Here is a 72,089-nt window from a genome sequence, read left to right as displayed (position 1 = left end):
CACCACGTCGGCTTTAGGGTGATTATCTTTGATCCCAGAAACTTGTCTGGGAACGCTAAATCCAGGCTTTGTTTCTTCTACAGTAGGCTGCTCCTGGCCTTACGGCTCAAACCGCTCATGAAGCACAATTTCTGTTCTACACTTCAAGACCAGTCTCAAGTGTAGGATCAGTGCTTGTGTACTGTATCGGTGTTGCTGTGGCCAGTAATGAAACGGATGCCAACTCGAGAGTTAAGCCCAAAAGTTTATTTTTGACCATGGAAACCGATCACCAATGCTGGTGAAAACCCTCCTACTCAGAGCACAACAGCTTGTTAGTGAGGAGGAGGACAGAGCGAGAACTCAAGGCCAACTAAATATATATATTTTATTAATAAAAAATAAGTTCAGCAAGGCAAAAACACAAGCTAACAAACAAAACAAACACAAGCGGTCCGATGGGTTGTAAACAATCCTCCGGGTTACATTTATTTGGAGAGGAAAACAAAGGTGAATGGCGAAACTTTAAACTTCCATCACACTTTACTTACTGGTTCAACCAGTTACCATATTTTCCGTACTTGCACTAAGTTTTCCTTCGTAAAGTCAGAGTATTCATGGCATTACGGGTGTTCTCCTTTACCGCTAACTGAAGTTATAGCTAATCTGGCAGAAATTTCAACAACTTGTTATCGTGTTTACAACCTGTATGATTGTATGACCACACGTGTATTGCCCAAATGGACCTATTTTTATGTGTTGTATTCTGAGATCACCACTATATTGTTGTGACCATAACAAAGTCATTATTCTAACCCAAACCAAAATCTCTCTAAACAAGTTGTTTTTGTGCTTAAACTTAGACCAAACCTTATCCATAGCGCCATCCATAGCGCCAAATTGACACTGGTTGTAACCAGTGTCAATTTAAAGCCCTGGTTACAACATATGTAACAGTTTTGGAAAGCACAGACAAATGATGTTGTCCTGCTGCAACCCTGTCTCCTAAGAAATGATGTTCCCATACAACTAAACTGTATTCACAATAACTGTACCTATCGAGGGAAACGTATTTTCTTCCAAATTACTCATCCTGGTACCAGCGACAGACGCATGTTGTGAAACGGTCGCAGTTTTAAAGCCGTGGGTAACGTTGGAAACAAAACTACCCAGGTTTAGGAAAAATAAGTATGTTTGTTAAATAACCTAAGTTATGTACGTATGTTCAAATGAGTCAACGTTAACTTTTGGTTTCACACGGGAAACGAAACAGCGGTCTCCTGGGTGAAAGTCATGAGTTTGTTGGACACATCCATCTGACCCCGGACCTCCTTCCTAAGCGAGGACTTTCATTACAAACGTATTTGTCATACGTCAAAAACAAACGTAAATCGGGGACAAAATACGTTTCCGCTTTGAAACTTTACTGAGAATGCAGTTTAGTTGAATGGGAATGTCATTTTTAGGAGGCAGGGCTGCATGCTGATAGGGGCAGAAAAATGTCTCTACATGTCATTCTAGAGAGCACAGACAAACATGTTGTTGTTTAATCTGGAGGACTTGTAAAATTAAGGTTTTCCCTTTAGATTTTTTGGGCTTTAGCCTTAAAAATCCCTTTCATCATAAATGATGAGCCTTTAAATTTAATTGCATGAAATTCTGCAGTGGGGCTGCCTAATAATAATAATACTAATACTTTTTTTTATAACTTTACATTTAAAGTGCTCATATTATGCTTTTTAGCTTTTTCCCTTACCTTTATTGTGTTATATATCTTTTTGTGCATGTTATAGGTTTACAAAGTGAAAAAGCCCAAAGTCCACCCCAAAGGGACTTAACATCTCCAACAGAAAACACTGTTCACAAACTGCTCCAAACAGCTCTATTGTAGTCCAGCCTTTACTTCAGAGACAAACGTGCGTCACTTTGTAACACACGTTATAATGCTCGCCTAGCTGCTAGCGTGGCACTCCCTCATACTCTGCTTCTGACTGGCTAGTAGTACTTGCAGCGCATGTGCGACTCCCAACAAAGATGGAACAGAAGTGAGATGTCTCACTCTGTAGCTAAAACAGAGAGCTCAACACACAGGTTGAAAAGAGGAACTGCAGCAATGGGCAGTACAACAAATATGTTTTTTTCTGAAAATGAAACCACATAAACCTATTCTGGTACAACCTCTAAAGACAATTATGAACCTGAAAATGAACATAATATGAGCAGTTTAAAAACAAATCTCAGAGTGCTACAGGGTAAAAGAATCAGTACAAAAAGACGGATAAAACCTTAAAAACGGAAGACAAACAGCAACCCGCGAGGTTAATTAAAAGTCATAGGTCTTGATAAAAAGAAATGTTTTAAGTCCTTGGCAAGATCAATATGATAGGATATCGAAGTGACCCGTTTTCCAATATCATATTCAAGTTATCAGATATTTAATGTGACGTGGTAAACATCCGGATGCATTATTGTTTCTTACATATGGCAGCAGTGCTTACAGGTTGGGAAGCCACAAAGGAACTAAAGTGCATCTCGAGATACACTTCCGAACCCGGCGCTAATTGTTTTACCTCAGGCACTGTGTCAGCCCTCTAATGGCTGATGTTGAACTTGGAAATGATAAGCGCAGGGTAAAGACTGCAGGAAGAATGGAAACAAGTTGGGTTGGAGTGTGTATTTCTCTCCCACTCGGCACTCGAGTGGAAATACAGTAGGTGGGCGTTTTTCTCCGACAAAGAGACTGAGAGAGAGAGAGAGATGGATCTGGACACACGGAGACGTGTGAAAAGGGGGGGGGAGACTCAGCAAGGCAGGTGAAAGGGAGGGGTGGGAGGGAAGGTGGAGTGATAATTCTGTGTTGGAGACGGCGTGTGGGAGGGGGAGACAGAAAGCTTTGCGTAGGGAGGATATATTACATGCAGTTCCATTAGTGTGTGTAATGGTGCTGAAAGGCCTGGTGCTGTTGACTGTGATGATAGTGGGAGTTGAATTAAACAGTCCCTGTCAGCTGGTCAGATGCCGGGCTGCTCCATCAAAGGACAAAAGACACCAAACACACACACATAACTGCTCCCATACAGCCACATCACAACACGGCAAAGCAAGCCAAGCCTTTTCTGTTCTGTTCTGGCGTACTGGCGGAGTGGACTGTACGCTCCGCAGTGGACCAACGCTGCTGTGATGACGCGTGGTAATTGCCTCTGTAGGGTGTACAAATTTACATTCAGCGCTGTGTGGGCACAGGTAATTGCTTTTCACATTACCTCTTCAATAATGCCGATAACGCAATAACTGTTAGATGATTGGGAACATTTGTCACAAAAACACCTTGGAAAAGCGGTCCAAGTTGAGAACGTCATAACTTACTAAGGGCGTTTTCACGCCTAGAGTTCGTTTGCCCTTGTCCGAATCAGTTGATGAGTTTGTAAACTTGTAAAGCGCTTTCCCCTTGGATGGTTTCGTTTCACACATTGGAAAAATCCAAGCGTACCAAAAGGTGTCCTCTTATTGGTCGGATGTGTGTGGGGCGGGAGCAAGAAAGCAAATACAGGAAGAAGCTCCTGTGTGGACTAGTGCATATTTCTTGCATGTCCTCGGTCAAACCCGCTCATTTCATTTAAATAAAAATCAGACATTAGGCTCGTTCGAGATGAGCCAGATCTGCGCAGAATCGATCAGTGGCGATCGCCGCCCAATGCACGCCGGTTAGATTTGTGTCCGACTTGATCCCGACTTGCTCTGACGTCACGCACACGTGGGCAACGATAACCTCACGAGATCAACGCGGCCGCAAGTTTGAGACGCAGGCAGCGCAGTTGCTTTTCACCGACTGCAAGACCCAGGCGGACCCAGGGCACGCTGGGAAACGCCGGCCTCTCAGCTGATCTAACAGCTGATTGGTTCAGATTAGTCTCATCATGACGTTTAATATAAACTTTCTATTGATTTGGAAGGATTTGAACTGCCATTTGTCTGAAGGCTTATTCTGTACAAACCACATGTTGTGTGGCTGTTAGTTATGTTTAGAAGTCAGAGAGAGTGTTGTTAATTAAAATCAGCAACAGATCGCACGCTGATATATGGGTCTGGTAACATTTTATTAAATCGGAATCGGACCACAGCGTTTCGGTCACTTCCTGTTCAGACTGAAGGCTGCTGGAAACGGCTGAAAACTGTCCGACTTGAGAGCGGATTTTTGTCACCGCCCCCTGCTGCTGGCACCTGCTCTCGTCCACTTTACAGGCGAGGCGCAGTTCATCTCGAACGAGCCTATTGTTTCGCGAGTGACGTTACTACGTCTGCTCTGGTCACCGAGACTTCGCTCTGCTCTGCCGGCATCGGTCTCCGACTTTTTAGCGGCGGCTGGTTTGACCACGGAGATGCGAGTGAGAGAAACGCTGCAAGCTGATGCAGTTTGCATGTTCTGCCGCATCGCAGACCGCCAAGCACACCTGACTACAGGAGACATTAGCTCAGACCTGCGGAGTACACCGTTGGTGCGGTCCGAGGTCGGATCACGTTCTCGAACCGCTCCAGAGTTCGACTGAAAGCCTACCGAGACCATCTCATTAAGCAGATCTCGGTACGCTTGTTTGGTCCGCTTCGGTGCGCGTCAGAATGCGATTACCACATTCTCACCTGCTCAAAAGAACCGCACAAACGGGGCAAACAAACTCTAGTGCGATTCAACCGAACTAAACGAGGCAGGTGTGAAAGCACCCTGAGACTGGAAACTTCATTTTACAATTGTTTAACTTTAGTTAAAGGGATACGCCACCATTTGTTGAAATAGGGCTTATCACGGTCTCCCCTAGCTGTAGATAGGTGGGCCAACGCATTTTTTGTGCATGCATTGTTTTATTCCGGTGCAACACCGGCAGCGCCGCCGCTAGTTAGCTTAGCATAGTGAATGGAATCCTATGTTGCCGGTTAGCATGTTGTGAGTAAAAGTGAGCCAACAAAAGACAAAAAAACAACCTAATTACTTGCACTGAGACAAAAAAATGTGTTGGCCCACCTATCTAAACGCCAGGCTAGACCGTGATAAGCCCTATTTCAAGAAACGGTGGCGTATTCCTTTAAAGCAACACCAAAGCACTTTTCCTCTTCGGTCCCCCTACAGGTTGGAAGCAGAATTGTCCGTTACTGTTCTCGTTCGAACTACAGATCCGCCACCCGATCTGGCAAACTTGCATAGCGCGGTTATAGCCGGTAGAGGGCCGCAAAGCGAATGCAGAAGTGCCGTTCACCCGGTTACGAGTTGATGAACCACTGAAACGATTGGATGGAAACATTATTCTAAAAAGGTACAAAAGAATCTTTGGTGTTGCTTAAATACCCACTTCCAGTTGAATGCTTTGCCATGTATTGCACCTGGATTCTTTTCATGAAAGGGAGTTCAATTTAACACATGACATCTAATTTACCGATACTTGTAAAATAGCTAGCTCAAATCAAGCTATCGGATTGCTTCATAGCCGTGATAAAATAACCATATACAATGGCTATAACATCAAATTCCTTTGCACAATAAGTATCACTCCACATCTGAGAGAAAAAAAAAAAAAAAAAAGACTCGCAAACGGATAGCTGGTGCCACGGAGGGAAATTGTTCATCTGCACACACACTGCCATGACACAGAGCTGGTTTAAAATCGGCAATGTATCTCTTTAGGGGTACCCTATATTTAGAATATTTTCACTGCTTTATCTTGCCCTTAGACAGCCATTTCCGACGGGGAACTGAAGCTGTTATCTACGCTATCTTCCAAGCCACCAGACCCCATTGACAAAAACAGTCATTTTACCTCGCAGAACACGGGAGCTGCTGTTCTAACGGTGTCTGTTCCAGCGCTTTGCATTGTGGGACACAGTGGGCGAGTCAGACTGGAGAGATGCACACTGGAGATTTATTTACTGATCAACATCTGGGTATTTTTGGCATACTGCAAATTTTGCTTTTGTTTGCACAGTGCATGCTACATTTTATCCAAATCAGTACGTACTGCTATTATAGTAGGCAGTTTCGAATGTAGCCTTAGTTTCTAAATTCCTCAAAATGTTATTGGTCACCTAGGAACGTTACTGCGGTGGAAATACCTTATTTAGAGAGACATTTTTCACATTATATACTCTCTATTACAGGGTATTCATAGCAAACTGTTGTTAAAGCACTGCTGAAATCCACATGACCTTCTCTGGAATCAGCATGAAAGATTTAGTTTGGCAACCTCATCTCTTTTTGTTGCACGATTTCACACTTTCTTCTTTCTCCACTACTGCCCTTTGCAAAAAGACAAAAAAATCTGATCCAACTGTTATCTTATTGTACGAATTTTCACAAGCAAGTTGATTGTTTATCACTGTTGTTTGAGCCTTACTCACCGCAGAGAGACCTTAGGGCTCGCCGGAAAATGGACCGGGGTCATTGTGAATGATGCAAGCCAAAAGGCACACTGATCAATAGTGGTTTTAAGTGCTGTAAGTCTAACCTACGAGACGTATTGATCCAGTTGCATGTCTTGTTGGTGCATGAAATTCATTGTGTTACAACAGCCATCTTTTCAATGCAAGGGTCTTAAACCCCTCAGGTTACATTTCTCTCTCTCTCTCTCTCTCCGTTTACCTTTAACCAATGTAATTTATATGAGCACACAAAAGGTCAATTAAGAATAATTGGGGCAGCCTCTAGCTCATCCAGTAAGAGCATTCACCCCATGTTGGCTGAGTCCTGCAGCGGCCAGGGTTCGACTCCAGCCTGTGGCCCTTTGATGCATGTCATCCCCCATCTCTCGCCCCCTTTTATGTTTATCCACTGAAAAGGGAAAAGCCCCAAAAATACCGGCTGTGTGCTTATGGTTGTAGAACATGTGCTGTATATTGTATTTTGTTAAAAGACCCAGAGTAGTAGTCAAGATGCTGCTCCATCCGTCCATAGATTGCAGGCTGAGCTGAGAATCCTTAACCATTCTCACATGTACTGAGTGGCACGCTCAACTTTGACCACAGTGTTCACAGAGACACCTGGGATCGATCGTTTTGGGGGTGTGTGGGGGCGGTGATTTAAAGGTCAAGCGCAAAAGACAATGAGAAGAGAAAATAAATGAGGAAACATATGTGGGTTAAAGGGGTATTTATGTGGTTTTATCCTGTGAAGGGCTCATTGCATAGGTGGAAACTGGTCTCACTTCCAAAAGATGCCTTACTTTTGCACACCAAAAAATGCATCAAGGCCATGTAAAAAAAAAAAGGCTTTTTAATTTTGCCTTGGATTGTTTGTGAAGGAGACATGGATTTTAAATTTTTTTTTTAACCAGAACAAATTTCCACCCATGCAATGAGCCCTTCACAGGATGAAATAAACACAGTGCACCAGGAATATCCCAAGAGCACATGTAGGTGAATACAAGACCCGTAGTGCTTCTACGCCTAAATCTGGATATTTATGTTGCATTTCCTAAATGAGCAAATTAACTAAAACATTGACTAAAACAATTCATTCACGCATTCATACATAAGGTTTAAAACTTCTCTTTCCAAAGAATTACATCACCTCAAGCTAAGAACTAATTTCTTAGCTTTCCCTGCAGGTAACCATTTGCTTTTATACTGAAAAAGCGTCAAAAACATGAAAATAAAACACACAAAAAATAAAAGTGATGAAAACTAGACGGGCCAAAATTTATTGTGAACCTAAACTGATATGGGTGCCGGATCAAAATCTGCAAGAGGGCCGGATTCGGCCCCGTGGGCCTTGAATTTGACACGTGTGACTTATTTGGTAATACTATCAAAACGCCTGCTCTTTTTGGAAAAAAAAACTGTATATTTTTTTCCCCCACCACTGCTAAGGTTATAGTCTATGTGAGTGCACACTTGGTTTGAACAAAACAGTGTATTTTGTAATTGTAGCCAGAAAACTGTCACAGTGAGAGGGCAGATATAATGGCAGATACTAAAGTGCGGTGCCACAGTACGAGAAATGAAGCCATAGCACAAGTTCAGTCAGCTAATTACTGCAAGATAATAAGCTCTTCTAAAGAGTCCACTGTGTTTTTTTTAATCCTCCGCGTCCTCCTTGGCTACTAGCCACTGTGTGGAGGAGGGGTGGGGGCCTGTGCGTGATCACTGAAGGCTTGTATCATGTGGACGCACCCAGTGATGTTGTCATTACATAGGCTGGGTCTCATTCCGCATACTTCTGTCAGTACACTGCTAATGTGCACTGACCACTTACTGCCGTAGTGCCCACTTTCGATGGTTAGTATTGTCATAAAAGGAACACTTGCGTTAAAACGCTTACCGGAAATGACGAGCGGCCGCCTCACAAAATCTGACGAAAACCTATTAAACTGACCTTTATCGATCGAAAAAAAAACAGACAGATTCAGCAACCGCTATTTCTCGCTTAAAATGCTTTCAGAAACACGTTTCGCTGAACTATTTACGTAAAATACGAGATGGTATTCTGAACGAGCCGACATTATGCTCGGTTGTGAAATCCGGCAGAAGCCAGACCCGCGTGACGCGTTCGTCCAATCAGCTGCCGGTCGACGTCCCTGGTCCCTCCCCTTTCCGCTTTGTAGTCAGGATGGTACACGTTTAGTGCGCGTAGTGTCCATCGTTCCACAGTGAACTTTTTGACCATTTTTAGGGGGGTCATCCGGGTACTTTCAGTGCTCTGACTTTTTGCGTTAACTACACGATATACTTAAAACTAAGTGTTTGAAGTGTGCAAGTAGGCGGTTTGAGACACAGCCTTAGAATTCCTCATGGGGGCGACAGAAACTACTGCTGCACTATAGCTTTAAATAACGAAATACTTAATTAGCCCTAGCACTGAAAACAGTCCACCGTCGTTATAACAAAAGGGCAACGAAGCATTCTGTTTTAGCAGGCTCTCTTCCTAGCGTGGCCAGAGAAAACATGCTGCAAAAGAGGAAGAAAATAAAGTCCGAAGCAAGAGGAGGATGGAGTGAGAGCATGAGAGAGAATGTGCGAGCCAAAATGTACTGATAAAAGAGAGAGTAAGATAGAGACAGAATCTCTTCAACAGTCTGAGGAGTCTTTGGCCTTGGCCTTCAATGTGATATGTGCTACGTCTTCTCAGTCTCCGCCTGAAGCTGCCTACTTACCCCCTCCCTACCTTGCTGTCCTCTCTGCATCTTCTCTGTCTCTCCCCATCCATCCCTTTTTTTTTTTTATTTTTTTTTTCTCTTGCATCGCCTCTGCCCCTGGCTTCTCAGCGTCTTTCTCCTGCGCTTCTTAATTCCGAGAAGCATGGCGAGATGGTTCTAATTTATTTATGGTCATGCATTGTCTGTGCGCGTGGGCTTAAGTAATACTCATCTAAGCTGTGCCGCTATAATACAAAAGCCTCATTCCTTCTCATCTGCAAGGGATGAAACACGAGCACTGGAGCCTGCTGCGGACCCCGGGTCTGACTACAAAAGTCGAGGGAGTGTGTGTGTGTGTGTGTGTGTGTGTGGAGGGGGTGGGGGGGCAGCTTTGCAGAGCTCAGCGCACTTTGTTAAGAACTACAAAAAGAGGACAAACTGCCTCCACCCTTTGGGTTTCTCTTTAACTTGCTTTGCTTCTTTTTTTTTTTTTTTTGCAATTTTCTTCTATTTTCTTTTTCTATACCCTTTTCATTTCGCACGCGTCTGCTCCTGTTCTTTTCTCTAGTTCGGAGCTGCAGGGGGAAGGTCGCTGCTGGTGACGTTAGGGTGCAGTGATGCACAAGTGCTTTATTCCACTCTGCTGTAGAAAGCATCTTCTCCCATTAAATCTGGCTGTGTGTTTTCCATCTGTCCCAGAGCAGGTTTTAATGGCTCGTCACAAGACTTTAAGGTAGATCTGGGAGGGGGGGAATTGCGCGCAGACAAATACTGCATGTGTTTTGAGGCCGGCATCCTTCTCCCTCTGTCATGCTCTCGTCTCTCAGCAGAAAAAAAAAAACAGACCCAGCCAAGGGCTTAGAAATCTGGACATGGTGTTTGGTTCTCTTTTTACTTGTGTTCTTGACGGTTTAGTTAAGACTGAACAAATAAAAGCAATCTTTGTCGTATGTATTTTTTATGCAGGGACAGTGCTGCCGACAGCATTAATCCTGTACGAACTGTGCGGACATTTTTTTTTCTTCTGTGAGACATGCAACCAAGGGGGTAAGCTTCGCTTCAGAACTCAAACCTCCTATGGCGCCATTTTGATGCTACAAAGAGATCACCTCCCGTTAGCATTCCACTAACTAGCATACATTTTGGCGCCACTTTGACAGCGAAAAACTTTACATCTGAAGCGTTTAAAGACTCTATTTGTCCATTGTTTATTTCTAAAGAAACACGACAATGTATAAAAGGCTCCATTACCTTGTACCTCACGTTATGGCTCTGTAGCAGACGCTTTTATAAAAATAGGCTAACGATTGTGTCATAACCAAGTGACTTACTGTCGCACAGTAGAGGAATTACCGTATAGTACAGGAGAAGGCCACAGGCAGTTTGGACTTACGTTAGCTGTTTAGGTTTAATTACTAATGTTAACTAGCATGTTAGTGATCAATAATTAGCCTGTGCCCATATTATCTCCTTACACATACCTACGCTCTCCGTCTCTGTAAGATTGGGAATGATTGAGATTTCTCTTGGCACAGCTACCAGAAGACTTACAACTTTCAGACACGTTGCTCACGTCACATTTACGTTGTCTCTGTCAGTTGGAGGCTGCGCAGTAAAGCAAGAGATCACCAGAAAAGTGCTTCTAATAGCCTTCACTGGTCTCCGTCCAGAGCAACGGGCTCTGTTGGTCCATTTTATATATGTCAATGCATGCAACGCATCTAACGATAGCAATGTGAAAAATGCGCGCATGAGCAGCAGCCCACAGCTGTTCTGCTCTCTGCTCTGTTCACAGAACTCGTTTTCTCATTACTTATATACGTTATTTCACCAACAACCCATCCACCATTATCAGAATGTTCATTTTTATGACTCGATCCGGGTTGGGCGCTGAGTATCGCTAAACCCCACGGACGGAGCTAGCATGTTGTTTAAATGGTGTGTGTTAACATGGATATGAATATTGCGGTTATGAGGATTATGCCGTTTTTTTTATCTTATTCGGGATATGCAGTTTACATGACACACAGAGAAATCATGTTATTCATGTCTCCATACAGGTTCGCTGACAGCTGTCTGCTCTACGCGCATTGACCTCGCTCTCTCTAAAACGTGGGGTGTACTCGCCACAGCCGACCTGTCGAGCGCCAGTGGGACGTCATGGGAGCGCCGTAAAGCGTGTTTTACAGTAACCGCAGCCCAGCTGGCGCGCGCATATGTGACGTCATGAAATAGTCCGTAACTATTTATACCCGCACTGGTGCTCGCGCCACTAGCTGCAGTCTTCTCCTGAGCAGAGGTGGCGCTAATGAGCAAAGGCTACCGACGTTGCTCTTTCTACGGACTAGAAGAAGAAGAAAAAGGTAAACAACGGCAGAACTGGCAGCAGCATTGACGTCAATGCTTCGATTTGATTCCATGACCTACTTGGTCGGATCACGCCTTTCATTCACCATAAAAGAGCTCATCTTAACCCAGTAAGTTTACCAGAGAGACTTGCAGTCACTCTGAGTCCCGGTATCCGGTTGTTGGCGAACTTGTTCAGGCCTCCTGTTTCTGCTTTGTTGCGCAGCGGAAGAAAAAAAAAAGAGCAGTGTGCGACCTCACCATAAATCGGGCGCACCGGCAGGATATTACGTCATTTTGACGTCACGATGGCGCTCGCCACCTTGGATGCGGCTAGTATAATTCACCTTTAACGGTTTGTACTCGCGCGTGGTGGTCACTAGCTGCAGTCTTCTCCTGAACAGAGGTGGCGCTAATGAGGAAAGGCTACCAACTTTGCCATTTCTACGGACTAGAAGAAGAAGAAAAAGGTAAACAACGGCAGAACTGGCAGCAGCAGCATTGCCGTCAGTGCTTCGATTTGATTAGATGACTTACTTCGTTAGATCAAGCCTTTCATTCACCATAAAAGAACTCATCCTAACCCAGTAAGTTTACCAGAGAGACTTGCAGTCACTCTGAGAGTCCTGGCCATCGAGCACGTTCAGGCTTCCTGTTTCCGCTTTGCTAAAAAATAGAGTGGTGTGCGCCGTCTTGACGCGCCAGCGAGCTCTACGTCATTATGACGTCACATTGGTGCGCGACAGCTCGGCTACAGTGACTGTAAAACGGCCTTTAAAACGCTTCAGTAAAAAGTTTTCATGATCTGATGTCATTATGATATGATAAAAGTACACTAGGAGCACACTCTCATACACATTACATGTTATAAGAACAGCTGATTTCTGGCGCAGTAAACCACTTCAGCGGGCGGGCGGTTTTCTATGAAATAGAATCCTGCCGGCGCCACTGGTGCTGCCTACTGTACATCTGTGTTTATAAGGGGGTCAGAATTTTTGGTTTTGACTGACACTGTCTTTAGTGTTATTTGGTGCGATCTGTCCAATATAGCCCAATACACAGCCATACAAGCGGTGAACCAGCTGCAGGGCTGAAGTTTTTGCTTTTAGTCCCATTTGTGGTTTCAGCACTTCTTAAACCATAGGATGAATGCTCATTTTTACAAACAGGATACAACATTTGGACATATTTGTGGAAGATTGAAGCCTCTAAATGGGTGTTTCCTATAGCAGAGATTTGACCATCTCTGCTAGGAGATGCACTGTCAACCTTTGTACTGACTTAGCCAAAATACAGCATGTAGTATGCCATATGCAAACAAAAGCAAAATCTGCAGTGTGCCAAAAATACCCAGAGGTCGTACTGGTTGGGAAAAAATCTCCAGTATGCATCGGACCAGTCTACCTCACATAATGTGTCCCACAATGCAAAGCGCTGGAATAGTTACAACTTGCTTACATCCCCTTTCCAAACCGGAAACTGGCAAAGCCTGGCCTAGCATACTGCAAAACAAATCGTTTTAACAGTTTCAAACTACATACTACCAGTTTGTCGGTCAATTTGAAAAATATCACAAACTTTGAAAAATGAAAACAAGAAAAGCTTTTACACTTGGCTGAGTTGGAAATGTTGGTGTATATCAATAAAAGGTAAAATGCGATTAAAACAGACGTAGCAAATAAGTCTTGACTCACACAAAGTATGTAACGTAAACGTCTACCAGCGCTTCCATTCCCCTGAAGAGACTACAGTAGTGAATGGAAACACGCAATCATATGAATTCTCTGTCGCCGATTTTTTTAGAAATCCGGTTAAAGCCTGGCCATTACTTCCCTTGATCACTGTCGGAGCCACTCTCATCTCTTCAAGTGCAGATTGGGAGGGGAAAGGGTAGAAGCATGATGGTGGCAGAACATACTTGGGAGCTTGCAATCTGTTGCCAAAGCAATAGTACGTTGTGTGGGAGTGAGAGTCAGAACGGAGCAAGGGAAGAAAACTAAACTCGAAGCACTTGCACACACAGGCAACTAAACAAGGCAAGAGTAGGAGCTTCTTTTTTGGAATTAGACAGCAGTGGATGCCTTTCTACTTTCCTTCCTCCCTCCCTCCATCTTTATCCCCGTTTCTGTCGAGCGAAGCCTAATGATGTCCCTAGTGACAAGTGCTGGTTAACTACTAGCCATCAGCGCTCGCAGGCACATAGACACAGATGTGTGCACGGCCGCCACATGCACACTGACTGCACACGCTCACACATTCTGGCCAGCAGCTGCTAGCTTTGCCAACTGTGTCCCCCTGACTTGAAGGAGATATGGGGAGCAGATGTGACTCTATTCTGCCTGACAGGTCTGGGAGAAGAAAACAAGAGCCTGTCTCCCCCCTCACTTCACTGCTTGGAAGCGTACAACAGATTTGCTTAGCATTGTATGGCCCTGGCCACATCTTCATTCTATGCGGAGCACAGAGCGAAAGAAGACCCAGGCTGCATCCCATTAGCCTAGAAATGCCTCCCAAATCCCTCACTACTTCCTCCTTTTCCTTCCTGATGTGTGCCCCCACCATCCCGGCACACAGACTGGAGGAAACGCAGTAAGCTGCTTCATTATCTCCTTTTGCAGCAGCTTTGTTGGGAGGAAACATGGGACTACGCTTTCAAGAAGCATTCTCACTGCCACGCCCAACTACAGTTTAAGCTGACATCTGCAACAATGAAACACAAGATTATAGCTCCCGAGAATATCAGACAGTAAAAATGATGGGCTTTTTTTTAATATAATATATATATATATTTCCGGATTTCAAAGATGGGTTTTTACTTGAAACTCTTTCTACATGCAAGTCTTAAGGCTTCATTTCAAAGTGTACAGAATGTCCACAGGCTGTAGCCAACATACAGTAGCTTACACCACTGTAGTTTGACTATTCAGGCAGAGTTTTTATGAGTTTTATGAAGATTAAGTCCTGTGGTTCACCAGAAGACTGAAAAAAAGGTTATAAAAGCCACTTCATTTCAAAATCAACGATCAATGATCCTTTTGTCTGGATTCTGTTTCCCTCATCTACCATCCCCCAACCCTGTGTAAGAAATGCACAACTTTGACACAAAACGATATAATCACAGTTCCCACTCTGAAATAATGATGATTCCCAACCAGGGGTACTTCTTCTGTTGCCAGGGGTTACATGGAAAGATTGTAGAGTAGCTAATTAGAACATTTTGAAATGATGATCTGATAAAAAAAAAATAATATATCCAGTTATTAACATCAAGTCAACTGTAACCTGAACACTACATGTTGCAGTTACAGTATATAAGTATATAAGCTAGCAAGCGAGCACAGGAATTTAAACGGGTTAGCTAAAAAAAAAAAGTAAGTAATAAATGGCAGAAATAACTAATAGCACCAAGTTGCAAAGAAACTCCTGCACACTTTCTAACTTGCAAGGCAGCGTTTTAGTGCTAGACCTTCCTTTTGCCAGAGGAAGGTCTTGTACAGAAACGCTGCCAGCTATTACATTTATGTTTGCAAGTTAAGACAGTGTGCGGGAGTTTATTTTGACCTACTCGTCCCCCGTCCGACGCAACTGTCTCACGTTATTGATGTGCAAAGTATTTTTTCTGTTCTAAGAAATAAAAGGCTAAATAGTTCAACTTATCTTATCAGTACTGGATAAATGGTTGAAATAGTCAGCTAAAAGTAACGCTAATGGATAAACGGTTAAATAGGCAGCTTCTCGCCAAGCAGTAGTAGCCTAGTAGGCTAGTTGTAGTACGATTGGTGACCAAATCAACCTTAATATTGACAGTTCAGTTGTATGAGAAATATAACAATATCCACTTTTATAAAATGAATAGTTATAGATTTGGAACACACATTTCGAAATTGATGTTGGGGTACGTGGGTTCATCTGACAGGGCTGTGGGGGTACCTCAGACCAAAAAGGTTGGGAACCACTGATATATGGGACTCACACATCAGCGTACTCACCATGGTACTATGATCCTATAGATTAAGGGTCTTTAACATTTTTTAGGCCAAGGACCGCTTAGCTCAAAGAGAGACGGAGCAGGGACCCCCTAGGGCCTAGAGCATGTTTGAAAATGAGTTGCATTTTAAACTGGGCCTACAATAACCTGTAGGGCTGCCTGAAGCCTTTACACATAACATGTATGGTGCATACAATACTAAGCTATTCAAATAATAATTATTGGCATATTTATATTTCTACCTCATGTTTCAATGTTAAACATACATGTAGCACAGTGAACCCTTAAGCTTTACTGTATCCGTGGATGGCTACCTTACCTACAGGCCATTAAAGGTGCTGTAGGTAGGAGTGCGAAGATCCAGGACTTAGCCAAAAAAATTGAACATCAACAACTTCTCAGTCCCTCCCCCCCTTTCTGCTAAAGCCCAAAATGGTCTCCTAAGCCCCTCCCCCCACAAGGGAGAATGAATGTGTGTGCCTGAGCAGTGATTGACACGCAGTTAGACAACCCCCCTGGCCCTGATTGGTGCATCTGAACAGGGAGCTGGATTTATTTATTTTTTTAAATGACCTGCTTCATGTAGTTCTACTGGAACATAGGGTCAGTTTCAGCAAATATGTTAGTAAGTTAGTTTTATAAGGCTTACCTACTGCACCTTTAAGCCTATCATTAATGTTGTGTACTGTAAATTTAAAAACAAATCACAAACAGGCTGATATATCTTTGCTAATAACATGTTGGATTCACGTTGATGTATATTGTCAGACATTAACTTTCGAAACTTTTTTTAAGCGATTAAACAATTACTTGGGGGCCCCCCTGCAGTAACTCTGAGGACCCCCTAAGGGTCCCAGACCCCCTGTTGAAGAGCTCTGCTATAGATGAAAAAAAAAACAACAACGTTGATTTAAATTAAAAATGCTGCCGTTTATGCCTCCTCAGCTTGTGAATATTAAGCACCGCCACACCAAGGATGATCCAGATCCAATACTCGGTGGAAGCTACAGTGTGGGGGCACGAGTTTATTTGAGCTGAAGTGATTTATAATGAATTCCACCCGTGGGGCAAGCAGCCGAATAAACACACTGCACGCAAATACTGAATGATCAAGTGATAGTGTAAACCGTCCCAGGGGTTATTTTTGAGTCGGTGACATTATCCGTCATATTTAGACATTTTAGCACATGTACATGCGTGCCTGATAGGTATCTGTTCTGTATGATTGTTTTATGCATGTTAAAACTAGTCTATTACTAGAGTTTAGTCACCATATTATCAATCTTTAGGTGGAGGGCTTATCTGCAATCAGGCTCATTTCCTTTATGTGGGGATTAAGGGGGAGTCATTTATCTTTAATCTCATCAGATAGGGTGCTCAGCAGTTTTTGCATGCGGGAAGCTAGCCCCACACACAATAATTTGCATTGTGTGTGCACTAATCTGGGACAATAATTACACTTAGTAACAATAGCACAGAATGCTCGTTGGACTAATTATTAGATGAGTCAGTCTCAGTAGCTGTCAGTATCACACACACACACACACACACACACACACACACACACACACACACACACACACACACACACACACACACACACACACACACACACACACACACACACACACACACACACACACACACACACAAAAAAAAAAAAAAAAAAAAAAAAAAAACGGGTTTTTTTATGTTTTTTCACTCATGTAATCATGGATCATGATAGAGTATAGAACCGAGGTCTGTGAAGGAGGACACACCGGGCGGCGAGGCAGCACCGGCTGCTGTCACGTTAGCCTGCTGAGCTCCTGCTGAACTGCGACACACAGTCGGACAAAATTTGCAATTAGCCATAAATTTTCATAAAAACGGCCCATATTTGACCTCTACATAGTTGATTTCTCGCATAAAAAAAGTCTCAAGTGAATTTAGTAATTAAAACGCGGAAGAAAAATGTATAACATTTGTGAGATCTGCGTGACCTAGATTCAGAAGACTAAGCTGACCTCAGGTCAGTGGTGTAGCCTATGTAAATGTTGGGGCGTGACAAAGGTAGAGACTAGAGCCGAACACGGAGGAGCCACCGAGTTGACGTCATCTCGGTGGTTCGTTGAGATTCGCCCGTTTTCAGAGGCAGTTTCAAATTGTGAGATTTGCAGAGAAAAGATGTGTCAATGGGATTCTGAGGTTCTATGTATGTCCTATTTACCCTCCAAACTGTTGTTTTTCAACTATGACAGGGTGAAATCGGTTTTGCATTCTATCACCCCTTTAAGAGGCAATTCGGTCGGTGCCTAAAAAGTATTGAATCGGTACCCAGCCCTAGTGGCATGTGTTCTGTGGAGATGCTGAATGTGCAAAATCAAAAGACAATGATGCAAGGTGGATGTCGGGCCAGCTTGCATCATTGTCTTTTATAGCCCAGAGTGCAAAACACACTGTGGCAGTACAGCGCACTTTAAAACAACCACCCCTATTATTTTCTATGTACAATAGGGCTGCATAATATGTCGGTTTTTTGTTGTTTTTTTAAATCGTTATTGCGATATCATCTGGTGCAATAAACACATTACAAAAGGCTGCTTCATATCGCGAAAGAAACTCTAAGATTGTGTTAGTTGAAAGAAAATATCAATAGAAAACTGCACATCATAATGTTACGGTCATTATTTTTTTAGTGCTGCCTTTTATACGCAATTCAAATGTTCAATAAAAGAATTTTGGAAAGGATTTTCTTTCATTTGTTTTTAATTCAGCATGAAATTTGTTGTATTTTAGCAGAATACTGAAAGCAGCCGACCAGAGTACTCTTTAATATCTGTTCATTTATTTATATAAGTAATATCGTCGTCGCAATGTTCACCCAACATTATCGCATATGGTCCTCATGTCGTGCAGCCCTAATGTACAACCCCAACACAGGCGGCTCTTCACGCCACTGTTCCTGTTTTCAGCCTCGCCGCCACTAAAAGAACACATTTTTATTGTATCACATATAGCAGCTCTTCTTCTCTGGTCCCGTGGCAGCTCGACTGCCTCTGCTCACCTCTTGCTGTCTAAAGAATGGATGAGGAGAGACAAGTTGTTGCCCGGCCAGCCGTAGCGTTTAAGTTTTAAGTAGTGGTAAATTGTTAAAAGCATAGGCTGTATATTTGACGTATCAGCAAGTCACATCACCCGTTGAAATGTGGACTGCCGTTTTAAAGCCTGGAGTTTGGAAATTTGGCCGTCACCATCTTGGTTATTTTAAACCGGGTGTGGCCGATTTTTGGTCGAGAGGGTGGAGCTGGGCAGGGTGACACGGCCAAGCCATTGCCGTTTATGGTATCAATGGTGCTGCCATTGGCGATTTTAAAATCAATTTTAGTGCTTCAAGTTAGAGTTTGGGAACGTGTCCGTTAGTGACAGAGGGACAAACAATTACAGGTTCAAAAGGGTTTAATATCCTGTGTGTCTGTCGCCGATGCTACGAGCCTGTTACCCAGTCAAGGAAAGGGTTAACAGTAACGTAGTTTTGGCCAATCGGAGGTGGCTGTGCCAGACTCCCGCCTTTGGCTGAGTCTCTACCTGATCTGTCAGAGGGAGAGCAGGAGATGGTTTAACGTTGGTAGTGCCCGGAGAAGAAGTTGGTCATTTCATTGCGCAGATTAGGACCCAAATTGAAACGTAAACAAAAGAAATTTGCTGAATGTGAGAACATTGCGTCAAGTTGGGTCGTTATTACTGTGATTTATAAAGTGTCAGGTGTAGTTCCATCCTAGTGTCAAAAGAACGTCAGCTGACGTTGTTCAGTAGCTAGCTCAGAGATTATCAGCTAATGAAATTATTGATTTAGCAGGGGGGGGGGGGGTTAACACTTTTGCAAAGCACTATAACCATGTCACATTCTCATTAGAGGCTGAGCCCCCCTAAAAGGTCTGATCCTAGAATCGCCCCTGGGTGCTGCGCTAAGCTAAACGCTCAAGAGGGAAAGTTGGCTTTACTTTTCAGACCCGGAAGCTTCGTCCATTATTTTTGAAGCCTACGGTTAAAAAGGTTTTGCTTAATGGTTCTGTACAGTAAACTAGACTGCTCAACGTGACCGTTTCTAATGGTTCTGACCTTTTCATACAGCTTCACTGTCTTTAAAATAGAACACTGAATCTGCGATGCAGCACATCTTGGTAAAGAGACTGGGACACATGACATTTAAGTTAATGAATACTTTTTTTGCATACTGTAATTGTCAGAGCGACCCTACAAGGTAATTTGAGGTGGTCTGTATTGGCAGAATAATGCTTGGAGTTCAGTCTGCATGTCAGATGGGAGAATTTGGCAATGGTCCATGACATGTACTACAGTAATCTGATGACAACCATGTGTGCTATACTGGTTTAAAAAGATAAGCCTATGTTGAGTTGTTTTAGCCAAAACAGGTTTGGTGAAGAGGAGATTAATGTGTAGCAACCACACACACACACACACACACACACACACACACACACACACACACACACACACACACACACACACACACACACACACACACACACACACACACACACACACCACACAAACCGTCACAACTCTTTTTAGCTCTCATCTGAAATGAGAACATGCCCTGGGCAGTGCTGGAAGAATGGAAGCCAAAGACAGAATGAGAAAGCCTAAAAAAAAAAAAAAAAAAGGACAGGGAAATAAAATGAAAAGAGAAAAGCCAAAGGGGAGAACACAGAGTGATAAAAGGCCAAACCAGGGAAGGGAAGGGAAAGGAGAGAGAGAGACCGGGAGAGAGAACAAGACAGGGGCTGTGGATCAGCCTCGAGGGTCAGCGGTGTGACAGAGTTGTGGTTCATTGTAATGTCTCAACCTCTTCCAACTTTCCATCCCCCCCCCCCCATCAATGGTCGACCACCGGCCCACCCCGCCTCCCACCCACACCCTCCAGCAGCTATTTAACATGGAAATTGATTTAAGCAGAAGCTGAGATATCCGCAGTGGGACCCGAGGACAGGTGCCTGCAGTCAGCAGAGGAGACGCTAATGAGAGGTGAGAGACCCGAGCAGAGCTAACAAGGAAAGCAGAGGAGCACAATGAGATCGGAGAGGAGAGGCAGAAATTAGAGGGACGGGGCGCGGAGTGGGGAAGAAATGGAAGTGAAATGGGAGAGAAATGAGGGAGTCGAAAATTGTATCATTTCCAGCTCGAGCTCCCAGCCAAGTGAGACGATAAATAAAAAAATAAATGAGTGAGAAAAGTGCGAGTGTTCGTATGCGAGTCTGTGCGTGGGTGTACAGCTACAGGCTGTGGGTTACCAATATATTCTAGTCAGGCAGAAGAACTGTTAGTTCAAATTTTTTAACCATGTGGAAGGAAAGTTGAAGGTTTAAAATACAGTAAAGTACAATAAAACTGCGGAATAATCTTCAATATTTTCACCTCGCAGAGTTCTCACTCCTAACTCGTCAGATACTGACGCTTGGTCAGTGGCTTTCAGCGCAAAATCTGACGCAAAAAAAAAAAAAAATCACCCTTTAGCGTCTGTAAAAACGCACCGGCAGAGCAGCAGCTCGACTGCAGCGCTGTAAGAAGTATTAAGAGCAACAACGGCAGCGAGTAGTATAAAAAGACCGAAAAGTCCACGTAAGGAGGTTGGTTTGGGGGTAGTGGAGGGGTCAAACAACACAGGACTTTCACCCCAGGAGACCTGGGTCCATGTTCCGTTCTTGTGCCGCATGTCAGCTCAATTTACAGTTTTTAAACGACTCCAGATCGGTCCCAACCCAGAGCGTCAAAAAGGGACGCCAAGAGTCCCGACCAAGCGCAAATTAATTATTTAAAGCCCCGCTGCCTCTGAGTGAGACGCTAAAGGAGACTTTGTGCGTCTCTAACAAACGCCAAAGGCACCTGACCAAGCGCCGTTTTTTTTTTTCTGACACTCTGGGAGTGAGAATGTGTTGGCGTAACACGGGAGCTGGTGGTCTACCGACGCGCAGAAGTAACGTTACCTAGCTTATTCATAATAACCTTATTGATTTTGCTTACTGTCGTGAGCCACGTTACTGCTTTTTGCTAGTGCGGAGCTGGCGCTTCCATTTCAAAAAAGTAACGCAGAAAAGAACTGGACTCGCCATTGAAAACCCCAAAGTCACACAATAACACAAATAGACAAAATAGCTTTGATGCACAATTGTTGTACATGAAAAAGACAACGTGGGGTTATATTCAGTGTAATTTACTGCCGTGTAAACTTGCATGGAGCAACAACCAGTGTTTGCTATCTGAATGAACTGCTGTTGAGTAGTTGCAGCAGGCTTCTGATTGATCAGTCAACATTAGGCAATGCTTTAAACTTCACTCGTGGTGGGCCGTTGTAAACTACTGCCTTGGGTGGCATGGCAACAAAACTCCAAAAAAAAATAAATAAAAAGCTTCCTATAGTTGAAATTAGGGCTGTGACGGCATGGATTTTTTTTTTTTTGTCACCTGGGTAAAGAAGCAACGTATCACCATAGTCAGTCCCTCCAGAAAAACGCGATTATGCGATCGCATAATTCAATGCATAATCAGCCAAAGTCCGCATATTGATGCGGGGGCCGCATTTGTTCAAATACGCCGCACTTTCGCCGCATAAATTGCAGATTTCCGCGCGAAATATGCGGGGCTTGCATGATTTCAATAGTTTTCAGAATGCATTTGCGTTGTAAAAAAGTCACATATATCTTAGCAGAAAGTTGAAAAACGTTTTGAAGTGACGTAATTACGCAACGTGAACATCGTTTCGCAGGGTGTTAAAAACAAAAAATAAATAAAAAAAAAATCACTTTTTTTCTCCTCTTCATCAAACTGCAGTTTTTGCAAGTTCGCGCAATTTTTGCAAATTGAAAAACATTTTTTTTAAGAAAAAGTGTCGCATAATCAAGGATTTTTGCCCGCAACAATCACAAAAAAAAACGCCCTGTTATAAGAGTAGCGTAACTTAGAGCGAGAATAGTCTCGCATTGCCAGACCCTCCTCCTGGCTAGTCCACACAGCATTCCAGGATGGGAGAAAGACGTGTTTATAACCTGTTTATCGCCATTTCTTTAAACCAATCGCAATCGTCTTGGGCGGTGCTAAGCGCCGAGCGGAGCCACGGCGCCGCTGCAAAACAGCCTCGGGAAAGGAACTTGTTTTGGTGGAACGTGTGCCCGTTTAAAAGTTGTTTTCGTCGTGCAACAGAAAACTCCGATTGGACAGATAGTCTAGCTAGCTGTCTGGATTTACCCTGCAGAGATCTGAGGAGACAGCTAACCATAGTCCTCAGAAATCCACCGGAGTTTAAAACGCCGACACAAAGGAAGAGGAAGGTGACGGACATCCGGCCGAATATCCGTCGGCACCGAGCAATCCCGGAAGTGAACGGAACTGGCTGAAAGGAGGTCAAAGTAGAGGTCCTACAGTGTTGACAGATCAAAGCGTGGAAGTCGGTCCAAACCGGTCTTTACTCACAGGTCCACACAGACTCTTTTTAACTTCAAACTCACCTCTCCCTTATGCAAATTGCATTGGGCTTCCCGCGAATGCTTCTCCGAAATCACAGTTGAGACAAGGGGGGGTTAACTTCATTATTTTTGATGGAAATCAGACGTGACAAAAGAAGCGGGAGGTCATCACAAGCTGGGCCATTTGGAGCCCCATTGGCTGTCCCCCCCCCTCCACTCTGTACCTGAGCCGAGTCTGTGCATTAAAGAAAAGGCCGGCTTCACTGAAAGCCCAAGTCTTATTCATCTCTGCCTGCCACCAGGGGATGGAAGAATTCAAAATGTGAACATGGCGGTGTGCGCTCAACGCACACAGACACCGTTCTGAATATCAGTGGGATTAGTCAAAGGTCTGGCTGCCGTGAGCTTTCAGATTGTAAACTACGCTAAAATACGGCTGTGTTGCTCTTCAAATGTGATCTCGCAATTTGATAAATGTTATTTAGGAAACATGACAGGTATGACATTTTCTAGCAATAGCCTCCCACACATAGATGTAAAGACACCTTTAATTCTGTCTGGCATTCCATCACCTCTTGTCTTTCTGCAGAAACTGATACGCACGCACACACCGAAGCGCTCGCTGTTCTCTTTCACTCCGTCTTTCATTATTAAACGAGCCGAGATGTGCTTTCTTGCATGCACATTTCACTTACTTACACACATGCTTTTGCTCTGGACTATCCTCCTTTGCACCGCAGCGTCTAGTAAGTCTTACCATTTCAAAAGTAAGATTCAGCCACTTTATATAGCTGGCCTAATTTATCTACTCCAGTCCCCGCTGAGCACTGCCATCCAGGATGATGACTGGGCCCTGTGCAGACTACACGGCACAGGAGACAGCGGGGGACAAAGTCCCTATGCAAACAGCAACATTTAGTTTGGAAAGTTTGCTGTTCTAATTAACAAAGCCTTAAAAAAAAAAAGACCTAAATAAAAGTGTGAGAGGAGCATTTTAAGAATATATATTCGAGTGCTGAAGTTGCACACACCTCAAATGCCACCTAAAGCAATAGAGAACATATGGGTGAAGCTGTTCCAATGAAAGAACTGAGCATGGACGCATTGTGAGAGCAATGGGCCGCTTGGCTCAGACTTGTCAAACAGGGGCATCGGACTGGGGGAGGGCGAAAAAGATGCTACAATGAATAGCTGTGGATGCGGGGAGTGGCCAGTTGAAAATGCCTTTCTACAGGGCCCAGAAATTTGTGCTACGCCCCTGATGTCAAAGCCCCCACCCGCCACCTACCTGTACATGGAAGCAAGATTCCCAGACTGAAAGAGACACAAAAGAACCACAACCAACGCAGTCGTTTTGCATCTCTTTGTAGTCGTTTTATAATTTGTTCAAACTTTAATTTGAGAGCTTCTGTGATGCTAAGACCTGGTTAAAACAGGATATTAAAAAAAAAACAAAAAAAAAAAAAACACATTGGGTGCCTTTAAAGCCCTCCTGACAACAACAAAGGCTTGCACTATAGGGAAACTTAAATGTAGGCCTATGCTTCAACAGATTTTTTTTTTTAAAACAACCCCCCTAATAGGATATAAAAATAGCCTGGCTCAACGGAGATACATTGCTGGGATAAAGCCGGACATTCCGTCGTTTTTTTTTGCAAGAGCACCGTTGCTGCATCCGGGCCGTAGTGCCGCCCAGGGCTGATTGGTTTACAAGACATGCGAACAAGCCAGAGCATTTTGTTCCACTATGCCAGAATACATAAGCTCCATACTCCATACTCCATACTCCATACTCCAGCGCCGACAAAGCGCTGTGGAGATAGGTCTGCCAATGTGACACTAACAACACAATAACTGTAATCTCCACCTGAATGTCCACAAGTTCCTCAAAAAAAGACCACATAATCCACCCAACATGTCCAAAATACAAAAATGGAATATATGTCTTTCCTTCAAAATGCAAAAATACAAATCAGGTCCAAAATAATCAAACTCACCAGACGTAGTGATTGGTAATCTGGCCTTAGCTTGATTTCCATTCTTCTGCTCAATAGGTATGGTCCTCAAATCACACTGCTGTCCTTGTTCACTTCAGGTGGATAAGGTCCAACCATGAAAAGGAGCTAAATGCTTTCCCCCCCCCTCTCCACTGAAGGCTGCCCAGTTCCTACATTACACCTCCATGTGTACCTCCAAAAACATTTCCTTCCTCAGCCCCAATCCCTTCTTCTTCTTTTTAAGTTTGTTGGAAGGGCTGCAGACCAACGCTTAAAGTGCATAGCGCCACCTACTGTACCGGAGTGTGTAACATTATGACTCACAGGCCACGCCCCCTTACACATGGGGTGCTTCTGATGGCCCTTATAATAATAATAATAATAACTTGGACTTATATAGCACCTTTCATGGTATCCAAGGTCGCTTAACAAACAGTGTGTGTGTGTGTGTGTGTGTGTGTGTGTGTGTGTGTGTGTGTGTGTGTGTGTGTGTGTAAAGAAATGTTTTGAGGTGCTGTTTGAACATGGCCAGGGATGGGGCAGAGCGGACGTGGAGTGGTAGACTGTTCCAGAGTGTGGGAGCATTGGCAGAGAAAGCCCTGTCCCCAAAAGCCCGCAACCTGGTGCGGGGAGAGGTGTCCAGCAGGGAACGTGACTGAGTGTAGGGGGTGGAGGAGATCTGTGAGGTATTGTGGTGCGAGTCCATGGAGAGGTTTGTAGGTGAGCAGGAGGATCTTGGAGGTGATGCGTGACTTGACTGTATCTGATAGCTCCTCGACTCCTCGGTTGAACCGGACGTTGTTTAATTTACCTTAGCTGAACAGCTTCGGAGTCATTGGAATGGATATATGACTTTATTTCGGGTTGAATGGTGGTCGTCTCGCTCCCCCCTAGCGCCTGTGAGCGGAAAAAAAACACCCTTACAGCTTTGGGCTGGCAAGCCGCCGGCCTCAGCGTCAGGGAGTATCGTGTTGATATCAGGTCTCGCCATGTAACAAATTGCTTCACGGCACTGCACACATACAGGAACCGGCTAGTTATAAGAACAAGGTAGCGATGTAAGAACAAGGTAGAGTTTTTCACACTATCGTCACGGCTGAGCCGGCAAAAAAGAAGCAGAAAGCTCGGAAAGCATTGTCGGAGGAACAGGGAAAGGCAAGACTGACGGAGCGAGCGAGGAGTCAGACACGAGTAAACATCGGAGCTGCCAAATATCTATTCTGAAGCTGTGTTTAAGATTGCTGCACACAAAACACATGTAGGTTATAAAATACAATGTTTTATTAGAAATGAAACTACCCAGCAATATATAAGCCAACACTTAGAGCTGAAATGATCAGACGATTAATCCCTTAGTTTATTGACAGAACTGTTTGAATCGTTTCCCGTTTCTAAAATGTGAGGATTTTTCTGCATCGAGTACATTTACTTCAAATACTTTAAAGGTCCCAGGTGCTCTTTGGATGCTTTTATATAGACTTTAGTGGTCCCCTAATACTGTATCTGAAGTCTCTTTTATATAGACCTTAGTGGTCCCCTAATACTGTATCTGAAATCTCTTTTATATAGACCTTAGTGGTCCCCTAATACTGTATCTGAAGTCTCTTTTATATAGACCTTAGTGGTCCCCTAATACTGTATCTGAAATCTCTTTTATATAGGCCTTAGTGGTCCCCTAATACTGTATCTGTAGTCTCTTTTATATAAACCTTAGTATCTGCAGCTTAAGTCTCTTTCCCAAAATTCAGTCTTGGTGCAGAATTTCAGCCACTAGAGCCAGTCCCACAATGAGCTTTCCTTAGTATGTGCCATTTCTGTGTCTGTAGCTTTAAATGCTATTGAGGAGGAGAGAGGGGGTGGAGGGGGCAAGGTGGAGGGTGGGGGTGTGGCCTTGACCAACTGCCACTTTGCTCGTTTGAAAGCCATGATGTCTCTCTCTCATGGGTTGGCCAAATTCTCTGGGCGGGCAAAGCAAAGAAAGGGGAGGTAATCTTGCTCCTTATGACCTCATAAGGAGAAGATTCCAGATCGGCCCATCTGAGCTTTCATTTTCTCAAAGGCAGAGCAGGATACCCAGGGCTCGGTTTACACCTATCACCATTTCTAGCCACTGGGGGACCATAGGCAGGCTGGGGGGACTCACATTAATGTTAAAAAACCTCATAAAGTGAAATTGTCATGCCATGGGACCTTTAAGTACATTTTCCTGATGATACTTGAGATACATTTACTTGAGCGACATTTTTAACAAGGGACTGTTACTTGTAACAGAGTATTTATACAATCAGATATAAATACATATGATTTTTGACTTGATGAAGTGTCCTAAATTGAGTATGTACAAGTGATTGACAGTGGCAGGGTTTTTGTTCATTTTCACAGTTCAAAATCTCACATGCGTGTCTACAAAGGTTGCCATGAAATCGTGAAGTGAACCATTTCGAAAGCAGGTCCCAAATGTGTATAGTTTCATAGCGAGACTGTACTGTGAAAACCATGTAACTCCCTCGCATCAAAAAGTCTACTTTTCCAGAGCAAAGCAAACCAGCCGTGTTTCAGCTGTGTGGTCGCATCTTTTCAAAGGGTTGGTCAGTTTCAGAGGAAGGCTCAGAGGAACACATTATCCCTCCATTTATCAAAAAAATTCAAAATCACCAACATTGGAGATACATTCACTGGACATTTACTATAGTTTTTTTTTTTTTCCGAAAAAGGCTCAGTCATTTCCTAAAACAGCTGGGTACTGTTGTTTTTAGCAATCATTATTCCATCATAGGGCTGGGCGATATGGCGAAAATATAACAATATTCTTGACCAAATACCTCAATGTCGATATTGTAGGGTTAACAATTGGTGCTTTAACAAAATATCTTCATAATGAGATTTTAGATAAATAATCCTCAAAAATGTTGATTTAATGACTAAGTGGGTAATGGCAAATAATAGAACAGCTAGAACAGTCTTATGAGTTCAGATGAATCAAAGTACAAATGACATCGCTTTACTGTAATGCGGCCTGTGAAACAAGGAAAAGACTAAACTTAAGCCATATTACGTTATCCAAAATCTAAGGCGATATCTAGTATTCAATATAATATTGACATATTGCCCAGCCCTACTCTATTAGGAGAAATGCTGCATTTGTTAGGGACTATTTTCAGCTGTGGATTAATACACATTTGGCACATACTGTAACTGACTGAAACAAGCACCTCAGTCGAAGTATCGACTCAAAATAATCTACAGCTCCCGTGTTAAAGGGGAATGTGCAGTGCAGTACTGTGGCTCATGGAGCTCTGTGGCACAGAGGATTAAAGGTCCCATGGCATGAAAATTTCACTTCATGAGTTTTTTTTAACATTAATATGAGTTCCCCCAGCCTGCCTATTGTCCCCAGTGGCTAGAAATGGTGATAGGTGTAAACCGAGCCCTGGGTATCCTGCTCTGCCTTTGAGAAAATGAAAGCTCAGATGGGCCGATCTGGAATCTTCTCCTTATGAGGTCATAAGGAGCAAGGTTACCTCCCCTTTCTTTGCTTTGCCCGCCCATGAGAGAGAGAGACATCATGGCTGTCAAACGTTGGTCAAGGCCACACCCCCACCCTCCACCTTGCACCCCCTCTCTCCTCCTCAATAGCTACAGACACAGAAATGGCACATCCTAATGAAAGCTCATTGTGGGACTGGCTCTAGTGGCTGTAATTCTGCACCAAGGCTGAATTTCAGGAAAGAGACTTCAGATACAGTATTAGGGGACCACTAAGGTCTATATAAAAGAGACTTCAGATACAGTATTAGGGGACCACTAAGGTCTATATAAAAGAGACTTCAGATACAGTATTAGGGGACCACTAAGGCCTATATAAAAGAGACTTCAGATACAGTATTAGGGGACCACTAAGGCCTATATAAAAGAGACTTCAGATACAGTATTAGGGGACCACTAAGGCCTATATAAAAGAGACTTCAGATACAGTATTAGGGGACCACTAAGGTCTATATAAAAGAGACTTCAGATACAGTATTAGGGGACCACTAAGGTCTATATAAAAGAGACTTCAGATACAGTATTAGGGGACCACTAAGGCCTATATAAAAGAGACTTCAGATACAGTATTAGGGGACCACTAAGGCCTATATAAAAGAGACTTCAGATACAGTATTAGGGGACCACTAAGGCCTATATAAAAGAGACTTCAGATACAGTATTAGGGGACCACTAAGGCCTATATAAAAGAGACTTCAGATACAGTATTAGGGGACCACTAAGGCCTATATAAAAGAGACTTCAGATACAGTATTAGGGGACCACTAAGGCCTATATAAAAGAGACTTCAGATACAGTATTAGGGGACCACTAAGGCCTATATAAAAGCATCCAAAGAGCACCATGTCATGGGACCTTTAAGCTATATAAACATAGTGGTATTGAACATTTGTTTGTAAGATCAATTCATTGTGTGGTTGTTGCTTTTTTTAATGGGATTTGAAGAAGGAAAAAAAAGTGAATTTTTGAATGTAATTAGCTTCATGCTTTGATGCTACACTTTTGAATGAACTCCAAAAACACTTATCCCAGTGACCTATATCCTAGCATGTGTGTCTGTGTGTGTGTGTGTATGTATACACGTACGTACATGTATATATATACATACACACTGTGTGAACATTAGTGTCCGTGCAGACTGCTCATTACAGTAGCCATCTCTGTACATTTTATACAAAGCTTCCCCTTTCAATTGCCCTGATTGGCCGATTGGGCTGTCCTGATGAAGCAGCAGCTGATGTGGATCTGTGGGAGGCTGATTGCCTCCGTCTTCACAGGCATCAGCATGCCATGTTCCTCTGGTGGTGTGAATCTGCCAGAGGACGCACAAGACGCAATCCAGCTGTCCACCATGTCTGCCCACAGTATCTCCACCTCTAACACACTCACACAACATTTTAACACATTCTCTCCCCTCCCCCCCCCCTCCACCATCAAAAAGACAGGACAACCTGGCCTCCTGTTTTCACCTTATTCCATCTATTCTCCCACGTATGTGAACGCACCACGCCAGTTGACCGCGCGGAGGTGGGGAGAAACAGCAGACGGCGAGGCAGCCGAGAGGAAACACCACAGACCGATACACGGCGTGCTCATATTCAAGTCTTACTTTTATTGATCATTGCACAGCAACATTTACTTTCTTTTCCACCCTCGTGCTTATGACAGATCATCGATTCAAACAAAAAGGAGATGGCTTCCGCGCCGTCACGTATCTTTCATCGGATTATAGGAGACACCGAAATCATTATTTTAGACATAATGGCACATAAAGACTGAAAAATGATCTGTTTTGGATATGGCCCGTTGACATTTCATCTCAAATGATGGTTTCTATCCTAATATGTAATGTTCCATCCTCTAAGCTGCTAGCTTTTTCAATATACTAAATGGAGCCTCTGACTTGGCTAATGCTGCCTCTGACCAGCGAATCGGGACAGAGAAACTTGTTTTTAATACGGGAAAGTGCAGTTTTGACCTCTAAATGTAACTCGGCACCACAGGCAGCCGTAAAAACCATCAGCGATAATGGCAGAAAATGGCATAGAGGGGAATCAAATCAACAGAGGCATGATGGATAGATGGGAGGGAAGTTAGTAATGTCTGTCTTCACCCTCTGTCCCTGTCCTCACATGCAGCTCTGCTCCCCGGGTCCATCTCGCTGAATTATCATACTTGGATGCTGAAGCGCTGAGAACAGGCCAGCGTTGGTTATGAAAGCACTGCACATTTTTGCGGGGAGCTTACATGCGAGTACATGCAAAATAGGCTGCTACATTAGCATTTGATATCCTCGGGGGCTGCACAGGCCGTGCAGTGCCAAGCTGTGGCGGTGTGTGTGTGTGTGTGTGTGTGTGTGCGTGCGTGTGCTCGCGGTGAACTCGGCCGCAGCGAGATAGTGATCCACTCTCTCCGGGTATCTTTAATTCTCGAGCACTGAGTCTAATTTCAACCGGCAATAAAGGCATGGATACTAAATAACACGCAGGCAGAATGTTAAATTAAAAAAAAAAACATTTTTTTTTTTTTTTTAAAGAATACTTGAAATGCAGATGTCACACAATTCTCCCTGAATGGGAGAATAAGAGCTTGCCTTGTAGAATTAAAATACGTTTTATTTTATTTTCCTCTCATTCCAATTCATGGAGTTAATAGAAATTAAAGAAAAACAACTCCACAGCCTGCTATAACAGGAGTGCTCATTTTACGGTAAATCAGGCTATAACAATTACATTTGCTGGAAGAGGGGGGGGTGGCCTGCAGCAGCGTGCAATCGGCAAACGCTTCAAGTGGGTGTCTTCCCTGTTAGAAAATAATTACACGAGCATAACGCATTGCAATTCAATATAGACATGGATATGTAGAAACGGTAGAAGAAAACTAAAATAGTCCACATAAAATGAGGGTGAGAGTCTCTTTGGTTGTTTTTTTTTTTTTTTTTCTGGATTCCCAGCTGGCTGAATGTCTTCGCTGACCAGCTGCAGCCTTTAGTCCTGGTCCAGGGGGGAGTCGGAGCCAGATCCTCTCAACCCTGCCCTTTATCAGCTGGCTCCTGTGGGGTCACTTGGCAGCAGGCCACCGCAGACCCTCCCTGCCTGGGACAGAACTTGGCCTCGGGCCACTCCTTCCAACGGGACGCTCCCCTTCCCCCCTCCCATCCCCTCCCCACCCGAGAGCTTTCGTCTGACCACCTCCGTGGTGCTGAGCTGCTCCCGTGCACGGCTTCACTGCAAAGGAGACAAAACCACAGAAAGGGGGGGGACATCGGGGAAGGGTGTGAGTCCACATGTAAACACAGAACGCTGGTTCTTTTAAGTCACAAATCCTCTGCTTTACACTGATTTAATGACATATAGGAGGTCGTGTTTGGCAGTAAAAGAGCCCCCCTTTTTCTATTTAAGTTTTTATTTTTTATTTTTTAAGCAGTGGCTGGAATAATTAAAAAGGTCATTTTCCTGCCAAGTAGCTCAGCTATTCAAGTGTGGCAAGGCAACATTGTGTTAAGTAAGACATAATTACTGGCAAGGCTGCTGATTTTGGATTAGTGCGTTCATATCTCATTCAGTCTACCAAGGTTTCTTCATAAAAGGGAGTTTTTTTTCCTCGCAACGGCCACCGCTAATGCTTGCTCAATGGAGGGAATTACTGGAATTGTTGGGGCTTTGGAAATTATAGAGTGTGGTCTAGACCTACTCTATCTGTAAAGTGTCTTGAGATAGCTCTTGTTATGATTTGATACTATAAATAAAATTGAATATCTCAAAATCGACAGCTAACGTGGTCACAGGTCTCATTTTGTGGCGGCGGCGGCGAACGTAACGGCCAATAAGAACCAAAGACCCAGATGCGTATCCCTTACTTAATTCAAGCTTTCGATAAAAGTCCGGACACAGTGAAACAGTAAATACGTTTTGTCGTTGTTAAATAGTCACATTTTGCTGTTAGGGACTTCTGTGAAAAGAGCAGCAAAGCAGCTTTTGTGCTGCTTTGTCAAACAGGATTTTTTTTCTCTCTCTCTCTCTCTCTAACATGTCAAAAAACTGGCAGCAGTCGTGTTGAAACCCATTCTTCAAACAAGCGAGTGACCTTTTCTATCAAAACACGTCTCAAAATGCCCTTAAAAAGGGGTTCGTTATCCAGCTTCCCTCGACTAAAAACGCCACTGACAGAGAGTCTGACCGCCGAGCGTTACTTTTGGAGCCTTCATTTAACTTGTTCCTGCCTTCGAGGCGCGGCGAGGACATATCACGAGAAGTCCCCCTCTGACACCTCTTCTCCTCCCGCTGGTTCCGTTTCAGGAATCGCTCTCGTTTGACTTCTCTCTGTCAAGAGAGCCTTCCAGCTACGGATCCTCATTAGTCACTGTCCCCGAGACCGCGCTGACGCCAGCATCGCCTTCTTCCCTGCAGCCACACACACGCACCACAATTCACAAGCACTGTCAAAAGCCAGGCGACTTACAGGAGCTGGGCAATCATCAGAATCAACCAACCTTTGAAATGCTGTGAATATATATATACACAATATAAGAACGTGCTGCTGCTGCTGCTGCATTATGTTACACTGGCTGAAATGCCCAAAGGCATCTTGCAAAATGGTCTTTTGGGGAAATGGGAAATGACCATATCAGTGGTTTTGAATGTTTTAGACCATTACCTACAAATTGTGTATTCTTCCCATTACAGCTCGAGATGGCTAATCCATCACATTTTTAAAGCTGGTGCTGCAAGCAGGGACTAAAAACTCCCCTTAGTGGCGATTCCATCTGCAAAAAAAAAAAATGCACTACTGAGTCAATATTGGAAAAACCAAATATGTACTCTCGCTTCTGTGCAGCAAATAGCTTGGCTTAAAAGGTCCCATGTTGCAGAAAGTCTTTTTTTATTTATTTATTGTAAAGCAGGTTGAGGCACCATAGAAATAGTGTGCATTTAAAAAAGCTCAATCCGCAGAGAAACGCACACATATCCCGTATTCAGAAACGGAGTCCTTTAAACGAGCCGTACGGTTGTGATGTCACAGCTAGGGCTGTGACGGTAGCATTTATGTATTTTTTTCTCACCGCGGTGAAGAAGCAACGCATCACCGCGATATGGCGGTTAACAGCAACCCCCTTACCAGAGTAGTGTAAGTTAGAGCAAGAATGGCAGGGTGCCTTAACCCTCCTGTTGTCCTCGGGGAGGGGGGGGGTGTCAAATTTGACCCATATTCAAACAGTTTCTATAATCACAAATTTGGGTTTTTTTCAACTAAATTGTCCAAAAAGAAATAAATAATAAACTTGGACGTTTCCCTACGACGCTCTTCGCAAATAAAGTAAATAATCAGTTCACTACTTTTGTTGAATTTGGGTGTTGAATTCAATTTTATAGCATTTGAAAAAATTTTAAAAAGATGTGAAAAAAGTGACAAAAATGTTGGAAAAAAACTACAAAAATGCCTAGAAAGCACAGCAAAAAAATATATCTGTAAAAAGTGACAAAACGTGTCAGCAACAGAAGTGCCGTAAAAGACAACCAAAAACATAAAAAACAAATTAAAAAAAAGATTTAATTTAAAATTTTGACCCCTAAAACCAAAAAGTTGCTTGTTGGTCGACGGGAAGACAACAAAAGGGTTAAGTGAGCCCAAATAACAGGGTTTCCATTTCAGCTCAATGTGAGAGCCTTTACTGGGTTTTGCTGTCGTTTAGGTCCACGCTGGTTTCTCTCCTCTCAGTTGATCTAATTTCACAGTTTAGAAAGCTCTTTTGTCAATAAAGTATATATATATATATATATATATATATATATATATATATATATATATATATATATATATATATATATATATATATATATATATATATACACACACACTTTATTGACAAAAGTTTGGACACACCTCATTCAATGCGTTTCCTTTTTATTTTCATGACTATTTACATTGTAGATTCTCACTGAAGGCATCAAAACTATGAATGAACACATATGGAATTATGTACTTAACAAAAAAGTGTGAAATAACTGAAAACATGTCTTATATTTTTGATTCTTCAAAGTAGCCACCCTTTGCTTTTTTATTAATAAGGGAAAAAAATTCCACTAATTAACGCTGACAGAGCACACCTGTGAAGTGAAAACCATTTCAAGTGACTACCTCGACCAAGCTCATTGAGAGAACACCAAGGGTTTGCTGAGTTATCAAAAAAAGCAAAGGGTGGCTACTTTGCTAAAATATAAGACATGTTTTCAGTTATTTCACACTTTTTTGTTAAGTACATAATTCCATGTGTTCATTCATAGTTTTGATGCCTCCAGTGAGAATCTACAATGTAAATAGTCATGAAAATAAAGAAAACGCATTGAATGAGAAAGTGTGTCCAAACTTTTGGCCTGTACTGTATATAAAAAAAAAAAAAAAAGTTGCTGACCATGCTGAGGGCAGACGCTTCGCAGCACAGCGGTCTAGCAGCTGAGCAGACAGAGAGCAGAGAGGGCGACTCGGCAGTCCGCTAACTTGTTGCTCTCTCGACCAATAGAAGCCGGTTTCTGTTTTAGGCTAGGAAACATGCACGCAGGCTGAAATTCAACCGTGTGGTTTTATCGGGATAAAGCTATAAGCAGAAGGAAACTCCGCTAGCTGCTAGGCTAATGTGCAACGGTAAACACGGCAGTGGTGACGTTGATGTGTCCACCTCGGCTGAGAACCAATCAATGTCTTTGCCTTCCCTACCGCTAAAACGGAGCCTTTCAGACAGAGGGTGAATACAGCAGTGTTTCCCACACATTGACCAATTTGTGGCGGTGCGCCACACAATCAACACCAACCGCCACATATTGCGTTTCGTTATTATAATTTTTTATTTATTTTTTTAAAAATATTTAATATTGTGCATACAACGTCGTCAGAGTGTTAATGTTGGAGTCCCGACTCTTAGCAAACAAGCGATTGCGCCCGCTTTAGGAAGTTAACTAGTCGCAAGTTTGCGGTAAAATGCAGTTGGGTTGTCGAGGTCAAAACACTATATGTAGCAGCTGTGAATCAAATCAACATATTACAGATGTTATGTCATTTTTTTTTACTCTTACATTGAATGTTTGCTGCTTCAATCCAGATGAGTATTGAAAAGGATTTTCTGCGACTGAAAAAGGCCCGCGTTGAGGATGAGGACCAGCCTGAACCGGAGGTTATCAGTCTGAAACAGAGCTCAACATTCCCACCAGTGGAACTAGTTATGTTAATAATTTGTTTACAATATTTTCAGGCTTCAACCAGTGATGCTCACGCAGAATAGATAGATTTGTAAGGCATTGAAGAAAGAGTAGGAGAGGAGGGCAGCATCCAACAGCGTGTCCACCTCAGTTTTTGATACGAGATTGTTACAAAAATAAGTTTTTCACCCCCTCCCGCCCCCCAAATTGCTTTCTAATCTGTGGGAAACACTGTAAAGGTATATTCAGACAGACAGTATGAGAAAAAATAAGTGATTTTTAAACATTAAAGCATGTCAACATCTTCTGGTAGAAACAAAAAATACTAGTTTGAGCCTGAAAATGAGAAATGGGACCTTTAAAGACTGGAAATAGAGGTCAACAGCTAGCCTGAGCCCGTACAAACGGTCAAAAGGTGAAGTGTAAAAACAACTTGCAGTTTTACAGGGAGGTAAGCGACAGACTATTTCTTTCTGGTGAGGACCAGTTGCCAGGCAACCAGAGGAGAATCCAGGATGTTACCGGTCCGTGGTTACTGGTTGACGATTTAACACATCAGATTTTGTACCGAAGGCCGATTTTGTAAACTTTGGACATAGCCAGGCTAGCTTCCTACTTATGCAGCTTCATATTTAATGTACATGACTCTGCAAGAACACAGATGAGCTGATATCCCAAAATGTCAAACTGTGCTGTCTGGAAACCAGACCTGAGATCTTAGGTGTCAGAGCGTCCGTGAATGTGGCAATAGGGAAAGATTTATAAAAAAAAAAAAGCTCTGCTGGCTACAAAAGCTATTAACTCTCCTGTTTTCTGTATTTTCAAAAGGCTTCTATATCAGAAATTTGGGTTTTCTTTCAACCAAATTGTCCCCAAAAAATAAAATAAATAAACTTGGATGGTTCCGTACAATGCTCTTCACAAGTAAAATAAATGACCTACTTTCCGGAATTTTTTTTTTTTTATTCAATTTCATAGCATTTGAAAGAAAAAAAAAAAAAACTATAAAAGAACGTTGACAAAAAGTGACAAAAATGTCAGAAAAGAGACAAAAACGTGTGTGTGTGGGACAACAAAAAGCGCAAAAAATAAAATCGACAAAAACTTTGGAAATAGTGAAAAAATTTGAAAAAAGTGACAAAAACCTCAGGAAAAGCGACAAAAGTGTTTGTATTTTAAATGTTGACCCAGAAAAACAAAGTTTCCTGGTCGAAAGGAAGACAACACGAGGGTTCAGCTTTGACAAAAAGAAGAAGAAGAAGAAGAAGAAGCTGGATTTGTTCTGTGATGAATTACACATTTTCACGCAAGTTCCCAGTCTATGTAAGTTGGTTGATATCGTAGAAACACGAACAGACGCTAATGGCTGCCTGGAAGGTAGACAGATCAATCTTTTAAGACTCGCCGTATGGGAAGTGGAAAGAAAAGTGTTGTATGTTAATGTGCTAAAGCACGCACAAACCGGCAGTTTTGGTTCTTTAGGATGGAAATGGGTGCGGCGGCAGGGGTGGGGGGTGGGGGGGGAACCAACCTGAGGTTTGCATGGTCTTCACTTGAGCAGACTGTCAGTCTCCGGGCACTCAGTGACCGATAGCTGTGCCTGAAGGAAGGACAAAGCCCAAATCAATACCCTGTCTAAAAACACTGGGAGAAACTTGAGACAGATCATGCAATGTCTACAGGAGAAGATATGCTCATGCAACTCAAGCTCTCTTTTTTTTTTTTTTCTTCTTTTTCTTTTTGATAACTTTGTACAGGCAGAACCTTTTTAAATATTACTGTAAGCAACCTTTACACAGCAAATTAAAAAAAAGTAACGGCGGCTCAACTGTACAGAAGATATTGACATAGATTTGGCTTTGTTCATTTTAGCAAGAGTTGCATTAACACTACTCTAACAGTTATTTTGTTACATAAAATCCACTACTGTATGGTATTGGAAGTTAACGTTTTTCTTACTTTTGAGTCGATTCTTTTTGTTGTTGTTGCCAGGACTGCTGAATAATATATATTTTTAAGAAACTGTACGCATTTACCAGCAAGTTTACGTCAATTGATAAAACACACTACGAGAATTAAACATTTAGGGTTAGGTTACCTTTACAGTGGAGTTGTCTAGGTTATAACCATCCTCTCCATTGCACTGCCATTACTCTGTACTAAAAGTAGCCATCGCGCCAGCGTCATTCGTGACAATGAAGCCTAGACCTGAATGGTGGTTTGAACTCAGTTAATTTTCAGCTATGAAAGCAATTCTCATTAACGGTTACGACCACAGGTAAGAGGATTGAAAAAGTCTTATACATACCCAGGCATTCAATGCTTTAGAACTCTATACACATTAGGAAGCTATCCAGGTTATTTTAGAGGTCTTACCTCTGGGTCCTTTTTAAAAAGTATAGAAAGAGAGAGAAAGAATAAGTTGTGCTCTTTTGATAATCAATCAAGACATCATTTAGTAGGGTTAAAGTCTCCAGACGTCAATACATTCATTTTGATTTAAAAGGCGGTTTTGAATGAGAAACAAAATGAAAACACCTACATCTGACTGCTGGAGGTTGTTTAAAAAAGGCCATTTCAGAATTTGACTAGGACAGGAAACAAATAAAGCAAGTTAAGTTTCATAAAAAAAACAAACTAAGCTTTATTGACAAACTGCTGCAAAACATCTTTTGGACAGATTTAGTTACCTATTTAGGCAAGCTTACACATGTAGCATAATGCAATTTTTTTTAATGGAGAGGGTACAGATACTAGTGGCAGAATAAGTACAGTTAGGATGTTTTAAAATATGTACAAGAGTTCGGATTGAGCTGCAGGATCCCTTCTCTGTAGAAAGAGAAGACCCATGTGGAGATTTGTGTCCCAATCCTTTGTGTAGTTTGGGCATGCAGTTTATAGAGAATCAGATCACAAAATGAAGACCTGGACTGTTAATATTTTTTTTTTTTTTTTTTTTTTCTTCAGAGTCTTAAAATTAATTTTTAAACATGTGTGACAAATTGAGGATATGAGGACAGTCCATCTCAACAGTGTCTATTAGGGCTATATTTCAAAACTCTAAGTACAATGACAAATATTGCTTGCCTAAGTCTAAATGGACCACGTTTTAGAACTATTTAAAAACAAACCATCATCAAGAATGAATTGTACCGATTCCATTAACATTGATTCTTTAACCTTCACTTAATTTAGGATCGTTTGTTTTTTTTGGGGTCTATATTACATAATTGAAATTTTAAAAAGGTCTTTTATTTGGCTATATTTACAGAATTTTGAAATGTAGCCTAAATGGGAATCTGCAACTGACCCTCGACAGATTCTTTGTATTTAAAAACAATTAAAATGGACTCCTTAGACAAGTGGATAATGAACCCCTAATTCCACTAGAAATGACTAGTCCCAAACAGTTGGAAAAAAAGAATATATATATATATGAAAGATCAACAATGCAAAAAAAGCCAGAGGGGAGTTAAAAAGGGTCAGAGAAAAATATACAGCAAAATAAATAAAAATTCAAATGAAAAAGAACAAAAAAGGACACCAACGTCTCCTCTCTAACCCATCTAAAAGCCGCTTTGGTTGGTTGGTCGGTCGGTCGGTTGGTTGGTTGGTCGGTTGGAGGAATTGGTGGCTGGTTGGTTGGTTGGTGTGACAAAGTAGGGGTGGGGGAGGGGAGTTCGCGGTCAAATCTCAAAAACCAGTTCCGATTTTCAGTTCCCAATTTGCTCTCTCGTATAAAGTCCAGTGTAGGAAAAGACCAAACCAAAGACAAAACAGACAATTACTTTTGTCGGGCTGCTTAAAGCGAGAGCTGCCGTGGTAGACAGGCGACAGGCGGTAGTCGGGGCGACGCGTTAAGGGCGGCGAGTCCGCTTCAGTACTGTCGGTATGGGTGCTCCCGGTAAGGCGTCTTGGCACCTCTGGAGGGGGGAGGGGCCTTCCCTGAAGCTGTTCGCTGGGTGCCATTCCAGTCATCCTGGCCTGGAGAGAACACAAAGAAAGAAACATTTTTCAAATGTGTTGAAATAAGATGACACCATTGGCAGGACTGTGCATCGAAATCACCCGACTACCCGACACGACTAAAACAGGGGCCGTCTTATAGTGCTACGTGTTGTCGAAAACTCAACGGGGTACCTTTCACAGTTAACAGTTACTGGCTTTAACTAGGGCTGGGCATCGTTCAAAATCTTTCGATCCGGTGCCAATTTCGATACCTCAGTTTCGATGCCGGTTCCTAACGCTACTTTTTTTCGATACCATGCGTTTTAAAATCCATTTCAACATTAACAAAAATACATTAAACACAAAGCTTTTATTTTCCACCTTAATTGTGAATCAAAACAGTTATCAAAATTTAAAAAATTCTGGTAACACTGCTCACTCAGAGTAACTATTAAAAGTGCCTTGCCTTGCAAGCTCAGCCTGTCAGTCAGTCATCAGGGCAGAGAAACCACTTTTGTGCCTGCTTGTCTAAGAGGAAGTGTAACGTCAACAGCACCACGACCGCTTTCGGCTCGCCATTAATATCATATCGCAGCAAACGCTGTCTGCGTGAAGTTTTGAAAAACTGTAACCACACTTGAAACCACTTTATCGGCATCACCGTGACTCACTGTGACTTGAAGTTGAAGTTTACTCCGTCCACACCTCTGTGTGTGTGTGTGTGTGTGTGTGTGTGTGTGTGTGTGTGTGTGTGTGTGTGTGTGTGTGTGTGTGTGTGTGTGTGTGTGTGTGTGTGTGTCAGAGCTCCGCTGCGTCAATATGCGGAGAGGACAGATAAGCTTGCGCTTACACGCTCAAGACGCTTTTGGAACCGAAATTTGGCACCGAAAGATAAATAATTTTTCGATACTCATAGGAGTTTTTTATTTTTTTCATAAAAGTATCGACGTTCGGTACCCAGCTCTAGCTTTAATCTAACAGTCGGGGGGGAATCACGTCATCCTCTGAAAACCACGCCCACCTGAGGGAAAAAAAACAATGGGCACCACAATATGCAACTAAGGGCGGAAACGCTAACAAAGTGCCTGTAGCTAGCTACAAAAACGCCACATTTAAGCAGGTCAAAAATGATGTTACTATGTATCAGCAAGCTAAGGCACTTGCAAATATAACAAGTAGCACACTGTCAAAATGCTTTAGCTTAACAGATATAGTTAGCCTAAAACCGATTTTTGACTTGGTACCAAAAAAAAATAAAATGTCTATTGTACACGCAAAGTTGGCCATAACGTTAGCGTCAGGATCCCACAGTCGTCCAATTCTACCTGCTAAAGCCTCACGTCTGTATCCACTTTTGTCTGCCTAAAAGCTCAGTTTGGCTTCTCGGTTACGGTTATTGGTTCTTTACCGTGCTGGTAGTGCATCCCGCCACACAGTAGCTTTTAGGCATTTTTCTGTTTTTTTGCTAGCAGACGGAACTGACGAGGAGGCACCTTCTCGCAATACAAGTTAACAGAGAGCGGAGAGCTGTTTTCCCCCTCTGGTGGGTTGGGGGGGGTGGGGCTTACAAACTAAACGTGCTCTGTCTCTATACTCAGATAGGGGGCTTGCGTGTGACATCAGAAGTGGGGGACAAATCTGAATGGCTTGTTGAATCCCATGTTTTCTGATCCAGGCTGCCCAGAAAAAAAAAAAAAAAAAATGACCGGCTGTCTTATTTCACAGCTTGTGGGTTAGTAGGCACTCATGACGCCCACATGTATGTGTATGTACCTCTGATTCCCACAGGACGTTACGTGAATGGTGACTTTTTCACTCGGAAAAAACGTTTTTCCGATGTCCATGAACGCACGGAGAGTCCTGCTCCAATCAGGCCCTGTTTACGCGTACATGGCTATTTAGAAAAACTGAGACATTTCCCTTCGTTTGTGCCCTTCGTTTACACGCAAACGGAGAATTCGCCTCTGAAAACAAGTCTTTCTAAAATCTCCGGCCAGAGTGGAGATTTTTGGAAATCTTCGTTTGCACGTAAACTGAGACAAACGGAGGTTAGGCAGCCGAGGAAGCGAGGAAGAGAAGAGAGAGGAAGGGATTTGTTGCTGCTGTTGCTATTTTCATGATTGGCCAACGTGGGCTTGAGCTTCTCGTTACACTGCCACCTACAGGTTTGGCATGCTCTTTACGGCATTGACTGCATATATACACGGGTACATGTAAAAGAACACTTTTTCTGAAAACTGACTGCTGTGCACGATGTTATTTTTGAAAACGGAGAGGTTGAAATGTCCGTTTATGAAAATAGCCGGCCACGTGTAAACGTAGCATCCGTCACATATGGTGGGCTATAAATATTTTTAGACATAAATTTGACATTATACAAAATCAACCAACCAATCAATAATAGAAAATGTCTTCATACCACCACGGAGGTGCATACTACCGGACTTTGTTTGTTTTTTGGTCATATCTACATGCACACTTTTTTTATTCAAAGAGTACAAACTGGGTCATCTTTGTTGACAGTGAATAAAGTTTTCCCTTACCGTATGACTCGTATGACTCTGTGGTCTCTCCGTGTCCGTAGTCGTAGTATTCTGGCTCTCTGATGGTCCAAAAACAGGGAGAGAGAAGAAGAAAAATCACTTTTAAATCTTTGGAAAAAACATGAAGTAGCTGCTGACTGTAATGTCTCGGGGGACATCGTAGTCCCGGCTGGTTCTCCTAAATAACACCGCCATCCAAACCATCAAACATGAAGTACAAGCAGCGCTGAATTTGTGCTGAGTGGCTGCTCTCAAATCCAGTGAAACTAGTAACTAGGCAGTGTGTGTGTGTGTGTGTGTGTGTGTGTGTGTGTGTGTGTGTGTGTGTGTGTGTGTGTGTGTGTGCACTTTTAGTGAGAAGCAGGTGAAAACCAAAGAGACGTCTGAGTCACTCACGCCTGCGGCTGACTGTAATAGCTGTCGTAGGGCTCGTAGGCCGTGTCTGTGTAGCTCTCGTCGTAGCCCTGGAGAGGGAAGGAAACAGAGTGAGATTTAGGGAGAGGCTTGTTCATGAATCATGAATGTCAAGATGTCTCCAAAGTACCACACTTGTGCTAAAGCGGACACGTCCCCCCGTGTGTTTTTCGAGCATCCAAAAAAAAAAAAAGTCACTTGTTTCTCTGTTGACGGAAGAGCAATTCAAAGCCAACAGAGTGCCAAGAACAATCTCATTCAGAGGCGGCATCCCGTCTCGACAGGAAAACTCGTCCTTTGGCTGTTACGCTACTTGCTCCTCATCTCATTTCTCATGTCTGCCTCATCCAAGTTAAGGTATAGTGGAGGATTTTCCCGAATTTTAGAAAAGATCCGCCCTCTCCACTTTTTGAAAAAAATGCACATGCGCAACACTCTACCTGCTCCCGAGACGTAACGCCTATTAAACGTGTGCACGAGAGTGCACTGTTTACAAGTTGCTGTCGGCATGGTTCATACAAGCCTACTTTCCAAAAGAAGATTTGCACTTTTTCACAAATTGAGATGTTTACCGTGTCTGTGCGGTGCGTGACTTGTGCCAGGGCTAGCATCGCTAATCATAGCTTGCATCAACTTTCACTAGCAGTGATTTTAAATGGATTTCTCCAAATAGCACGCCAAACTTTACCTGTCGAGTAGAAACTTCGCGACTGAGGCATCAGTGGAGAGCCCAACCTGTGCTTTTAGCGCACGCCAGCGTGTGAAACATTCTCCCAAAAACACTCCGGTCTTGTTTCTTTCTTCAGAGGCCTTTCTCTTCTTGTCATACCTTTCGTAGACACTCGTAGCTCACCACACATATACACCTGAAAGTATTCATGCGCAGAAAGCGAAAACTACCCTAGGGACGAGCACGCACGACGGCCTTACGTAAACATAGCGCCAGAATGATTGACAACTAGGAGGACCAATAGTCTTGATGATCCACCCGGAAAAAGAAAATCCTCCACAATACCTTTAAAGTTCAAAGAGGTATTTTACTTGTTTGTATAATACAAAGTAATAATAATCATATTCCATGCCGAGGACATCCACATGTGAACTAAACGGTCAAATTAAAACTACGCTCCACTTGTTCTGTTACTCACATATTCCTCGTAGCTCTCATCGGCTGCAGCGGGGGTGTGCTGGTGGGGGGGTGGATGCGCCATCCTCTGGGGGGGCCCGGCAGCCGGGGGCCTGGCGCGGGGCGCCGAGGCTCCCCTGGCGGGTGCCGCCGGGGGTCCTCCTCGGCCCGCTGGGACGCCCCTCACTGCGCCACCTCTGGCTGGGCCGCCTCGGGCCACCCCTCCCCTGGCAGGGGCGCCGCGAGGAGGCATTCCCCGACCCCTGCAGAAGAGAACGCTGACTTAATAGTGTGCTCTTCTACTTGCAGGAATAGTTCTACATTTTGGGAAATGTACACATCCGCTTCCTTGCCGAGAGGGAGACGAGAAGATCAATACCATTCTCATGTCTCCGTCTCTACGCTAAATAAGAAGCTGCGTCGGTTAGCAGCCAGTTAGCTTAGCAGAAAGACTAGACACAGTTACAAAAGGTAACAAAATCATGCATCTCTTTTGCTTGAATAACATGTTATTAATGAGCTTTATTATTAATGAACATGTTATTAATGGCTATTGATTCCTTGATATTCCTTTATCTTACAGCTGAAGTTGTTTCTTGTGACAGTATGTGCCGTCTTCTCGGCGAGTCACAAAAGTATCTTATGTCAAAAAATGCTCAGATCCTCAGCGTCTAAGTACACCGAAAACTACACAATTACAGAAAAAGAAGTAACTATAATGCTGCTTCCAGCCTTGCTCAGTATTTCCATTGATACATAGATATGGTAGTTGAGGAACCTTGTATGAAGTGCCTTTGTATTACTTCAGTGACCTAGCAGCTCTTATATGAGAAACTCTGTGCGGATGTGTGTGTGTGTGCGCGCATCTCCACACCTGTGTGCTCCACCAGGGGGGACTCCGCGGCCCCTGACCGGAGGGCCCCCTCGGCCTCTGGCTCCGTGCTCCTGGCCTCCATTCAGGTAGCCCATCTCCATGAACTGCTCTTGGCAGATATCATCCATCATATCCTACACACGCACGCACACACACAGAAAAAGAGAGGGTGAGAAGCAAGATCATGTGAACACGCACAAATGAAAAGCAAAAAAAAAAAAAAAAAAGGAGAGAAGAGGGAAGAAAAAGGAGGCAGTGTGGAAGAGCGAGCGAAACACAATTACAGAGCTGCTCACAACACAGCATCCCCCTAATGGCTAACAGAAAGAGCAGAAGAAAAAGTCTCTGTGCCAGTGACTCAGAGTGTTAAAGAGAAGGGGAGGTTGGAAAGCATCCATCCACACCCCCAGCTTTCCTGTGTCTCTCCGTCATGCACAAAATGTAAAAATCACTCCCGCACTGCACTTCCCGACAAGTCCGGTGTGACCACAGCAACGGTCACCCTATTTCACCCGCAAAAAAAACTACACGTCGGGACGGAGGAGTGAAGCCGCCTGTCGGAGCGGCACAAATCCCGCAACCCAATCCGCCGCCTTCCTTCGGGGAGCAATCGCACGGGGCCGCACAGTGACCCAATCAATTCTTTCTCATAAATCAGTCCCTGGAATAGCGATCGAGCTCTAACGATGATGAAAAAAAGAAGGGTGCAAAACGGGGCGGGAGTATTTCAAATGGATCTGCGGCAAAGGCAGACAAACACAAGCCACTTGAGGGATTCTGAATTCATCGGAGGCAATAGAGCCGTGTGACTGCAGCGGCATCTAACAAGCCATCGACGTGTTCGGATTAATGAAGTGTCTTTAGACATGGCATTCTATAGAAGAAGAAGAAAAAAAAAAAGAAAAAAAGATGAGAACAAAGTGTCAGCGTTGAGAAATAAAAGGATCTCTCACACATGGGATCAAGGCTCTGCTTTTGAATTTACATTGGCAAACATACAGGTATGCGCGTGTGTGGAAAAAAACCAGATGAGGGAGAACAAAAGGAGTCAAAGCCGTCTGGAGTACCAGAGTACAGGTAATACATAAAACATTCCACCGACAAAAAAATAAAATAAATAAATAAAATCACATCCACCCTAGTTTCTGAGAACATGATGCGTTTATTCAAATACGGCCCCGCGTTTCCAAATGAGGGCCGTCAAGCCTGACAGATTATGGCCTTGAACTGTAGCGGCAGGTTCTGCAGGGGGGACGGCTTTTTACATTACACGGCAAAACCCCGACATCACTACTGGTTCAACCGGGCCATTCATCTCGCCTTTGATCCAAATTAAATTGCTCTTCTATAGCACCCTGCACACTAATTAAAACATTTGGGCATCTATTGGCCTGCTTTGGCACGAGCCACCGTTAGAGCAACGTGGGCTTCAGCCGGGCTCGACAGCAGACTGGGTTGGCCCGTGCTCAAGAATCTCTCGGCATGAAACAAATCTTTAAAAAAATAAATAAAAAAGGAAGCGTAGGCAGCGCCGGGTGAAGTCAACCACATATCTGTCTGGGAGCCATTCATCTCCGAGCTGACTCTCCTCACTCCCTGAAGAATGAGACTGGGGTAAAGACACAGGGATGGACAGACAGGCCTGGGGAGGGCTAACCCAGAGTGCTAATTACGTTACTCGCGACTCGCTTGAACCGTTGTGAAAGGCCCGCCGTCAGTCAATTACACAAGAACACTTCGGGCTGGGGGGGGGGGAACTACGCATGACAGCAAGCATGATCGGTCCACGTACAGTAAGGGCAATAAGTCTGTGTTACCTTATTTGACAGAAATCTATATGCATTTGACTGTTATTGCTGACAATTTGATAAACAAAAATGTTGATTACGCTCACGTAAGTGAGACCCCAATCAACAAAACTGCTTAAAAAAAAAATATGTTTATGTTTTATGTTTATATATTTGAATACCACCGTTTAAATCACCGGGCGAGCCCGACACAGCCTGACTGGACGGTACAACTGAGATACGCGCTACAATTCCACTTTATGTTCTGCTTTTCAACTGTTGTTTGGTAAAATGCTATTAAAAAAAAAACACAGTTGGAAGAGGATCTGAATTGCTATTTTCTCTCACTTCTTTCCCTTGGGGCTGGCTAAAACCTCTTTCGGGGGAGCCAAAAATTCCTCTATGCAGGAAAACCCCTGAATCGGCAGGTTAATTACGGGCAATAAATAATGGTCAGATGCAGCTCTCAGAACGTCAAACGCAGACGAGTCGATAGACGACGACAACAACAACAAGTCCCAAAGAGAAGTAAAGCTGGGCAATATATCGATATCGTGATATGAGACTAAATATAGTCTTAAATTTTGGATATGGTAATATCGTAATATGGCATAAGTGTTGTCTTTTCCTGGTTTTAAAGGCTGCATTACAGTAAAGTGATGTCATTTTCTGAACGTACCAGACTGTTCTAACCCACTTAGTCATTATATCCACATTACTGATGATTATTTATCAAAAAATCTCATTGTGTAAACATTTTGTGAATGCAACAATAGTCAACACTACAATATCGTTGCGGAATCGATATCGAGGTATTTGGTCAAAAATATCGTGATATTTGGTTTTCTCCATATCGCCCAGCCCTAACGACAAGTCACAAAGACAACAACTAGTCACAAAGACAACAACAAGTCACAAAGACAACAACAAGTCACAAAGACAACAACAAGTCACAAAGACAACAACAAGTCACAAAGACAACAACTAGTCACAAAGACAACAACAAGTCACAAAGACAACAACTAGTCACAAAGACAACAACAAGTCACAAAGACAACAACAAGTCACAAAGACAACAACTAGTCACAAAGACAACAACAAGTCACAAAGCACGCCAAAACAGCAAAGTCCGACTCACGGGAAACAGGAACTTCTTGACCTCCTCCATGGCGTGCGCCATGCGCAGGTAGGCCTCTGGCACGGGGGCAAACACCTCGATGAAGACGTGCAGCTCCATAGACAGGTGGGCGTACTTGGGCTCGCCGCCTTTCCTCAGCCCCTCCTCCTGCGAAACAAGGGCAACATCACCGAGAGTGCCGGGGAGTCCGAGAGAGCACACAGCTCCACTCCAAAATTAAATGAATTATGCAACAAGTAAAAAAAATAAAAATCACATTTCCTCCGCCTCAGAGGGGCGTCGAGCATAGGTGTGGTATTCCCTTTCCTTTATATAGCTGAATAATTACATCAAAGCGGTAGATAACAGGTTTAGAGGGACATAGTGAAGACTCCTGGAACAGATGTGTGCAGGGCGTGAATGCCCTTGGTTTTATGTGCACGTTCACCCGAGCAATCCTGCCTGCCTGACATCCCTCTCAAGTACAGGCCACATGTTATGGCCTCAGGTACCCTTCTCACAGGTGTGTAACACCAGGTGTGTGTGTGTGTGTGTGTGTGTGTGTGTGTGTGTGTGTGTGTGTGTGTGTGTGTGAGAGAGACACACACACACACACGAGTGCATTACCTTGGATTTGTCTCTCATGGAGCCTTTGCCCAGCACAGAGATCTTGGCCCCGGTCTCTTCCTGCAGACGTTTGATTGTATTGCCCTGAGGTCCCAGGATCTTCCCCACGAAATTGAACTGAGGGGCCAAACAAAAGCAGAACACCATCAGCCTGACAGTCAAAAGCAGAGGCGAGTTTAGTACCAAGAGAGTGACGGAGCAATCGCTGTCAGGGGGGGTCTTGTTGCGCATGCCGCTGCAGCCCTAAGTAGCAGATTTACCAGAGGAGGGTCGATATGAGCCCCCGGAGGGCTGGAACGCCGTCAGCTACCGTTCACTACGATCCTCCGAGCACGGAGCCACAACTAACTCGTGATCAAAACCGACAAAAAAAAGACATTACCGTGTGTGTGTAGACTGTATGACGTGTCCTACTATAAGGGGTCGCTGACAAACCCATTTAGCAAAGAGTTGCCCCCGCCGAGGAAGCGGTTCCTCGTGGAGTTGTAAAAAAAAAAAAAAAAGCTTTTGTAATCTGAAACCACTCATTGGCTTCGTCAACCCTGACACAGCAGATTGATGTACAGACTAAAAAAAAAAAAAAACTTTTCTGGCAAACTAATACAGGCTTCTTGAGATCAGAAGGCTGTCTTACCCCACAGACCGGCAGACTCCTACATCATATTGATCCGATGCTTGAGATGGGGCAGCATCTTATCCATCTTACATTTTTCAAAAAGGTGTCAAGGTTTGTGTCAAAACATAAAAATAAAAAGAATTTCTGAAAAGTCACACAACGGGCTTCAGACAGCCGCCGTATAAAAACGTAGGCGACTGCCGCAAATAAATTCAACGACATGCAAATTAAGCATTATGCCATGTGTTCTGCCGGTTTATGTACGCTCGCATGCCTTCGCCAAACATCATGAACCATCATTCTAAAGTCAATGTAGCCAAATGTGTGAGCCAGATATAGTTTGCACTGACGTGGATGGATGGATACACCGGAGGGTTACATGATAAAGCCAAGTAAGAGGTCACTCTGAATGGAAACACGTGCGGAAGATCCAATCTCGCCATTATGAATTAGACCGCAATACAGAGCTATCCTAACCAGAGTAATAATGACATTTTGATCCTTTTTTTAAAATGGTATTTTAAAACACATGCCAGTATCGGCTGTAATTATACTCTGGAGCTTCGAGATCAGGGTTGAGAGGAGTAATTTGAGACTCCCAAGTAACCCCATGGCTTTGTGTAATTGAAACTCAGCGGTAGGATGAATTAAATCAAGGAGGGGTTCACGGTGGAGGAAGAAAAAAAAAAAAAAAAAAAAAAGGAGGACAGAAGAAGAAGGGGGGGGAAAAGACAAGGGTATAGAAAAGCTCACCTTCGGGTACTGTTTGACAGGTATGAGCACCCGTTCCTTGAGTTTGATGTTCTTTGTTGTGAAAAGGTCCAGGTACGCGTCTGCCTCCTTTTTAGTCTCGCCTTTCTGGATTCTATCAATTTCTACAAGGGGAGAGGTACGGTTTCAGGCAAAGTGTTCACGCAATCAAACAGAATTCCAGTACAGCTCAGTTCATGACGAGGCTTTATGTGCACTTACATCATTATTAGGATAAGCATTGACGGAGAGATGCGCAGGTCATACAACATCTCAGTGTCTAGGTTCAAACTTGCCAAGAACTATTTTTAGACACACACCTTACACGCAAGTTGTTTCAACTGCATTTCTACTCATCGGTCTAACTTTGCCCGTTTTAACTCAGACAACTTGACATCTTTTGATTGGCAATCAATCATTCAAACAATAGTGCTTCCAGATGAATACAAGATGATGAAAGAGTAAATGTTGTGTGTTCATTTAGCAAATTTTTTGTTATCTTGCCAACACCCTGAATAGAGCTGACAAGGAGTTGATTAATCAGTTAACTGGCAACGACTTTGATAATCAATTAATCATTTCAGACATTTTTCAAGCCAGGCTGCAAACAGGCTGTCTTTCGTAAGCTTCTTGGATGGGAGATTTTTTTGCCTTTTTTTCTGCATTCTATCATTGGAAACTGAATATCTTTGGGTTTTGGACTGCTGAGCTGATAAAATAAGACCCATGAAGACATCTTCGTGGGCTCTGTGAACTTGTGATGATTTCCTAAACTGAAGAAATGATTGATTCATTTGAAGAAAAAAAAAAAAAAAGTGTTAGACTGATCAATAATCCTAAACTTCCAAGCATCAATGTCATTCATTTCATTTATTATTTTATCTTGACCAATCAACAATGTTGCAAAAGAAAACAAAACCAAATAATTAAAACTACAAAATAAAACACAATCAATCAGAATTTAACAAAAAAAGAAAAGAAAAAAAAAAACGGATTAGTTCAAGAAAGGAGCAGGCGGAAGCAAATAGCTTATTTGGTCCTGCCCCTATTTCACAAAATCATATTATTACAAAGCAAATAAATATGCAAATACAAATGCAAATTTGTCAGGTCTCACAGTAACTTACAACAATACAACAATATCTTTACATTACAAATCCATTCCTTTGTTTCGGTCTATTCTTTTCTGTATTGGTCAAGTATTGATTTCTGTAGGTTTTATTAAAAACATACAGCCATCAGCTCTTCTCTCCTACACCTTCTGTTACCTCATCCATGTGAGGGAGCACCTACTAGTCTCCAGCACCCATAGCCCCATCACAGCACTCTTCATCTCAAACCACCTCCTCACTCCTGGCCATGACAACTGCTGAGCATGCCATGTGCAAACATGTCAGCTACACCGCAAGTCTACCAGCTGCAGATCGCTAGTAGATATGTCAAACTGTGGCAACCTACAGCACACACAATGCCACACACTTTGTCTTTCTGGATCATTCTCACTTTCAATTCCAGAGATGCAGACTAGATCACGTGCATCCTGTTAAAAGACAAAGAGACCAGCTTAACCATATATCCTTCCCATAGGTACGGTACCTGAGGTACTTGACTGGAGCAGCATATAAAGAGCCAGCTTGCAGAAAAATCACTCTTAATCTCTGGGAGAGCAGACCTCCAGTTGATCTATAGCACTCAATGGCTATCTTATGATGTCCCTATGATGTTTTGTGTACATTTTTCATTTTCTATAGCATCACTGTAATGCTCCTGTGAAGATTTGTGGTAGCCTACCCAGTAGTGGCTTTATGGCTATCGTACCTCGTGGTACATTTGTCCCACAGTATCATTACATTATTTAGCCTACTTATGTAATATTCTCTGACATCTGTAGGGCCGCTGTCCCTTTAAAAATGTAACGTTACAGATAATAATAATAGTAATAATAATAATAATAATAATAATAATAATAATAATAATAAGATAAGACATGTTTTCAGTGCTAGCTGTCGACCACAGGGAAATATCTTATACCACAGGCAGTTTTTTCGTGTGTCCCCTCTCCAGCACAGCAGCTCCGGAGCTGCAGTCTCTTGCTCAAGGACACTTCAGCAGTGGCCGACGGTGACAGCGGTACTTGAACGGTCCCTGTCACCGCTACGAGGCTGCCTCTCGGCCGCTTCTCGGCTTTAATAGTAGCGATGTGACCCCCCCCCCACCCACCCCCACAGTCACAGATACTGACGCACATGTATAGGCTGCCTGACAATGACATCAACAGGGACTCAAACACGACAACAACATCCCTTCAGCTAGGAGAGTCAAGTTTAGAGTCGGCGCGAGCCCCGACAGTACTGAAGAAAAGAGACCCAATGCGTCGCATCTGCACGAGAGACGGCGGGAATGATCGAGATGGATACTTAAAGTGTGTCTCTCCATCTGTGTTGTTGTAGCTTTTAGGCTATTTGCAAACCCAGACACTAATCATGATTAAGCTATCATCTCATTTAACACACACACACACACACACACACACACACACACACACACACACACACACACACACACACACACACACACACACAGCACTGTTATTACTGTAGCAAACACATGGCAATCACAGCTCGGAGGTGTGCGTTGACGGGTGACATGGCGCCCCTCTCTTAAACCCCCAACCATAAAACCGCATTCTGAAAAGACAAAACAGACAGCCCCGCGTCAGGACTTTATTACCTGCGTTTAAAAGTTTCATGGCGTGCGTGAACGACGAGTCCAGGCTGTCCTTCTCCGCCAGCAGCTCGGGGAGATATTTATCGTCGTTCTCCATTTTGAGTTTCTAGATCGGGGGAAGTCAAGTCAGTTTCGGTGCAACAAAAAAAAAAAACCGTGAAAAAGCCCAACAATTATAGAAGAAGAAAAAAAGTAGTCCAGTTATGTAACTACGGAATGCCGCGTATCCTCTGTGCAGACGGAGCTTTGCATGTGGATTCCGGGCTACTTGTGGTTTCCCAAACTGGCTTTATCCCGTCCGTTCAGCGGCACCGACTGGATGGGAATGGGAGAACAAAAGCGGTAAGAGACGGGTATAGTGCTCCTACTCAAGCCGGCGGAAGTGAGCTCAGAAGGACGTAGTGAGACGCCGCCTACTGTTTGCTGTGTTAATACGCGCCGCCTCCAGTAACGATAATCCCCCAATTAAAAATAAATTCAAAATCCCACAATTAGATCAGTAGCCTACTGGTATGGGTGTGCCCGCTGTACGGTGTAGTAGGCTACTGTTGTTATAAAATAAAAATAAAAAGGTCTAGACCACATAGAAGGTATTGAGGTGTCCGACTGCTGGGTTCACTCAAATAGGAATGATACTCATATTTAAAAAGGTGTATCTGAAGGCTATGTTTCAGAGCCGGATGTGCTCAAGTGAATTGATTACTGATCGTATGGTAATTTGGTGCTACTATTACTGAGCAGTCATAATACTGTGAGGTATGCAGTGTTTTCTAGAATGAAAGGGATAAAGGCATTGGCCTCCAGATTTAACATGGATTACCTGTTATGGTTAACTGAAAGGGAATGTAGATTATTTATCTTTTTGAAATTATTTGTATGGATCATTTTATTAACAAATAAGATTGTTTGGAAACTCCTGGGATAGATAGATATATTGTATTTTCTATCTATCTATCTATCTATCTATCTATGAAAATACAGTTAGTTAAGTACATGTAAAGCCATACATACTAGACAATAAAATAGAACAATTCTGATAATACAAATTAAATTACAGACTAGGACTACATTCCAAATCTAACATATATTGAATTTACTGCAGTATAATACAGTTTCATATCAAATGTAGATGAATTGTTGTGTATAGGATAATGATGACACATCTTCAGTGTTTAATGTGTTACTGTAATATAATTTCAGTTCAGTCAGTGTGCCCTGAAGCTGTGGCACTTCCATTCCAGGCTCTCTACTGCCCCTTAGTGGCAGTGCTGATCATAACAAAAGAGTGGGTCTCTGAAACTGTTGCTGATGAAACTGGGTCCATCAGAAGAAGGCTGTTTGTTGTCTCATTCCCCCGTTTTCTTTTCTATCGATTCAAAAACACGTATGTGCAGTAAGTGAAAAGCGCAGTAAGGGGAAATGTCTGGAACACAGTAAAGGATTGATTCCTCTGATTCAGATGGTGGTAATGAACCTGTCGCGCCATTAAGTACAAGAGGTCAGAGGTTACAGAGCTGGCCTAATGCATGCAAAGCGAGCCATTCTTTGTGTTTTGGGTCTTTAAGCATATACAGTAACATGCATCATGTGCAGGCAGGTGCTCTTTGAACAAACAGCAAAAACTGCAGGTCATTTGTCGGTCCGCCGCCGGAGTGAAAAGCCATTACGATCGACCGCAGCTGTACTCAGGAACGCATCTGCTCAAAACAAATGAAGGCAAAAATTGTCTGCACTAAACACTTATTGGCGGGCGAAGACCCTCTCTAACTATCAGCGTTCAGCTTGATCTATCTCTGACCGTTACAGTGTTATTAGTGTTGGGGGGGTTGCAAGGTTGTCCTGACTCCTCTTGTCATTGACAGAATGGATAGCCTGTGAGCTGAATTTCAATTGGCTCATAAAAGGAAGAGTTACTTCTCTTGGCAGGTGGACGGGTTCCAATCCGATAGCTCGCACTCTTGCCTTCTGCTTTTGTGCACGTCCCGTGTCCCCTAACATACAGAGCCACAGTCTGGGGTAAACAGGGGCAGATGGAAAAGGGTAAACACTTGGGTAGGGCTTATATAAGCCACCGCTATTCCAGATCTTTGCATCTGACCAGTTTTCATGCCCAAAAGATTCAAAAAAAAAAAGGCAAGGATTCAGTGCTCCCCTGGAGTTGTATCCTTGTTTGGGCAGAGGAGCCTGGAAACAGCATTATAGAGCATCATGGGACTCTGAAACTCCACTTAAAGTCAAACTAATACAATTCTTAGCAGCTCCTTATGGCAGCTTTCACTGCCCTTTTTTTATTACAAACTGCAGTATAACAAGACTTAGAGTCATGCTTGTGGCTCTGTGAGGCTGTAGACACAGTGGTGCTTTGACCTAAATGCTAACATGTTCCCGAAGACAATGGTAAATGCTGATGTTTAGCAGGTGTAGTAATGTTTACCATGTTAGTTGTGTGTGTTTGCATGCTTAAATTAGCTAATTAGCATTAAACACGAAATACAGCGGAGGCTGATGGGAATTATATTATTTTTTGCTGGTATAAACTAAAGGATTGGGTATGTTTGACCCGATGATGGCACTAGATTTAAAAGGTAAGAGGTCACCAAAGTGATTACAATTCATCCTGAGGGGAACGGGAATGTGTATATCTAATGTCATTGCAATCCATCCAATGGTGGCTGAGAAATTTTGAGAAACATTTCTCAGCCACCATTGGATGGACTTCGAAGGCTGGGGCCGGGGTAGACTTCGAAGGCTGGGGCCAAGGTAGACTTCGAAGGCTGGGGCCGGGGTAGACTTCGAAGGCTGGGGCCGAGGTAGACTTCGAAGGCTGGGGCCGAGGTAGACTTCGAAGGCTGGGGCCGAGGTAGACTTCGAAGGCTGGGGCCGAGGTAGACTTCGAAGGCTGGGGCCGGGGCACACTTCGAAGGCTGGTGCCGAGGTAGACTTCGAAGGCTGTGACCGAGGTAGACTTCGAAGACTGTGGCCGAGGTAGACTTCGAAGGCTGGGGCCGAGGTAAACATCGAAGGCTGGTGCCGAGGTAGACTTCGAAGGCTGTGACCGAGGTAGACTTCGAAGACTGTGGCCGAGGTAGACTTCGAAGGCTGGGGCCGAGGTAGACTTCGAAGGCTGGGGCCGGGGCATACTTCGAAGGCTGGTGCCGGAGGTGAACCCGAAGGCTGTGACCGGGTGGTAGACCGAGAACTGTGGCGAGGGGAGACTTCGAAGGCTGGGGCCGAGGTAAACATCGAAGGCTGGTGCCGAGGTAGACTTCGAAGGCTGTGACCGAGGTAGACTTCGAAGACTGTGGCCGAGGTAGACTTCGAAGGCTGGGGCCGAGGTAGACTTCGAAGGCTGGGGCCGAGGTAGACTTCGAAGCCTGGTGCCGAGGTAGACTTCGAAGGCTGGGGCCGGGGCATACTTCGAAGGCTGGTGCGGTGGACTCGAGGGCTGTGACCGGGTAGACGAAGACTGTGGCCGAGGTAGACTTCGAAGGCTGGGGCCGAGGTAAACATCGAAGGCTGTGACCGAGGTAGACTTCGAAGGCTGTGACCGAGGTAGACTTCGAAGGTTGGGGCCGAGGTAGACTTCGAAGGCTGGGGCCGAGGTAGACTTCGAAGGCTGTAGCCGAGGTAGACTTCGAAGGTTGGGGCCGAGGTAAACATCGAAGGCTGTGACCGAGGTAGACTTCGAAGGCTGTGGCCGAGGTAGACTTCGAAGGCTGGGGCCGAGGTAGACTTCGAAGGCTGTGACCGAGGTAGACTTCGAAGGTTGGGGCCAAGGTAGACTTCGAAGGTTGGGGCCGAGGTAGACTTCGAAGGCTGGGGCCTCCAAAGACTGCTGCCCCTGATTTGGGACACAGCTCTGGAATCGTCCCTGGATGATAAAAGGCTTCCATCCCCTATAGTCTACAGTATTTCTTAAGTCGACGATAGTAAAAAGAAAATGAAAAATTAAATTGTTGGAGGGATAAATTAAAGGAGAATAGGAATTTGTAAGCTTTAATCCTTTAGTGCCACACTGTCAGTGGAGGGGTTTCCTGCTCCTGGGCGGTTCAGGTAAGAAAGAAAGCAAGTGAGAGAGATAGCTGGGTTCGGTCTGAGGGTCACGCTCAGTTGAGCATCGCTACAAGGCCAGAGAAACCTTTTTTCTCCCCCCGTGAAAGCTTTCAGAACTGTCACACCTGCTTAGGTCTGTAACACCGCCCCACTCCCCCCCTCCGCTTCCTCCGTCTCCACCTCTTCACACCCTGCCTCCCTCTCCCTCACCACCCACCCACCACAGAAAACAAGCTCTCCCTCCACCCCATCCCCCAGCCATCCTGTCACTCTGTCCCTGTCATGCACACACAAGGTGATTATATGTTGATAACCAATGTCTCCACGGAGGCATCTGCATCTGAAGAAGCACTATCAAATAAAAAAAATGAAACCCTGTCAATGTGTATACATTTTCATAAATGGATTGCATTTTGGTTAAGCTCTTGTGTTTGTAAAATGACCTGACTATATGTGGAGTCTTGTTCCGCCACTCAAAGACTCATGACGTTCTAGGAAAAGCCATTACTGAGGGCACTTACATATTCTGCTGGTACTACAAAAACAGAGGTAGAAAAAAAATAAATGGCACAGACCCGGCAGCCAAAAAACTTTAATTTATCTGCTTTACAAACCGGAGGGCAAAAAAAACATGGCAGGTGAAATCACAACGTCTTTTGCTTCAATAAATAAGTAATGTGACATTTCAGGTTGTGTTATCTCTGACAGAGCTGAGAGGAATCGAGGAAAATAAGTAAGACCTCATTTCAGTGTAAGAAAATGTGAGAATACCTTGTTCCCTAATAACTCAGCTCCTGTTACAGTCATTTATGCTGAAATGTGGACACCATTATTCCACCCTTCTGTGCATACTCCTCTGAAATATAGAATAAAGCACAATGACACCAATATGAATAAGCACTTGGAAGAAGTTAAAAAAATCCCTTACTGTAACCGCGTAAGTAGTCTATTTCCACGACGTTCCACTTCCGGCATTGCTCCGTTGCGTCGGAAATTCCGCTGGATGTCCTTCTTTTTGACCTGATGTCCGTTACCTTCCTCTTTCTTTGTGTTGGCGTTCTAAACGCCGGTGGATTTCTGAGGACTATGGTTAACTGCTCCTCAGATCTCTGCAGGGTAAATCCAGACAGCTAGCTAGACTATCTGTCCAATCGGAGTTTTCTGTTGCACGACTAAAACAACCTTAGAACGTACACATGTTCCACCAAAACAAGTTCCTTCCCGAGGCTATTTTGCAGAGGCACCGTTGCTCGGTGCAGCGCTTAGCGCCACCCAAGACGATTGTGATTGGTTTAAAGAAATGGCAATAAACCAGAGCACGTTTTTCTCCCGTCCCGGGATGTTGTGTGGATTAGCCAGCAGTGTTGCGCCTGTATTTTGGGCGAACGTGAACTGAACGTACTGTATTACTGCCTGATGAACGTTACTGTGAACTCGTTCATTCTAGTGTCTGTGAACGGCACGCTCTCTCAGTTTAACTTCGTTCAATAGGGTGCCAGATTTCTATAGAGCCTTCCGGGCGAAAACCTGGCTAAAACACACTGTAAACAGGCCTTAATATGTATGATCATTTAAACGAGTTTTATGACAAGTTCGGTGAGGGAAAAATCTTTTGCCCGCTGGCTTTCAAAAAGAAAATCCGCACTTCAGTCACATCCACAGCAAACCTGAAACGGCACGTTGAACTGAAGCAACATATGGAAAAAAGAACTATGAACTAGTTCATTTTTGGAACTGTGAACTTAGTTCAAAATTTTGAAGTATGAACTATGAACTGAACTAGTTCATTTTAAAATCTGTGAACTGAACTTTGAACTAGTTCATGTAGAAAGTGAACTTTCCCAACACTGCTAGCCAGGCCCTCCTCCGCAGCGCTGTGGAGGAAGGTCTGGCAAAGCGAGAAAATGATAAATTTTTCCATTAGCATTTTGCTCAAGTTCTCCATACTAACACATTGGCATATTCTTTATTAATTGTAACAGAATAGCATTATTCATACAGCTTAATGTATCCTACATTAATATATACATATATTTAAAAAGGCATTAATCAATAAAGTCAATAAAGGGCCAGTGAATATTCACTTAAATTTGTTATGGGGTTAAAAATATTTGCTAACACTAAATCTTTCCATGGCAGTAGTTTAGAGATATCTTCTTTTAGGACTATTTCTTTGGTAGAAAATGAGTTACATTCACAGCAAAGTCTTTGGATTGGGACGGTGTTTCTGGAGGTGTGCATTACTGTTGAATTTTTTAAATGTAATGTTTCAGTTTTGGGAGCACCACAAACAAACTGCCATTCATCTCCTCTGGGATGTTTGCAGAAGTCTCATAGATATCTAACAACCCCTCCAAAAAAAAAAAAACTATCTGGATGGCAAGGAAGGTAAGAATTTTATCATCGATCAGATTTTTTCTCTGAGTGCTGTTTATTATTATTTTGTCTGTGTGCGTGTGTGTGTGTCCAGGTGTGTACTTCAGTGTGATTTATGCAATACATGCTTTACACTCGGGGGGGGGGCTTTCCCTCTCTCCTTCACACGGTGATGGAAGTGCTCTACACTCTCCTGCTAAAGATATACCGGTACCTACAGTATTGATTTAGGGTGCCCGGTCGCATTCATCGGATCCAAATGAAAAGCCAATAAGGTGTTTATAGATACATATATATATCTTCACACAATGCCCTGTGGCTCATTAAGTTTTTATATCCAGTGTTACCTCTGGGAGATTGCTCAGGTAGCAGTTTGCATTCAACCCTGGTTCTGTGTGATCAGTAAGCCAACAGTAAAGTGGCTGTGGGAGATGGCTACGCTCTCAACCAGGGCTGTTGTGCCACACGTAGATTGAGTAAGGATTTTATTGGGTTGTAGACACATTTTAACGGGCTGTATGATGGTATATAGTAGTCTATATCTCCTCGTGTGAACACAGTTTTCTTCCCTCGATAATGGAGTGGCTCATTGTAGTACTTACAACCCCTATGTGTATATGTTTTGTTAAGTATATTATAGCCTATTTCAAATTATTCTGATAGCGTATGTTTTTGTGCTCATTCTGGATGGAAATTGGTGTAGCCTGTGATGTTTTCAGCCAATTCATTCTCAGCGTTGGATTCATATAACCACCGGAGAGGCCAAAGTCAAGCATATGAAATTCTTTTCAAATAACAGAATTCGAGTGGAAATTACATTGAAGTGGAGATAACTTTATGAATTGGATGAGTTCATTTTCAACTAAATTAAACACAATGGATGGATGGATGGATGGATGGATGGGTGGGTGGATGGATGGATGGGTGGGTGGGTGGGTGGGTGGGTGGATGGATGGGTGGGTGGATGGATGGATGGATGGATGGATGGATGGATGGGTGGGTGGGTGGATGGGTGGGTGGATGGATGGATGATGGGTGGATGGATGGGTGGATGTGTGGATGGATAGATGGGTGGATGGATGGATGGATGGATGGATGGGTGGGTGGGTAGGTGGATGGATGGATGGATGGATGGATGGATGGATGGATGATGGATGGGTGGGTGGGTGGGTGGATGGGTGGATGGATGGATGGATGGGTGGATGGGTGGATGTGTGGATGGATAGATGGGTGGATGGATGGAGAAATGCAACAAAGATGCTGGGCGTTGTTGTGTTTGTGGTTGGTGTCGTAATCCCTAAGCTACCCCTAAGCCACCATTTGTAGCATTTAAAAGAAACCTGTTACAAATCACTGTTGAAAAATAAATCCGCTTTATGATATGACAAGGCAATTAGAGTTTCGTTAAGCTTTTGCACAAAAACAACACTGTTAGGTTGTGGTTTAGGGTAAGAGTGTGGTTTGGGTTTGAATAGGGGGCCGTACCCGACTCACAGCCCATTTGATATGACAAACCCACGGTCTCTCCTGCCTCTCTCTCTCTCTCTCTCTCTCTCTCTCTCTCTGTGCTGAACAGTGTCTGCAAAGGCACAAACACTACCAACAACCAATACAGGATTTAGGACTTGGTTTCAGGCTCTAGTAATTAGACATACCTTCAAAGGCTGGCTGCAGGTGGAGATCAGAGGCCTTTCTTAGCCGTTAAAGCTCTGTAAAGAAATGTCCCTCTTCACCTCCCTTCTACCTTCAGGGCATTTATGAAATAATACAGCCGTAACTCATTACACATTCAGTTTTTCAACGATTGTAAATGATTTAGCTCACTTCATAGTGCCTGTTCAAAGGCGCTATTCTTTAAAGGTAAAATAGAAGGGGGGAAGGAGAGGAGAGAAATCCTGCCTTAGAGCTTCTTTTCAGGGTTCCCTTTGATCGAGGAGTGTGTGTGTGTGTGTGTGTGTGTGTGTGTGTTCATGTAAACAGTAAACAAAATCTCTCTATTCTCAAGAGCCAAAGATGTGTGATCAAGCACAACCCTCCGAGGTGTACGTATGAGAGGGTGCGCACGTGTGTCGAAACGTGAACCTCTGTTCTGAGCTAATGACAGACGGAACTTGCAAACGCGAGACCATAAAGGAAAAAGTGCCGCCACCGCCGCAGTCGCCCCAGCTTCCCCTGCACCGTTCCCCGTCGCTTTTGAACTTTTCGTGCGCGCAACGAATGCGGAGAAATGCAATTTATCACCTCTCCGCTCCACATAGCGCAAAAAAAATAAATAAAAATGATTCATGGCAAATTGTAATTATGTGAAGGAGACATTTTCCTGTTCATTCCCCCAAGGACAATATTCATGTTGCGACTCGGCGTCTTGGCAGCCGTCTTTACTTAAGAAGCACATCTGACTCTACACATCTTTTGCATTGTCCCTGTTCCACAGCCATTATGTGTTGTGTTCATCTTTGCACAGCTGCGTATGTTAACTGCATGGCTAAACCGTTCAGGCTGTTTAGCATTCAGCCCGTCGACAGGCCAACCCCGCAGCGGAAAATCATGTCACACCCGGTCATTTAAAACACAATGTTTAGTTTCTCACCTCGCTGCTCGGCTCACCGCGCACGCATGCATAAACAAAAAACATGTACCTTGTGAATATCTGGTGATGCCAGGGGCAGGGCTAGAAGGGGGGCACAGGGTGGCACCGGCCCCCATGAAATATGATTGCCCCCCCTCCACCCCCAATCCACTGGGCTAGAGTGCTGTCAATCTGACAATTGTGATTTCCAGAGTACTGTCACTCGGCTGCCTGTTCTGCCAATCTTCCCTGCCCTTGTCGCATGACCAATTTAAGTTTCCTTGACGATTATCCAAAATTCTGATACCATGGAACAAACACTGGAAATTTTTTTTTTTTTAAGTGGCAGACTGACGCCGCCTTCCTACTGGCACTTGAAATCAGCTCCGTAATACGCAATGAGCCCCAGCAGACGTCGTACTACACCGTTGGAAGCGAGTAGAACAAAAAATGGCGGAGAGACTAGGACGACTGATAAGTGTCTGAATGTATGATTCTCTACGACCTCTCTGATGAGGGTTATAGAGATGGAAATAGAAAGGAGTGGAGAAAAGTTGACCAGGTCGTTGACATGTCAGGTCGGTTAAATGTGATACAGCGGTATAATGTCAATAGTTTGACGTCTGTTGCTAGATAACCAATTAGCATTAGCAGGTTTGTTTATCAGTATCATAACAACGTTAAAGGTCCCATGGCATGAAAATTTCACTTTATGAGGTTTTTTAACATTAATATGTGTTCCCCCAGTGGCTAGAAATGGTGATAGATGTAAACCGAGCCCTGGGTATCCTGCTCTGCCTTTGAGAAAATGAAAGCTCAGATGGGCCGATCTGGAATCTTCTCCTTATGAGGTCATAAGGAGCAAGGTTACCTCCCCTTTCTCTGCTTTGCCCACCCAGAGAATTTGGCCTACCCATGAGAGAGAGACATCATGGCTTTCAAACAAGCAAAGTGGCAGTTGGTCAAGGCCACACCCCCACCCTCCACCTTGCCCCCCACCAACCCCCCTCTGTCCTCCTCAATAGCTCCAGACACAGAAATGGCACATACTAAGGAAAGCTCATTGTGGGACTGGCTCTAGTGGCTGTAATTCTGCACCAAGGCTGAATTTCGGGAAAGAGACTTCAGATACAGTATTAGGGGACCACTAAGGCCTATATAAAAGAGACTTCAGATACAGTATTAGGGGACCACTAAGGTCTATATAAAAGAGACTTCAGATACAGTATTAGAGGACCACTAAGGTCTATATAAAAGAGACTTCAGATACAGTATTAGGGGACCACTAAGGTCTATATAAAAGAGACTTCAGATACAGTATTAGGGGACCACTAAGGTCTATATAAAAGAGACTTCAGATACAGTATTAGGGGACCACTAAGGCCTATATAAAAGAGACTTCAGATACAGTATTAGGGGACCACTAAGGTCTATATAAAAGAGACTTCAGATACAGTATTAGGGGACCACTAAGGCCTATATAAAAGAGACTTCAGATATAGTATTAGGGGACCACTAAGGTCTATATAAAAGAGACTTCAGATACAGTATTAGGGGACCACTAAGGTCTATATAAAAGAGACTTCAGATACAGTATTAGGGGACCACTAAGGTCTATATAAAAGAGACTTCAGATACAGTATTAGGGGACCACTAAGGTCTATATAAAAGAGACTTCAGATACAGTATTAGGGGACCACTAAGGTCTATATAAAAGACTCAGATATAGTATTAGGGACCATTAACTTCAGCTAAAAATATTAGGGGACCACTAAGGTCTATATAAAAGAGACTTCAGATACAGTATTAGGGGACCACTAAGGTCTATATAAAAGAGACTTCAGATACAGTATTAGGGGACCACTAAGGTCTATATAAAAGAGACTTCAGATACAGTATTAGGGGACCACTAAGGTCTATATAAAAGCATCCAAAGAGCTCCATGTCATGGGACCTTTAACTTCCGCTGGAATTGTCGGATAGGAACCGTCTCCACAGGAAATTAATGACTTCCTGTCGTTTCGCAGTTGTATCGGAGCTGATTTTAAGTGCCAGTGAAAATGTGGAAAATGTGTATTGTTTTCGGATATGCAGTTTGTTTCAAATGAAAACAAGTGAAACTAATAATGAATGTGATGTTTCATTTAGCAATATTACACTGTGTCTATCCTATCCATTGTTTCCTATATTTATTAACCGACTTTCTATGCTGTATTCTGCTCTGCCCCACCCCCCCCACCCAACTTTAAAAAATCCTGGAATCGCCCCTTGGTGAGGCTCGCGAAAAAAAAGGGGAGTTTTTGTCTTTTCACATATCAGGAAGCCCACCTCTTTCCTGTCATTTTGGGTAATCTGATTGTTAGGCAGGCCTGACCTCCCCCCTCACGTCAGGGTTACAAGGTCCTCCTTGAGTGTCGAGTCAAATTTGTCTGGTTTGGCCTTTAGTGAATGCATGCACATACGTATACACACACACACAAACACACACACATGCAAACAATGCACCACATGCTTGAATTAAAATACACTCGCACACACGGCATGGGTGAAGCGGAGGGTGAGGCCTCTCGGCTCAGACAACACCTGGATCCAGACAGCTGGCCTGATGAGGGCTGATTTGGCCTTGGGCGTCTGAAAGTCTGCATTCGCAATGGACTCGGTCAGCTACCTGCAGAGTTTCCTACAGTACTGAGGTCAGGCAGACCATCCAGCCTCGGCCAAGGCCATACCTTAAATTCAATTTTTTCTAATTTTTTTGTTGTTGCATTGCTTGATTTGATTTATTTTTAGCACATGTTCAATATAAAACATAACAATGATACATTTTTGAGACATTTAGAAGTTATTTTAGAAATTAGAAGAATCACATTTTCTATTACTATGAGTTAAGAACACCCATCTTACATGAAATGTCTGTTCAAAATCCTGAAAAGTTCTGGTGTAGCCTACTGATGATGACCAAATGGAATGGTTGTTTAGATTTAATATATATAAGTTGGGGACTTTTGTTTCTAAAGTATGGCAAAAAAAAGACAAGAAGGTTTATTTGTTTAATTTATGTTGCTATTCTGGTATCTGGTCCCTTGCTATAAGTTATGGTGTCTTGTAAGCCCGTTTGGGCTGGGCATACTTTGTGTGTGCATGACACAATAATAAAATTATTAATTCATTCATTAGGTTTAGTAAAAAGGACATCCACAAGAAACCCAGAAAACCATCAAGGGGCTTGGCATTTTGGTTCCCTAGAACAATTCAACAATACAGCATACAGTAAATAAAATCTATGAAAAAGGGACAGAAAAAATAAACAATTAAATGAGGAGAGAAAATAAAGAGTGAGGGTCAACCGATAGTGATTTTTCTGGGCTGATATCGATATCCCCATGAAACCGAAATTGCATTTAATAACAATTTAATAATTTATTAATCCCGCAGGGGAAAATTACAATGTTTTTCACTCTCTTATTATACAAATTACACACAGGCCTGAATTACACACACATGCTCAGTACCTATACATGCACTAATGGAGAGATGTCAGAGTGAGGGGGCTGCCCATGGAAAGGCACCGCAGTTGGGGGTTCGGTGCCTTGCTCAAGAGCACCTTGGCAGTGCCCAGGAGGTGAACTGGCACCTCTCCAGCTACCAGTCCACCACCATACTTTGTCATACTGCCCCCAAACGGTAACCAACTAGAGTTTCCGCTCTATCTTCTCTCTCACATACACTACACAATCTAGTTCTCAGGCTAAGATATGGTAACTGCACACACTTTGGCGTACCCAATTGACCCCGATGAATATACCGACCAGAAACACAGCACGCTCAATCAAACGACTCAGTGATTCAGTCACCTCTACCCCCGCCCTACTACCATCAGGCTCAACCCTGCGAGTTAAAGCTTTGTGAATTCCATTAAGATATCCCACCCCCACCACTTTCTCCTCGTGGTTTTGATTATGATATGAGCTGAGGAATTAATAAGCGTATTAATTACCTGTGTAGGAGACAAAGCAGCTCCCAGAGCGAGCCCATAACACCCCCCATCTCCCATCTCCCTTCCTCCCACACACCAACCGAGGAGCGTCACCCGTTGTGTTTAAATGAGCCATCGTCGTCCGACTATCTCCAAGGTCAGCCGAGGCTCTGCAGTATACCTGCAATGGGAAGTCTCTAAAGTCACTCCGTAATGAGAATAATTAGAATAATACAAGGTGAAGCAGGACGACAGAGGAATCGACGGGGGGATATGGGGATGGAGAACAAAATAAAGGGGGGAAACCAGGAGATGGTTGTAATCCTCCAGGAGACTGGATGTGATCACGCCTCGACACTTAAGTTTCTAATTATCTCTCTTTGTCAGAGAGTGACGTTTCTGTTCACAAGCCTGTCTTGTATGTCTGCCACTCTCTCTCTCACACACACACACACACACACACACACACACACACACACACACACACACACACACACACACACACAGCATGACTATATGACTGCCTCACGCACACAGACACGCACACAGACAGAAGACAGACAGACAGACAGACAGACAATGTGATATATTTTCCCAATTTCAGCTTGGATCTATCTGGTGCTTTAGGCATGTCAGGGCATATGTGCCTCCTGGAAGCCAAAAGCCCAGCCAGGAAAGAAGTGTGTACAGTGCATACAGCCAGAGGTCAGTACAGGGCAGCACACAGGAGCAGCCCACAGCCCAAATAACAAGCAGAACAAACAGCACGATTTCTAATTCTCAACTGCAGACTTTCTGCTCTGAATGCTTATAGGAACTGGTGTACAGTACAGGAGTGCTGTCATGATGGCAGAGTTATAACTTCCATAAGCTGCAATACTCAAGTCAAGTTTTTGTACATGTTTAACTCTTTGTAAATGTTTCAAACATGTATCAAATCCAAACAAATTGACAGACATACAGTAGATGCACTTCTGTGCTTTAGTCAGTTGACATAGAATCAATCTACATCAATTTTGTTGATCGATTACCTGAAGGACAGGACAGTCATGGAGTCACAGGACAGTGTCTGGGAGTCTCAGGACAGTGTACAGGACAGTCATGGAGTCACAGGACAGTGTCTTGGAGTCACAGGACAGTGTACAGGACAGTCATGGAGTCCTTTAAATACACTGGTCCTGCTAACTTATACTCTTTGGACCATTAAGTCAAGTCAAGATGGCGGTGCACGATTGTGCAGCGGCTCCTAGCTCTCCTGTCGGTGTATATTTATGTTTTTTGTTTGTGTTTTTCGTAATCTTCCCATGTCGAGGTACAGCCACACTGAACTGAAGGCAACTGGACCTGACGGAGTGCCGGGTAGAGTGCTTAAATCCTGTGTGGACCAGCTAGCAGGAGTCTTTTACCAGAATCTTCAACAGCTCCCTGTCACAGGCCACCGTACCATCTTGTCTGAAATCAGCCACCATCTACCCCGTGCCAAAAAAGCCAGCTCCAGAACAGCTACAGACCAGTCGCATTGACAACAGTTGTCATGAAGTGCCTGGAGAAACTGTACATGAAACTTGTGACATGTACAATTTTATGTAAAACAATATACATCTTTTATCTAAAACGAAAGATGTTTTTTGATGTTTTCAAAGATGTATAATATATATATTATACATATATAGAATATAAATTATTCTAAATAAACATAGTTAAACATTGAGAAATATTCTTTCTCCATTAACCACATGCACTAACTTGTCAATGTCTGAACTGTCCAGAGACAGTGCCTCTGTGTCACAGGACAGTGTCTGGGTGTCACGGGACAGTGTAAAGGACAGTCATGGAGTCACAGGACAGTGTACAGGACAGTCATGGAGTCACAGGACAGTGTACAGGATAGTCATGGAGTCACAGGACAGTGTACAGGACAGTCATGGAGTCACAGGACAGTGTACAGGATAGTCATGGAGTCACAGGACAGTGTACAGGACAGTCATGGAGTCACAGGACAGTGTACAGGACAGTCATGGAGTCACAGGACAGTGTACAGGACAGTCATGGAGTCACAGGACAGTGTACAGGACAGTGGGCTTTTTTTTTTTTACCTTTATTCGAAAGGACAGTTAAAGAGAGGAAAGGTGGGGAGAGAGAGGGGATGACAGTGTCCGCTGTGTCACAGATACACTCCGTCTCATTTGCATCTTCACAGAGCAGCAGCCATAAAAGTGACATAGGCGGGAGTGTAACCTAATGGCCTATTTTAGAGTAATAATGTACTGAGTGGGTATATTTATATGAATGTCGCAAAAGCGTGTGATGGTAAAAAGGGCAAGAGTTACAGTGCAAGCCTCTGTGTGTGTGTGTGTTGTGTGTGTGTGTGTGTGTGTGTGTGTGTGTGCGCATGTGAGAGCTTTACTTTCCTGCTACTGTGGCTGCTGCACATCATCAGCGAAGTGAAAGACAGCATTCTGGCATCTTTTACACTCCAATACACAGGAGAATAAATTTTCCCTCACAAGACCACCCTTTATACACACACACACACACACACACACACACACACACACACACACACACGCACGCACGCACGCACGCACGCACACAGCAGCATTCTTCTAAAAAAAAAAGAGCATACAAATTAGGTAGGAAGAAGTTGCTGAGAAGTGAAAAGCCGTCTAAGCTGTTGATCCTGTTTGCTGCTTTGAAAATTTCCAGGAAATCTTCCCTTTCAATCTTTTTCACTGAGGGATGAGCGTGTGGCGGAGGAGGCTGGCGGAGACGGAGTCTTATCTGTCGCGGGACAGAGTAGCGCTCTCTGAAGCTCAGCACACTCAGGTGCTTCATCTCACGTGTCCTCTGCCAGTAAGCCTAAACCCTTATGAAACGGCGTGGCGGCTGGGACATGAAATCGTACGAGGAAGTGCCGGCGACACGCTACCGTGATACAAAGTGTCTAAACGTTATCTGGAGATTTAGGCAGATTGCTTTTGTCAGGTTATTTGGTCCAACTAGTCCTCCAACCTAAACGCTAAAACTGCTCGTCTGTCTGTCGTGGCCTTCCAAAAACTACCCATGTGGGCTTTACAAAACAGTTTAGGTACCTAAAAGTAGGGGTGGGGAATCCCAGAGGCCCCACGATACGATATTATCACGATACAATATTATTGCGACCCAAACTGCTGTTGTTTTTTCTTGTTATGAAGTCAGTCTCTCTTGGTCCGAGTCTCAGGGCTGGATGGGAAGATTTTGGCGAAGAAATGAAAAAGAACAACAACTCTCCAGTCTCAAGAACTTTACCATTAAGCGAGGTACACCCTAGGGGTGGGGGAAGAAATCGATACAGCATAGTATCGCGATATTTTCCATGGCAAGACTTTATTGATACACAGACGCCAAGTATCGATCTTTTATTGTATATGCCTTGGTCAGTTTGTCTGCTTGACAATCCCATTTTACAGCATTACATCTGAAGTGAGATGAACAAACAGAGAAGTGTATCGTTTCAGATACAACAGATGTTGACAAAATTTTGGGAACATCATTTGAAATTGGGAAACATTTTGCAATACATCGCAGAATATTGCAATATGTTTCAAATCGCGATAATAGAGTAGCGTGACATAATTATTGGGATGATATCGTATCGTGAGGCCTCTGACGCCTGTACTACGAAGCAAGATTTAGGGTTACCGAGGTAACTTCAGGTCCAACCCAGGGTTTTGTGTATCACGCATGATTACGCTCCAGGAGCAGGTTATGTTGGAAATCAACCGGTGTAAAAGCACCGCCTACTGACCAATCAATAGTCGGTTGATAACGGCATCACCGTTCTTATAGAAGATCAGGTAGAGCTCAGTGTGCGGAGAGAGAGAGAGAGAGGTGCGCTCAGAAAAGTTTAAACATTTAGAGACCGACAACCTCGTTAACATTCCCTGATGGTCTTTATGAAAGATAAAGATTTTCAGCGGAGGGAATTACGTATCTTTGTCAGTTTCTTGGCTGCATGTTGCCAATGCGTGCATCAGTTTAAATTATGTTTGGATATTAAAGTGCCCATATTATGAAAAAAATCACTTTTTCTGGGATTTGGGGTGTTATTTTGTGTCTCTGATGCTTCCACACGCATACAAACTTAGGAAAAAAGCCATCCATGCTGTGTTGAGTGAGATCCTGCCTTCAGTCTCCGGGTGAACTGGTCAAAATCGGCAGGGCCATCTACGTCATTGGCTGAAACATTTGGTGTGTGCTTACCACTTTAGCTAATACCACATCAGCTAGCTGTTTCTCCAACTTCAGTCAGTACAAGGCAGGATTAGCCGGGAGACTTCTTCTAAACGAGGGCGCGCTTCCAACTTTGCGTGGAATACCTGCAGAACAGGGACATGGAAGTAGTTCTATACAATTTCTTTTGTAGTTTAGGGTGAATCTGTGTGTGTTGTAGCAGTGTTTTGCCATTGAGAACGAGGTGGCTAACCGCTAGCAGCGCTAGCTTCTAGCTAGTAGTCCTTACCTAGCTACTGTGCATGTGCGACTGCCAACAAAGATGGGACAGAAGTGAGATGTCTCACTCTGTAGCTAAAACAGAGAGCTCAACACAGGGTGAAAAGAGGAGCTGCAGCAATGTGCAGTACAACAAAAATGTTTTTTATTTTTTTTAATTAAACCATGTAAACCTATTCTGATATAACCTCTAAATACAATTATGAACCTGAAAATGAGCATACTATGGGCACTTTAATAGATTTTATTTGCTCCCAAGATCACTTAACTGCCAGGGTTGCAACTTGAAGAATAAGGCTACAGCAACGAAAGTTTATGGAATGAACAAGTGTAATTATGGTCAGATCTTGTTGTGCCTAACTGATGATGATATTGATAAGTCTCGTAATTTACGCATTTACAGTGTCGGGTAGTTTTTGCCAGCTTTCCTTCCTGGGTTAGGAAGCAGTGACTGCATTGCTTTTTGCCTGTATTACGTGTGTGTGTTCTTCATATTTCTGTAGGATTATTGTTTGCTCTTCTTATGTTAAAAATGCAGCTCTGGTAGACTTAGACTAGACCATGTTTTCGATTGGTTATATGGTGCAAACTCCGCCTCTTTTATGTAGACGCGCAGGTCGCCAGCTTGGGAAACCCTGGGTTGATTCAACTAGTTGTTAATTAACCACCGTCGTGACACAGGTTATGCGGGACCGCGGTTGTTAGGTTTGGTGAAGCCAGGTAACGGAGATTAATCCAGGGCATGTTGATCTTGATTCGTAGTACAGGCCTCAGGTGATTCCCACCCCTAGTACACCCCGCAGTGGCCTTTTCCAAGCAGCCAGCAGTAGAACACGGAGGTTGCACTGGGCCGATCCCACTGTAAATGTGTGTAACTGTGTGAGAACGAAGCGGGGAAATGTTTGCAAAGAGCACACCCTTCCCTGGATGAAATGAGGAAGGTTAAAAATATATGTGTAGCTGTCATTTGTGTCTTATTTTAACATTTGACGGCTGATGGTTTGGTATTTCAGTAACCAGAGGTTGGATTTCTTTCAACATGAAAGCCTATTTTTAAAAATGTTTTTGCTGTCTGCAACCCTACTCAGGGGAATGATGATGGAAAGAGCAAAGTAACGAGAACAAGTTATGGGGGCCAGAGAGAAAGAGAGGGGGAGAGAGAACGAAAAAAGAAAACACATATCTGCCTCAGAGGAGAAGCCTCCGAGGAGTGGCGAGATCTGCTCGTGTTATTTAAACCTGTACATGCTCATATGAGAAGTTGCTAGGTGCTGCTAAGGCGTGCTATGAATTATGGGAAGAATAAGTCAAGAAGGGAGGGGGGAAAAAAAGCATTTCTTACCTGGCTGGAAGAAGGGGGACTGATACCCTGACAGATTCAGGTCACAGTGTGTCACTGCGTGTTTGGAAGTCATAGACAGTTAAAGGTCCCATGGCATGAAAATGTCACTTTATGAGGTTTTTTAACATTAATATGAGTATCCTGCTCTGCCTTTGAGAAAAATGAAAGCTCAGATGGGCCGATCTGGAATCTTCTCCTTATGAGGTCATAAGGAGCAAGGTTACCTCCCCTTTCTCTGCTTTGCCCGCCCAGAGAATTTGGCCCACCCTTGAGAGAGAGACATCATGGCTTTCAAATGAGCAAAGTGGCAGTTGGTCAAGCCCCCCTCCTCCTCAATATCTACAGACACAGAAATGGCACATACTAAGGAAAGCTCATTGTGGGACTTGCTCTAGTGGCTGTAATTCTGCACCAAGGCTGAATTTCGGGAAAGAGACTTCAGATACAGTATTAGGGGACCACTAAGGCCTATATAAAAGAGACTTCAGATACAGTATTAGGGGACCACTAAGGTCTATATAAAAGAGACTTCAGATACAGTATTAGGGGACCACTAAGGTCTATATAAAAGAGACTTCAGATACAATATTAGGGGACCACTAAGGTCTATATGAAAGCATCCAAAGAGCACCATGTCATGGGACCCTTAAAGAAGTGGACAATGTGACGCCGTTGTTTTCTACGGAGACCAGTGAAGTCAATTAGAAGCACTTTTCCGGTGATGGCTGAGCATTACTGAGCAGCCTCCAACTGAGCTTGCTGACGTAAATGTGACGTGAGCAACGTGTCTGAAAGTTGGAAGTCTTCTGGTAGCTGTGCCAAGAGAAATCTCAATCATTCCCAATCTTACAGAGACGGAGAGCGTAGGTATATGTAAGGAGATAACATGGGCACAGGCTAATTATTGCTAACTAAAATGCTAGTTAACATCAGTAATTAAACTTAAACAGCTAATGTAAGTCCAAACTACCTGCAAGCTTCTCATGTACTATACGGTAATTCCTCTACCATGTGACAGTAAGTCGCGTGGTTATGACCCAATCGTTAGCCTATTTTTACAAAAACGTCTGCTACGGAGCCATAACGTGAGGTACAAGGTAATGGAGCCTTTTATATGTTGTCGGG

The 72,089-nt window shown here is 43.5% G+C and overlaps 1 protein-coding gene across 3 annotated transcripts; it reads right to left on the bottom strand.

Annotated features, from left to right (window-relative positions):
• Positions 1-37,159: 37,159 nt before the first annotated feature.
• khdrbs1b (KH domain containing, RNA binding, signal transduction associated 1b) lies at positions 37,160-52,542 on the bottom strand. 3 transcript variants are annotated; one of them, XR_005641249.1, is made up of 10 exons: positions 52,161-52,542; positions 49,434-49,555; positions 48,065-48,181; positions 47,459-47,605; positions 44,534-44,667; positions 43,682-43,922; positions 42,516-42,583; positions 42,120-42,178; positions 39,417-39,612; positions 37,160-37,228 (listed from the first exon to the last, which is right to left on the bottom strand). XR_005641249.1 is itself a non-coding variant. In XM_039820678.1 (9 exons), the coding sequence occupies exons 1-9, from the start codon at positions 52,252-52,254 to the stop codon at positions 39,506-39,508; spliced, it is 1,089 nt and encodes a 362-aa protein (XP_039676612.1). In that variant the 5' UTR covers positions 52,255-52,542; the 3' UTR covers positions 38,248-39,505. The 3 variants fall into 3 exon arrangements, 1 of the variants encoding a protein (XP_039676612.1); XR_005641250.1 differs by lacking the exon at positions 37,160-37,228 and adding an exon at positions 37,235-38,216; XM_039820678.1 differs by lacking the exon at positions 37,160-37,228 and having other exon boundaries at positions 38,248-39,612.
• Positions 52,543-72,089: the final 19,547 nt, after the last annotated feature.

Source organism: Perca fluviatilis, chromosome 13, assembly GCF_010015445.1.
Source record: "Perca fluviatilis chromosome 13, GENO_Pfluv_1.0, whole genome shotgun sequence".
In the NCBI taxonomy this organism is placed as follows: domain Eukaryota; kingdom Metazoa; phylum Chordata; class Actinopteri; order Perciformes; family Percidae; genus Perca; species Perca fluviatilis.
This window is presented reverse-complemented; position numbering and strand designations above follow the sequence as displayed.

Excerpts from the sequence above, each read along its gene's own strand:
- khdrbs1b (XM_039820678.1), bottom strand. The coding sequence starts at position 52,254 with ATGGAGAACGACGATAAATATCTCCCCGAGCTGCTGGCGGAGAAGGAC. Across the intron at positions 42,584-43,681 it reads ATGAGAGCTACGAGGAATAT|GGCTACGACGAGAGCTACAC; the intron begins GTGAGTAACAGA and ends TTCCCTCTCCAG. Across the intron at positions 42,179-42,515 it reads TATTACAGTCAGCCGCAGGC|AGAGCCAGAATACTACGACT; the intron begins GTGAGTGACTCA and ends TTGGACCATCAG.